Here is a 72089-nt window from a genome sequence, read left to right as displayed (position 1 = left end):
AGGGGGATGAGCGCATTATTTACTTGCTCTATTTGTGAAGCTCTTTCTTTTCAATAAATAGTTCGATTTTTCTGAAATCGCAGTAATTTGTTTGTTTGTACATGTACGTCACATCTCTGGTTTCCATCCCATTTGCGTATTATTCCTTAGTAATGTGTTTATTCGTTTTTTATTTTTTTTCCTTTGAGTGTATGTACAGCTCGTCTTTCCCTGATTATGTAGAGACAATCTACCAAGGACCACGTTCCAGGATGGGTTGACTATTTTGGTATTGAGGGATAGCAGGATACTGAATGATATTTGTAATGTTTTCCACCAAGACTGTGGTGTTGTTGTGACACTGAGAGAGAAAAAAGAGTCGGCTGCTCTGCTGAACATCCACTTTCTTACCATTGCAGTGTTGGTTCACTGAAATTCCACTCTTTTTAGTAATATCTATGTTGTGAAATACTTGGTTGGATGTGAAATTATACATGCACTGAAATTAAATGAGTGGATCGATGGAGATGAAATTGACGAAAGTGTGATGACGTGAAACGATACCAGTACGAACTGTGCAGATATGCTGGTCCTGTATTGCAATAAACCTATGCTGACAGTTGAAAATTTGAGCAAAACTGGCACTCGAGCCTCGATTTCCTGCATGTAAGGAGCACTTGCCATAACCATTAGGCTATATGAGCACGTGTCTGCGCTTGCCTCAAACTTTCATTGATGTTTCCACGTATGACTTTCGAAGATTACTGCGAGATGTTCTCCCATGGGGTATGAAGGGGACAGAGTCAGTGGAGGACAGTGGCACAACGGATATGTACAAAATAAGTTAAACACAGTGAAATGACTGGATAGATAGAGACGAAATTAATGAAGATGCAGTGACATGATACGATAGCAGTATGAACCGTCAGGTATGCTGTACACTCAATGATATGGATAAAAGAACCCGTGGGAGTAGTAGTTGGAAATCATATGTGGAAAACAACAGTGGCAGTGAAATATGAGTGAAATGAGCAGTTAAGCACAGATTCTCTAATGATTCTTACGACATACCTAAATTACAAAGAGAATTTCCTAATTTCCTAGTAATAACACTAAATCAAGAAATGGTTTAAGTTTCTGAAATTATTTGGAAGGAATTTTTATTATTATTATCAGTCATTTAGTCTGTCACCAAACCACAGTAATGTAGTTGATTTACAAATGTAGCACACATAGGAGATAAGACCTTATCAATGTTCAAACTATTTACGAGAGGAATTCAAGAATTAAGTTACATGTTATTATTGCAGGTCAAGTAACTTTTATTGAATGCTGCACTACATGTCAATGTTACTCACATACGTAATATCATTTTTCGAAATAGCTACTAACTCTGTAAACAAGGGTCGGAACTTTCTACCAATCATTCAGTTGCTCGACGATAAGAATCTGCTCCTTGGTATGGAGCTATTCGAGAACTGTTGAGTAAAGTTCTCACCACTGGAAAATGGTTTTCCTCCGAGGAGTTCTTTCAACTTGCCGAAAAGATAGAAATCACGTGGTGCAAGATCTGGACTTCTCGATCAACATCATCCACGTACATGCGGCAGCCAATAAAACAATGACAGTTGATTGCAGGCCGCGCAATAGCCAGCCAACAGAACACGGGCAGCCAGTGGCGAGCTGCGGAACCCACAAAGAGCGCGTGTGGCTGCCTCAGTCTGCACCTCGAGCCAAAAGTCGCGGTGGCTTTCGACACCGAGAAATTTATTCAAGAAATTGAAAGGCGAAGAGCAGTCTGGGACGTATCTTGTGAGGAGTACAGTGACCGTGACGTGAAGAGAAGAAGATGGGAGGAAATCACAAACATAATGTGTGAGGAGAATATGACGGAAAATGAAAAGAATGAATTCGGTAAGTCATTTATTGTTTATTACATAATAAAAATGGTTATAGGTACAATGATCAAGAAGAGTAAATGAAAAGAATGAATTCGGTAAGTCATTTATTATTTATTACATATTAAAAATGGTTATAAGTACAATACTCAAGAAGAGGGTATTATTGTACACCTAAAAATAATACACAATAATTCACATGAAAGCAGTAATAGTCACACCCACAGTTCAATTAACACATATAATTAGTATCCCAATGCAATTCTGTTTTGCCTTTCCAGCGGATTTCCATTTGTAAAATAATCCACAAATAAATCTCTGTATGCTGCTGCTGATGAACGACACCGTGCTCTTGTAGGACCTGGAGAAATTTCCAGTTCTGGATGTCTTTCTAGCACATAATTATGTAAAACACAGCACACTTTTATTATGGCAATTCCAAATTCTTCCAGATCATCAATAGGACGATAAAAAATTCTCCATTTATTTGCCAGAATGCCAAACGTGCATTCTATAAATCGCATAGCCCGAGACAGTCGGTAGTTGAAGATTCTTTTTTTGTCTGTTAAACTCCTTCCTCCATAAGGACGCGTTAAATTTTCAGACATACCAAACGCCTCATCTCCGAAAATGATCCATGGCATCGGTGTTCCTTTGTTTGATATTGAACTTTCCTCTGGTATTTGTAAATTTTTATTTAGAAGTTTTTCATACAGAATTGATTTCTTAAAAATAGATGTATGTATACATTTTCCATATGTTCCAACTTCAAGGTAAGTGAATTAATAATCAGCATCACATAAAGCAAGTAAAACGATCGAAAAGTAATTTTTGTAATTATAGTAAAGTGGACCTGAATGACGGGGTTTTATTGCTCTGATATGTTTCCCGTCGATGGCACCGATGCAGTTGGGAAAGTTTTCATATCTATTAAATCCATTTGCTATTTCAATCCACCTTTCCTCATTTCATTTTGTCCCAAATCGCCAAGCGAGTTTCATATATCACTTCTCGGACAGTAGTACATCCGACCCGAAAATGTGACTCAGTGCTACAATAGTACATCGTGTAGCCAGATATCTGAAGCGAAATATATGTTTATATGAAAAAATGAAACCCACGTACTTCTGCCAGGAATTTTATTACATTATTATAATATATTAGTCATATTAACATCCCTAATTTCATCCCATCGGCACCGCTAACAGAGACTTTGTTTGCAGGCAAATCTCTACAGCAGAAGTGGAAGAATAGGAGAAATTTCAGCAGGGAATTAAAACGCAGAGCAGGTGCCAAAAGTGGATCCAACAGCTTTGCGTAAAAGCCCTTACGTGTATTTCAAGCAATTACAGTTTCTTAAGGAAATTGTTGTAGACAATACAACTCAAGGTAGCCTGGATGCAACTGACGTTGCTGAAAGTAACTATGTGGGATGTAGCGTACAAAGTCCTTCACTTCTTCCCAGAAAGAAGCAGAAAAGCAATGGCGAGAGATTGACTGATGTACTGCAACAGAGTATGGCACTGAGGGAGGAGCGTGAAAGGAACCAAGAATCTGATTCAGATAGACTATTTCTGCTTTCGTTATTAGAAGACATGAAAAAGATTCCGGAACAACGCAAACTTACTACCAAAATGGAAATTACTGACGTTATAAAAGGAGCACAAATGCTTCCACTGTGGACTCACCACCCAGGCTATTCTGATTATGCGTCAGAAACAACAGTGGCTGGAGCATATAGCCGTAGGTTTGAACCAGAAGCCTCGAGTAGACAGCAGTTTCAGCATGGATGCGTACTACAGCCAAATGATTGTCGAGCAGACTCCAGCAGAGGGCAGAAGGAAAGTCACCGTGATTATTCTACGCCTATTACACACAGACAGGACACTGCCGCCGAATACGATGAGCTGTCATCGCTCACTGATTACTGTGTCAACTCAGAATTCTGAAATACTTTATCTGTTCCAGTCATCGGTACTACAACTACTTTAATATTCTTTCCAAATGTTGTTATAATTTAGCATATAAAATTAAAATAATAAATTCACATCATCATACTTGTTGTATTATTTTCAAACTATTACTTCTGTTTTCTGACTTCGGCCGTTTTCAGTTCCTTCAAATTGGTAACATTACAATCGAAGAGCCAGGGGAGAAACCGATGGTAATTCAATAATTTTTCACACAAATTTGGCGTTTTACGGCTTTGAAGTTTTTTAATTGTACATTTTATAATACAAGTGACCATTATTAGTCAGCGACATAAATCTTTGGTGTTGATAGTTGAAGCAGAACTTGGAAAGGGCAAGTACTATTTTTTTTCTCTAAAAAGAAATAAGTAAATTGTGACTTATCGTTTTAACCCCTGGCCAATTATTTTCAAATATTATTAAAAATTAACTATCATATTTGTTTTTGAACTCACCTCAAAGTAATCAACAATTCTGATGGTGTTAGGACAGAAACCAGCCACAAATTTACTTTCAGTTCCTTTATTCAAAGGGTACCGTTACCGATTTCGAATCATTGTGATTCATCCTCAGACGGTTTACACGCTTTCTATATGACATGTGGTGTGTTTTTTACAGATTAATTGTCGTGAAACGTCGGTTTGGAGTGTTTGTCTTCATAACATTCGTCCAACAGATGTGAATACATTCCCACTGCATTCTTATTGTTGCACAAGTAAATTGTTAGTAGTAGTAGTAGTAGTAGTAGTAGTAGTTTTATTCATCCGTAGATCTCTTTTTACAAGGATATAGGACATGTCAAAGTATTTACAAGCTTAGATCAATTTACAATAAGCTGATTCATATACACATATATTTACAGACTTCTAGTTAGAGACAATCATTAGATTTTACTCCTGGTATACAATAATTTATTTACAAATAACTCATTAAATAATGTAATGCCACACTATTCACTCATATTTCACTATCAGTCACTGCACACACTATACACACATTGTTTCATAACACTTCACTCACTACATACACACACACACACACACACACACACAAACACACACACAGGTGATCCTTGGGCCATTTTCTGTACTGCAAGTTCCCATTTGCTATCCTGAAAAACTGAGTCAGCATCCCTTCATAATGAGTGAGATGTTGAGCTCAGAAAGAGGAAGAGGTGTTAGTATTGTGCTATGCATAGCTTGAGGGGAGAGTGTCTCTAGAAAGGAAAAAAGAAGAAAAATAATAAAGTGAAGGTGTTATGTGGAATATTGGATGTTTTATAATCATCATTGTTATTATTATTTGTTTGTATAACATTTTTTTATCAAACCTCTACTCTGCTTTATCTAAGTAATCCTTCAATGTATAAAATGTATTGCATAACAGGTACTTTTTAGCTGCCTTCTTAAATAAGTGTATTTTTGAAATTTCTTTAATCTCTTTTGGTAATTTATTGTACAGTTTTATTCCTTGGTAGAAAATGCTGTTTTGAGTTTTATGTTTATTTTTTCTTGGTAAATGTAAGTTGAGTCTATCTCTTGTTGCATGGTCATGGACAGAGCTGTTTGTGCAGTAATTGCCAATGTTACTTTTGATGTGTACAACTGACTGGTAAATGTGTTCACATGGAGCAGTTAAAATTCCCAGTGTTTTGAACAGATCTTTACAATGAGCTCGACTACTATTTCTGGTTATTATTCTTATGGCTCTTTTCTGGAGTTTGAAAATTGTGTTCATATTTTGTGGATTTGTTCCCCAAAAAAGAATGCCATAGCTAAGAATTGAGTGTACATATGAATAATATGTAACTAAAAGACACTGCATGTTACACACAGATGATAGAATTCTAAGGGCATAACATGCTGATGACATTCTGTTTGCAAGTACCTTTGTGTGTTCACACCACTTCAGCTGAGAGTCAATATTCATTCCTAGAAATTTTGCATTTGTTACACAGTCTATAGAGGTGCCATCTACATTTAATTTAACATTGTCATTTTTCCTCTTCAAACTGAAGTTCATGGCATTAGTTTTCTTTATGTTTAATGTCAATTTGTTGCTTATTGACCAGTCGTAAACTTCCTTGAGAGTTTCATTTGCTTTCTCGGTAAGGAGTTCTCTTGTTCTCTCAGTGACTATAATATTGCTGTCATCAGCGAAGAGAATTTTCTCACCATGAGTAACACTACTGGGAAAGTCATTGATGTATATCAGGAATAGTATTGGTCCTAATATGCTACCTTGTGGAACCCCTACATTAATATGTTTTGGTTCTGATAAGTATTTTACTAAATGTTTAGATCTATTTGAAGTATGTGTTATCTCTACTCTTTGTACCCTATCTGTTAGGTATGATCGAAACCAGTCATTAGCTACCCCTCTTATTCCTAATGTTTCTAATTTATTTAATAGAATCTTGTGGTCGACTGTATCAAAAGCCTTAGAAAGATCCAAAAATATGCCTGTGACACACTCATCTTTATCAAGAGCATTAAGTACAACTTTTGTGAATTCTACTATGGCTGACTCCGTATTTTTGCCACTTCGAAAACCAAACTGTGATTTGCTTAAAAGATTGTATTTATTCAGATAATTCATTAATCTGTCTTTCATAATTGCTTCTATTATTTTTGAGAATGCTGACAGCAGGGAAATGGGCCAGTAATTTTCTATGTCTTCTGCATTACCTTTCTTAAGCAAAGGTACAACTCTTGCCTGTTTTGCTGCTCTGGAAATGTCCCTGATGTGAAGGATTCATTTATTATATTTGTTAATGGGCCTTGTATAATCCCTATGCATTGTTTCAGTACACACATTGGTACATCATCTAAGCCTTCTGACTTTTTATTTTTTAGCTTTTGAACAGTTTTATTGACTTCATTCTCTGTGGTTGGAAGTAACATCATTGTATCTAGTGCAACAATTTTTGCAGGTGTTATATTTGTTTTGGGGAATTTTTGCTGTAACTTCTCTGCAATACTTGAAAAATGCTCGTTTACATAGTTTGCTAAGTGTTGTGGATCATTTATTACCTTATCCCCCTCCCTTAGCAGTATGTTATTCTGCGTTTGTTTGCCTCTCCCCGTTTCCTTTTTTATAACATCCCAGACTGCTTTGCTTTTATTCTCTGCATTATATATTATTTTGTCATTAAATGACTTTTTTGCAGCAATCAGCACCTTCCTATAAATCTTTTTGTATCTATGATAGAAATTTAAGAATTCTGGATCATTGTGAATCTTTTTCATGGAACTGAGGTGTTTAAGTGTTTGGGAGGACTTCTTAATACCTGCTGTTATCCATCTGTTTTTGTGAGATGTTGATACAGTCATGCATACTTTTGGAAATGCTGTTTCAAAGTTCAATTTAAACAATGTGGAGAATTTGGAGAATTTCATATTCACATTGGTTTCCTTATACACTTCATCCCAGCTTTGTTTTTCTAGTTCTTTTGAAAAATCTTTGATTTTGATTTCTGATAGATGTCGTTTATAGGCTTGTAGTTTAGGGAATGATTCGATGCCTGATTTTACTGTTGTTATTTGACAGAGATGGTCTGATAGTCCGAGATCTTTTACAGCTACATCACATTTTTCCCTGTCTATATTTGTGGCCACATGGTCAATTACTGATGCAGTCATTGTAGTAACCCTTGTTGCACTATTGACCAATAGGGACATGCCAAAACTTTGAAGGATATTTATGAAGGTGCTGCTGGATTCATTTATGATATAAGTGTTGATGTTTATGTCCCCACACAGAATTATGTTGACCTTTGTACTTGAGACTTTATCTAGAACTTCTGTTAATTTATTGAAAAAAGTGTCCACACTACCACTGGGAGATCTATACACACACAAAATGATTAATTTCTTGGTGATATCGAGCCCTGATAATTCAATAGCTGATATTTCAATGTGTTTGTCTTCACTTACTGTACTGAGGTCATGTCTAGATTTGAGCTGTGTTCCTTTTCTGATACAAATGCACGATCCTCCACCCCTTGAAGTAGTTCTGCAGTAAGAGTTTGCCCTTTCATACAATGATAATACTACATGTTGGATTTCTGTGTCTACACCAGTGCTCAGTAATACAAACTACTGTGCAGTTCAAAGATTGGAGCTCAACTTCTAATGCTTGTATTTTATTTTTTATTGATTGCATGTTTTGATGGAGGATTGTTAAGTCTGTGAAATGCCCCATGTTACTCTTTCCGATGGTTTGTTTTTCTTTGTGACATCTGGTATGTGTGATTTTTGAAGTGTTATAATCTGTCTTGTGAGTGATTGTTTCAGTATTTTTTGAACTGCTAGAGATACTCTTTAGGCAGGGGAACCTGTTGTCTGGATTTATCGTAAAAAAGACCTACTTTTCCTACCTATGACAACAGGTATTTGAGCATGTGTGGCCCGAGATCCACCCCCTATACTTTCATGAATCAGCTGTACCAATCTTCCCTTCCCAGTCCTGTTTAGGTGTAGGCCATGCCTAGTGAAACCCCGTCTGTTGATAGTCCCGACGGGCACCAGAGAAACATGAGCAAAGTTGGCCGTCCTCAGAGCCATCCCCAGCCCCACATTGATTCGCCTCACAGCTCCATCAAGGCGTGGCTGATCATGACGCCGGAACAGCTCAACAAAGTGTACATTGGTGCCATGAGTCAGGGAAGCTATCTTGTCCAGGTCACCACCTATTTCATATGCCCCATCCCTGTCCAAACTGTTTCCCGCCCCACCCACTATCACTACATGGTCCTCTTTTGTAAAATCCTTACATAAAGACCCTAGGTCCTCTATCACATGACTTAGCCCTGCATTTGGTTTGAAGATACTGGTGGCCTGGTACGCTGCCCCTAAACTTTCCTGTAACTGAGGGCCTACACCTCGCCCATGGCTACTACCTAGCAGCAGCACTTTCTTCTTCCTAACACTTTGTACATTCCTAACTGAACACTTAAGATTTGTCACTGAGAAGATTTCTACCACGCACATGTGTGAATTTGTGTGCAATTCAGGCGTTTTGCTCACAATAACCGTATCGTCCCGCGTACTTCAACTTGAGAATGCGTTTTCAGTTGCCCCGCCATTTCGATCGCAAACTGTGATGCTTCTGTTATCCGGACCGCAGCAGAACTGTAGCTGCAGGAAATCGGTAACACATACTCTCTTGTAACCACGGGCCACTCTTGTTGCGAGGTTGTCTTAGCGTGGGATGCCATGTGTGAATTACCTTTTGAAGCCCCTACATTGTTTACTTAGGAATCATGCTTTTATTTTGACATTTACTTACAGATATTATGACAACAAGGAGAGAAGTTTCAGTTCATCACGATTCTTTAGTTTATCTACTGCTGCGTTTTATTTATTTATGCATTTATTTTACCTGGCAAGATTAGGGCCTTCGGGCCCTCTCTTACACCTAACTAGGAATACTCAGATTGAACGAGTTACAGTTCTACATAACATTAAGGACATATAACGTATTATGCAGTATTGATGTTAAAAAAATAGAGATTATAACAGTAGTACAATGATAATTATAACAATAAAAATAATTATAACAGTCAAGATTAATAATGATAATAATAATAATAATAATGATGATGATGATGATGACTATGAGCAAGCAAGATCTCAAGAGGAATTTTTCAGTTTATGTTCCTATTTTCAACATCCATGAGGACACATCAAATGGAGGGCAGCAGCACTGTTAACGCTAATAAAAGAAAAGTAATAAAGTCAAAGAGCTTACGGCGACGAAAGTGATCGATAGCGAGAGCAACGACTGGCTGTGAAAGAAGAGAGAGGAGGGGAGAAGTCGTTACTATAACTGGTCACGAAAAGCAGAAAATCTAGCTTTGTGTTCTGGTCTTGTTCAAATTAGTCACACTGAGTGTTCAAAATATCTGAACCATTTGCATCATTTCATATGAGTGCATATTCACTGACTGTATTCCCAGTAGCGCTGGACCTACATACGCCATGGCAAACATCTGGCACTAGTGTTTGGAAATCATAGGTGAAAATATGACTGACAATAAAAGTTCGAGTCACGCCTGGATGCATGCTGCCCTTCTGAGCGCAGCGGCGAGTGTCGGCGTAGCAGGAAGTTCTTCCTGGGCCAGCAGACAATAGATTATATCGTTATCTATTGTGAACAGAACTGTTTCGTAGCACGAATGGAGAAGAGAGTGAGAAAAACCTACGCTGATGTTTGCTTTTCCCTTTGTTTCAATGAGACCAAAAATTACAGATGTAGATCATTGGCTGTTTGAGAAAATAAAGCTGAGAGATAATGAAATGTTGTATATGCAGTACGATTTCGTGGCTTTCACGCTGTATGTGGAGCTTAAAGATTTATTTGTGTACAAAACATACTGAAGGAACCAGAGAGGAAGCAAAATTCATATTATTATGTGGTGGAGTTTTAAAGTGGTGGTTACATATGTAGAATTAGTACTGCGTTCCGTACGAGTTAACTTCCCAGTAGAAAGAGAATGGTACAAAACTTAATAATTCCTTCACAGAAAAATAATTCATGCACTAAATAATAGTAGATAAATAATAGATATTTTTACGTAGATAACGACATAGAATGTATTTTTTTTTTGTGTATGTGACACAGCCCATCGTACGTCATGGTATAAGGGTTCAGGGTCCTTATTACACTACTGGCCATTAAAATTGCTACACCAAGAAGAAATGCAGATGATAAACGGGTGTTCATTGGACAAATATATTATACTAGAACTGACATGTGATTACATTGTCACACAATTTGGATGCATAGATCCTGATAAATCAGTACCCAGAACAACCACCTCTGGCCGTAATAACGGCCTTGATACGCCTGGGTATTGAGTCAAACAGAGCTTGGATTGCATGTACAGGTACAGCTGCCCATGCAGCTTCAACACAATACCACAGTTAATCAAGAGTAGTGACTGGCGTATTGTGACGAGGCAGTTGCTCGGCCACCATTGACCAGACATTTCCAATTGCTGAGAGATCTAGTGAATGTGCTGTCCAGGGCAGCAGTCGAACTACTTCTGTATCCAGATAAGTGTATGCAGGACCTGCAACATGCGGCCGTACATTATCCTCTACATCTACATCCATACTCCGCAAGCCACCTGACGGTGTGTGGCGGAGGGTACCCTGAGTACCTCTATCGGTTCTCCCTTCTATTCCAGTCTCGTATTGTACGTGGAAAGGAGGATTGTCGGTATGCTTCTGTGTGGGCTCTAATCTCTCTGATTTTATCCTCATGGTCTCTTCGCGAGATATACGTAGGAGGGAGCAATATACTGCTCAACTCTTCGGTGAAGGTATGTTCTCGAAACTTTAACAAAAGCCCGTACCGAGCTACTGAGCGTCTCTCCTGCAGAGTCTTCCACTGGAGTTTATCTATCATCTCCGTAACGCTTTCGCGATTACTAAATGATCATGTAACAAAGCGCGCTGCTCTCCGTTGGATCTTCTCTATGTCTTCTATCAACCCTATCTGGTGCGGATCCCACACTGCTGAGCAGTATTCAAGCAGTGGGCGAACAAGCGTACTGTAACCTACTTCCTTTGTTGTCGGATTGCATTTCCTTAGGATTCTTCCAATGAATCTCAGTCTGGCATCTGCTTTACCGACGATCAACTTTATATGATAATTCCATTTTAAATCACTCCTAATGCGTACTCCCAGATAATTTATGGAATTAACTGCTTCCAGTTGCTGACCTGCTATTTTGTAGCTAAATGATAAGGGACCTATCTTTCTATGTATTCGCATCACGTTACACTTGCCTACATTGAGATTCAATTGCCATTCCGTGCACCATGCGTCAATTCGCTGCAGATCCTCCTGCATTTCAGTACAATTTTCCATTGTTGCAACCTCTCGATATACCACAGCATCATCTGAAAAAAGCCTCAGTGAACTTCCGATGTCATCCACCAGGTCGTTTATGTATATTGTGAATAGCAACGGTCCTATGACACTCCCGTGCGTCACACCTGAAATGTAGGGTTTCGCAGGGATCGAATGAAGGGTAGAGCCACGGGTCGTAACACATCTGAAATGTAACGTCCACCGTTCAAAGTGCCGTCAATGCGAACAAGAGGTGACCGAGACGTGTAACCAATGGCACCCCATACCATCACGCCGGGTGATACGCCAGTATGGCAGAGACGAATACACGCTTCCAATGTGCGTTCACCGCTATGTCGCCAAACACGGATGCGACCATCATGACACTGTAAACAGAACCTGGATTCATCCGAAAAAATGACGTTTTGCCATTCGTGCACCCAGGTTTGTCATTGAGTACACCATCGCAGGCGCTCCTCTCTGTGGTGCAGCGTCAAGGGTAACCGCAGCCATGTCTCCGACCTGATATTCCATGCTGCTGCAAACGTCGTGGAACTGTTCGTGCGGATGGCTGTTGTTTTGCAAACGTCCCCATCTGTTCACTCAGGGATCGATACGTGGCTGCACGATCCGTTACAGCCATGCGGATAAGATGCCTGTCATCTCGACTGCTAGTGATACGAGGCTTTTGGGATCCAGCACGGCGTTCCGTATTACCTTCCTGAACCCACCGATTCCATATTCTGCAAACAGTCATTGGATCTCGACCAACGCGAGCAGCAATGTCGCGATATGATAAATCGCAGTAGCGATAGGCTACAATTCGACGTTTATCAAAGTCGGAAACGTGATGGTACGCATTTCTCCTCCTTACACGAGGCATCACAACAACCTTTCACCAGGCAACGCCGGCCAACTGCTGTTTGTGTATGAGAAATAGGTTGGAAACTTTCCTCATGTCAGGACGTTGTAAGTGTCGCCACCGGCGCCAACCGTGTGTGAATGCTCTGTAAAAACTAATCATTTACATATTACAGAATCTTCTTCCTGTCGGTTAAATTTCGCGTCTGTAGCACGTCATCTTCGTGGTGTAGCAATTTTAATGGCCAGTAGTGTATTTAGAAAGGGCAGCAGTACCTGCGTTGTCTGTGGTTCCACTGGAACATTTGAAAGCGGCAACACAATAAATAAAGCATCCAGTAGATTGACCCAGGCCGTCGATAGGAAAGACTACAATTACACTAACACAGAGGAACCTACACTAATACTGTTATACAAGGGTAGAAGAAGATAAGCCGTCAAGTGCACTGGGCATAATAAGAATAGTGCTCAGATTAATCAGTTTATCGCGGAAGTATTAGTAAAGGAGGAAAGAATGCAGGGTATCGAAATTAAGCATAGAATGTAGGAGACAAGCTCCCAGTGTATAGAAAAGATGCAACAGGAAACACAGCCCCTGCTGGAAAAGTTCAAAAGGAAGCCTGTAGGGAAGTTAACGTTATACCTAAGGTAAAGGAGACTGAAGCTGAAAGAGCGTTACATTCACAAAGGGCAAGCTAGAAAGTGTTGGCACACAAGAGAAACTGGTACGCAAGCGCAAGGGGAAATGCACGACCGAAGTAGAAAAGAGCAGTCGATACAAGTACCTCAAATGCCAAAGACAGCACGAAGGAAACAAATAGACGAGGAGTTAAACGAGCTTAGGTCAAGGGATTAAAATAAAAACAACATCTAACGAGTCAGAGAGAAAAGACATGCAGAGTCCCGCACACGACACGCAAGATAATGAAGCTACGGCTCTTCAAACGTAACAGCAAATAAAAAGAACGAAAATTACGCTGATGCAACCACCCGAAATGAGCAGAAGATAACAGGGTTTTGGCGAGGGCCGGATAAGCCGCATAGTAAGAGTTAGCAAATGTTCTGGCCCCACGCGTTATGGGGCTCCGCGCCTGGATATTAAAAAAAAATCTGTCAAGTTAGAAAAAAGTGGCTCTGAGCACTATGGGACTTAACATCTTAGAACTACTTAAACCTTACTAACCTAAGGACATCACACACATCCATGCCCGAGGGAGGATTCGAACCTGCGACCGTAGCAGTCGCGTGGCTCGGGACTGAGCGCCTAGAACCGCGAGACCACCGCGGCCGGCTGTCAAGTTAGAGATGAATGCTATTCTACCCACCATCCAGTGAAATACATATGTATCGTAAGCTGAGAGTACTGCAAAACTTACAGGAGAATTCCCTAATGTTATCCAAGCTAGTCGTAATAATTCGTTCAATTAGAATAGCGTTCTATTGATTATCAATAAGAAACTGATTAATACATACCGGTAACGTATTTATTCTTGTGAGGCTACTGTTACAGAAGTTCATTTCTTCTATACACTATTTACTTTTCTTACAGTGCTTTTGATACGAGCCATCTAGAGCGTTGGTTTCCAAACTTTTTCGCTGACGGAATGCTTTGGGAATCGTGGTACTTTGGTGGAACACCTTGTTTTCTTTGAAGGTTCATAAAATTTTTAAGAAAGAGAATAACTTGTATTATCCGGTGATTACTTCAGTTTTAAACACAGGAGTCACAATAATTTTTTTTTTTTAAAGTTAGTGTAGTTAAAATGCAAAACAAAAACCATGCTATTCATAGTTTTTCACCTATGCCATATCACATCTATAATCTAGGTTTAAATTAAGTTTCACAAAAGAGAAAACTATCAAAATGGTCTACAGTGACCCTCAATTATCTTTAATTACTTATCTAACTTGTCGTAAATTACAGTGGCTGATGTGGCTTCTCAATAATTATATAACAGAGAAATCATCGCGTTTCAGATTTTTACTTCAAATCGCAAATGTGAACCCCATGAGCTTTAATTTACGATAGACACTAGTATTACGCAAAAAAGGGGGTGTAACTGATGAGACTTCTGCAGTTCTGAGTGAAGCTTTATGCGCTGTTATGCTGCATCGCGTGCGTTCATTACCTTGTCGTTGGTTAGGCAGCTTCAGGGGGCAGCGGCCGGCGCAGCAGCCATCCAGCTCGCCGTCTCGGAACTAACCAACTTCTCCTAACTTCTCCTTACTACCATTTACCGAAGTTGGTTTAAAAAAAACTATCTGGCTGTGTTTTTATCTGACCAATCAGGATCTCAATGTTAACCGTAAGCAAAGCCTACAAAAATTCTGTCTATCCAATGAGAAACGTTATACTTTTCGTGGTGGGGCAATGTTTTTAAAGTTTGCAATGTTACAGAGACGCGAAAAAGTCTCACGCTAAAACTTGCAGCTGGTGTGGTCCTTTTAGCGTTATCGTAAGATCTATACTGTTCTTCTGGAGGGCTCTATCTTTTAACATGGGCTGGGGGGTGGTCCTAACGTAACAGAGACGCGAAAAAGTCTCACGCTAAAACTTGCAGCTGGCGTTGTCCTAGTGGTTAACTGGCGACGTGGGTGTCCAGTCCATCCCTTATCGTAGGGCCTTCTAGCTTAACACGGTTCTGTTCTCGGCTTCTGTTCTCGTTTCTCCCCTCAGAACTGCGTCTGTCTCACGGTGGGAAGGTATGACATGCATTTAGGCATTCTTGTGTTAGTCTGTGGTATTCCATTTGCTCACTCGTTACTCGTATTACTTTGGTTAATTTAATGTCACGATTTATTCGGAGCTATGTGACATACTACTGGATTTGCTTATCATGTCAGGATTTTCATGGAAGGTGTTGGATTTGCCTGATACCTTACACTATGTCCAGCGAATATAAAAATGCAGGCATTAATTACCGGTGTTTGACTGACAGTAAAATGTTACTGTTACAATTCATTGACATCCGAATACCCGACGAGGCGAGAGCAAGGATGTGTAGTTATGTTTAGTTAAAGGGCCGTGTAACGTCGTGACAGGAGCAATGCGCAGTGTGTCATAGGAGGTAAAGACATGTGCTGCTGTTATGATGTGTCTAGCGTATGGAGGCTGCGCTTTGGAATTATTGCTACGTTGATATAAAGTCACGCTTGCGGAAGCCGAGCAGGGGCTGTGCGAGGTCTGAAATCAGACGGATGGGTGACTTCACGATCCTGTGGGCAGGGTGCGGAGTGGGGGTTCCTGCGCACGTCTGCTGAGTTATTTTGCGAGCGGATCTGCGGGCTCTGCTATGCATTATTAGGATAATTTACGAGTACTGAGCGTATCTACACATCTGTGTGAAGAATTATTTAGTAGCAGTTTTCTGTAGTGTGTACTGAAATTATGATTGGGTGCGTGTCTGTGGACTGTGCAACATGACCCAGGGCACATCTGGGTGTTTTGTGATAGCGTGATAGATACACTGTATGGTTAAATAAATTGTTCGAAAAAATAAATAGAGTGTTTTCAATGATTACACGCGCCTGCAGTGCAGATCAGAGTGATTGGTTTTCCGTCACCGAGGTTGCATGCGAGTAGTAAATGTTTTCGCAGCCGCGTTAATCGTGTGTGTCAACGAGCTATGGGCTATTCTGACAATAGACGTGAAGGCGGGTGCAGAGCTGGGACGCCGGCGGTATACATGAGAAGAACAATGCAGCTTTCACATGTGTCAGAGGAGAGTGCCCTTTCTGGTCGGCTGTCACTAGCGCTCGGAAGCTGAACTTGGCTGGAGGCTCTGGAACCCCCTTCCCCGCCGACCGCACGGGCGCGAGGCCTGCCTTGGAGCGTAATCTAAGGCGCATAGGCGATATCAATTTTTCCGGCGTTACGCGCGAATGCGACTGTGTTGAGGTCATGTTTGGGGGAGGCCGAGCAGAGACTTGTGGTTGGTTTGGCAGCTGTGGGTGTTTGGGCGCGTCTGTTGCAGTATTTTGCGAGCGTGTCTGTGCTTTATTTGGAAAGTTTAAGAGTACAGAGCTCATCTGCTGATATTATGTACTGCATTATTTAAGAGCTGTTTGCTATTTTGTGGCGAAATTAGGAGTTGTTTACGTGTTTGTGGCCTGTGTCAGATGACCACAGTCGGATCAGTGGGGGCGTTTTGTGACAAATATTCTCCACGACTAAATAAAAGGGCTCCAAATAAATAGAGTGCAGTCCTTCCTTACGTTCCTGATCAGCACAGCACAGTCTTTGTGGTTTTTGCGCAAAAACTGCAATCTGGTCAGACTGTGAGTGAGTCAACAAATAACTGAACAAATTTGTCTGTAGAGGAGTTACAGGTCTGGATTGGAATGAATATCTTGATGGGTGTGGTTGTGTTGCCACGTGTAGTGCACTACTGGAGTTCAGAACATGCCTTATGTCAGGCTTACATATCGAAACCTATGAGAAGCAAAAGTTTCGAAAAGATATGTCCCAAATAAATAAATTACACTCCTTCATCCTTCCATCAGCCTATGGACTGCAATTATTTCCGAAAACTAGAAGTTGTTAGGCTATTTGGACTTAAATGTTTTGCATTATTTACGAGCGGTTCGCATATCTGTAGGCTGTGCTATGAGTTATTTTTAACTGTTTACAATTAGCAAGCGTGTGTCTAGAGAATTATAAATGAGTTATGTAGGAGTGATTTGTAGGTCTGTATGGTGTGGAACATGTCGGTGTGATACATATACTCCATTCCTAAATAAAGTAAATTGGTTCCTCCATCCATGGGCCTAGTGCTGGGTGAGTCCTTTTACCCGAAACGTGTAGAAAGAGGTTGACTGCTGGTGGCTTAGTTTTTAGTGGTGATGAGCTTCGTTTGCAACAATTTTCTTAGGTTGGTGGCGGAAGCACAAGTGACCTTTCTTTACTGCCGGAATTCAAACTCAGCGCTGGTTCCTACGAAGAGGTGGTTGTCTGGTCCTCGAAAAGTAGTTGAAATTAGGTAGTTGAACACCTTTGCATACGTATATGAAATTGTAAATTGAATTATTTAACATGATTAAAACTGAAATGGAATTAAGTACTTACGTAATTGATAGGTTAGATGAGCGATGTGGGAGTTAGCATATTTACAAAAGACTATGTCCGCCGCTTGTATGGAGGGTGTGTGACGTAAGCGGGAAGGCACCGCAGCGATTATCCAGTTATAACGTGCGCACGAGAGAGTGTCAATTAGCGAGCGTTCTAGTGCCGACCAAATGTGCTGTTATACAGTCATGGCGGATTCCACTGTCGAGCAAACTTTGCCGCCAAAAGTGTAGCACTGCGTTCTCGCTCGCACAAGGACACGTGGTGGGCAGTGAGCCGTCGGTACGACAGGTTTGACCGTGCCCAGGAAAACAACTTTGGCGCCAAAACTGTGGCAGGGAACAGCCGACCACTGTGTTATTCAGCTCCGTGGCAAACAATTTTGGTGGGAAACGTGCGGAGGCGACGAATACACGTGGTGAGCGGACAAGGGACCGCTGTGACGTCAAACTCGGCAAGTTCCAGCGTGTCCAGCGAAAACATGTTTACGACGTGGGAGCGATCGCTGGGCTCGCCCCCAGCGTACCGGCAGACCAGCGCGAGAGGCCGCCTCACGTGACAGGCGTCGGCAATGGTTCCGCTCGCTGGCCGGCGGGGCCAGGGGGTGGAGAGGATTTGAACTAATTCAGCTGGAGCGCGGACGTCGTGGTGACTGCACTGCGATATCAAAAATGTGTGCTGATTGTTCAAATGGCTCTAAGCACTTTGCAGGATTCGAATCTGTGACTGTAGCGGTAGCACGGTTCCCGACTGAAGCGCCTAGAACCGCTCGGCGACAACGGCCGGCGTGCTGATTGTGTTGGAGAACAAGTGATGACCGTACTGCTTGAAACAAAGTCTTCAGTACCTTCACCCCCCCCCCCTGCAAAATCGGACATCTTGAATAAATAATAAATGATAATAATAAATATAAGTACAGTTTTCGAGGCATTATCGTGTTGGAATTTGAATTTGGCGTAATTTTCTAGTGGAGGTAGGCCTATAATAATAAATAATAATAATAATAAATGATAATAAATGATAATGAATGATAAATGACAATGAATGATAATGAATGTTAATAAATGATAATTTATAATAAACAAAAGTAAGGTTTTGCAGCCATTATCGTGTTGGAATTTGAATTTGGAGGCAATTTTCTAGTGGAGACAGGTCAATAATAATAAACAATAATCAATGATAATAAATTATTTCGGTAATTTAAACAGAGTTTGCAGGTCTGTATGATGTATACTGCTTTATTTCGATAGTTTACAATTATTGAACGTGTCTGCAGAGTGTTTTACATGCATTATTTCGTTGATCTTCGAATAGTTTGCAGCCCTGTAGGCGAGTGTTTCGTATCAGTGTAATAAATGACCTACATAAAATCCGTCTTTAAATGAATTGTTCCAAAATAAATAAAGTACACCCCTTCCCATCCAGTAGTCCAGAACAGACTGAGACCTTGTCCCAGCTTACCCCCCCCCCCCCCCCCCCAGACTGCCATGGAACGACGGCGCCCTCTGGTTTGTAGTACTGTTACTGTGTATCAGGTCAGTTGGACTCCAGACCTCATGGTGAACGCAGTGGATGGAGCTACTGTCTCAAATGGTTTAAACAAAGACTGCCTACATATAAAGACTTACATCAATCCTATCCTGCAGCCAAGCACAGGCTGAGGTCTTTCCCACCAATTCCAAGGAAGAGATAGCGGTCGGATGACAGGTTGGTGGAGGCAGCGCAATTGACCTATTTTCCCACCATTTTCTTATGTTAGTGGAGGTAGCCCAAGTGACCTTTCTCCACAAAATTAGAACTACCCACCATTTTCTGGGTTGGGGAGAGGGAGAGGGAAGGGGTGTTGGTGTTAGGATAGTGGAAGTGGCCCAATTGTCTGTCTTTCCACCAAAATTTGAACTTCCAGACATTACGTCGTTGCTACGTTGTCACATCTATCACCACCATCTTGGATCCGCCATCTTAAATAAATTTGGCTACAATGCAATGTGGGGCCATGATCTCATTGTTCTGCTACTAATATGAAATTGAGGAAATCTGTCGTAAAGAGTAGTCCCGACTTTGTACCGGAAATACCGCTCATCAAAAAGACTGCAGGAAATTGGGAAGCGGCGACGTAAGTCCCATTCACGTAGCTAACAATATATATTGTGTCTCTACGTACTGTTGTATGCATTTTAAACATCAAAAAAGATAGATACTAAAATGAGTTTCCATAGGAATGCCTCCTGTATAGCCACCTCAGGTACGGTGAGGTTATGAAGAGTAGAACGATATCTTCTATATCCACACTGCAAACGCCTGAGGAGATTTAGAGATCCAGAGGCCAGACTACATGGGAATTGATCATCCACTCTACTGTGTTTCGTACACAGCTGGCAACAGTGACACTCCAATAGCTGCCTCAGAGTGTAGGGTCTCTTCCTGGTTTAAGAATGGAGACCATTATGGATCCCCTCCAAGGGATAGTATATTCCCTACCTCTCTATATCTTATTAAAGAGGGAAAGTTAAATTTTTTAGATTCAGGGTTAAAGTGCAATAGCATACCATAATTTATAAAGTCTGGCGCAGAGGCGGTCTCACGATCTGCAGCTAATGCTGCGCCCAATTCTCGCATGGAGAATAGGAGGTTATAGGCCTCATCATTGCTGAAGGCAAAAACAAGACGTCTCCTTTCGCAAACTTCGTGATACGTGTGGAAACCTGGAACTGAACTCATGGACAATGTTACATCATGCAAGTACCATGACATGATGATAGTGATATCTACAGGCGTTACTTTCAGGACTCTATTGTCCTCCACAAAAGCTAATGGACATGACACCCTTTTCCCTGATATCTTCCTTACAGATTCCCATACTGACACACAGGCTCCTTGTAGTGGTTTGCAGCATGTTCAGTTCGTTCATTTACTTGGTTAGGCGAATCGCCATGAACTAGCTGCATCCACTACCCAGGCATACATTCGACTATTTTGTAATCACCGAAATAAAATCATGTAACTGCCACCTACACAGAACTGCCAACAGTGTAGGATGCAGAAATTTAAATAGGAAGTGTTCCTTTCCACTTGAGCTACTCTATTGCGCTATCTGTTTGTTGAAAACGTTGTGGAGTGCACAGAAAAGCTGTAACTGTCTGTCTCTCAGAAGTCTAGATCCGGCCATATGCATTATCTCACAGCACTGTGGAATGCGGAAGTTCTAGAGGACTTGTTATTGACATATGGAGCAGATGTATTAGTAGTAGTAGCTTTATTCATCCGTAGATCTCTTTTTACAAGGATATAGGACTGTCAAAGTATTTACAAGTTTACATCTACATCTACTTGGCTACGCTGCAATTCACATTTAAGTGATTGGCAGGGGGTTCATCGAACCACAATCATACTATCTCTCTACTATTCCACTCCCGAACAGCGCGCGGGAAAAACGAACACCTAAATTTAAAATAAGCTAATTCATATACACATATATTTATAGCCTTCTAGTTAGAGACAATCATTAGATTTACGCCTAGTATATAATACTTTTTTTACAAATAACTTATTAAATAATGTAATGCCACACTGTTCACTCATATCTCACTATCAGTCACTGCACACACTATACACACTTTGTCTCAGATTACTTCACTCACTACACACACACACACACACACACACACACACACACACACACACACACACACACACACACACTGGCGGTCTCTGAGCCATTTTCTGTACCCCAACTTCCCATTTGCTTTCCTGAAAAACTGAGTCAGCATCCTTCCATAATCAGTGAGATGTTGAGCTCAGAGAGAGGAAGAGGTGCTAGTATTGTGTTATGCATAGCTTGGGGGTAAGTATTTCTAGAAAGGAAAAAAGAAGGAAAAAACATAAAGTGAAGGTGTTCTGTGGAATGCTGGATGTTATATTATCATCATTTTTATTATTTATTTGCATAACATTTTTTTATCAAATCCATAATCATTTTTATCTAAGTAATCGTTCAATGTATAAAATGTATTTCATAACAGGTACTTTTAGCTACCTTTTTAAATAAGGGTATTTTTTCAATTTCATTACTATCTTTTGGTAATTTATTGTAAAGTTTTATTCCCTGGTAGAAAATACTCTTTTGCGTTTTATGTCTATTTGTCCTGGCAAATGTAAGATGAGTCTATCTCTTGTTGCATGGTCATGGACAGAGCTGTTTGTGCAGTAATTACCAAAGTTCTTTTTGATGTATACAATTGAGTGGTAAGTGTATTCACATGGAGCAATTAAAATCCCCAGTGTTTTGAACAGATCTTTACAAGGAGCTCAACTAGTATTTTTGGTTATTATTCTTATGGCTCTTTTCTGGAGTTTGAAAATTGTGTTCATATTTTGTGCGTTTGTTCCCCAAAAACGAATGCCATAGCGAAGAATTTGTACATATGAATAATATGTAACTAAAAGACACTGCATGTTCCGCACTGATGATAGGATTCTAAGGGCATAACATGCTGATGACATTCTGTTTGCAAGTACCTTTCTGTGTATACACCACTTCAACTGAGAATCAATATTCATTCCTAGAAATTTTGCATTTGTTACACAGTCTATAGAGGTACCATCTACATTTAATTTAACATTGTCATTTTTCCTCTTCAAACTGAAATTCATGGCATTAGCTTTCTTTATGTTCAATGTCACTTTATTGCTTATTGACCAATCATAAAATTCCTGGAGAGTTATATTTGCTTTCTCAGCCTTGGGTTTTTTTGTTTCCTCAGTGACTATAATATTGCTGTCATCAGCAAAGAGACATTTTTCACCATCAGTAACACTACTCAAAAAGACATTGATGTATATCAGAAACAGTATTGGCCCTAATATACTACCTTGCAGAACCACTATATTAATGTATTTCGATTCTGATAAGTGTTTTACTAAATGATTAGACCTATTTCAAGTATGTGTTATCTCTAGTCTTTGTACCCTATTTGTTAGGTATGATCAAAACCAGTCATTAGGTACCCATCTTATTCCTGATGCTTCTAATTTATTCAATAGAATCTTGAGGCCGACTGTACCAAACGCCTTAGAAACATCCAAAAATATGACTGTGATGCACTCATCTTTATCAGGAGCATCAAGTACAACTTTAGTGAATGCTACTATGGCTGACTCCATATTTTTGCCACTTTGGAAACCAAACTGTGATTTCCTTAAAACATTGTATTTATTCAGGTAATTCATTAATCTATCTTTCATAATTGCTTCTATTATTTTTGAGGATGCTGACAGCAGGGAAACAGGCTGGTAATTTTCTTTGTCTTCTGCATTACCTTTCTTAAGCAAAGGTACAACTATTGCCTGTTTAAACTGCTCTGGAAATGTCCCTGATGTGAATTCATTTATTATATTTGTTAAGCGGCCTTGTATAATTCCTATGCATTGTTACAGTACGCACATTGGTACTTCACCTAAGCCTACTGACTTTTTATATTTTAGTTTTTGAACAGTTTTATTGACTTCATTCTCTGTGGTTGGAAGTAACATCATTGTATCTAGTGCAACATTTTTTACAGGTGGTATATTTGTTTTTGGGAATTTTTGCTGTAACGTATCTGAAATATTTGAAAAATGCTTGTTTACATAGTTTGCTAAGTGTTGTGGATCATTTATTACCTTATCCACATGTAATTAGTTCCCAGTTGAATGATGCCTGATAGCTTATTACATGTCTCTTTCCTAACAACAAGCTCTGTTTCCTGCCAGAGATACAAGATTGGAACAACTTAGCTGCATTTTTTGTTACACCATTATATTCTAATTTACTTAAAACGATATTGTGATTGACACAGTCAAATTCCTTTGACAGATAACAAAATATATCAGCTGCCTGCAATGTTTCGTCTAATGAATTAAGTACATTTTCACTGTTAGTGTAGACAGACTTCTCAATATCAGAGCCCTTTAGAAATCTGAACTGCGACTCTAACAGTGATAAGATGGTCATAAAGCCGATTGTACATTACCTTTTCCCCCCATGAACCATAGACCTTGCCGTTGGTGAGGAGGCTTGCGTGCCTCAACAACACAGATAGCCATACCGTAGGTGCAACCAAAACGGAGGGGTATCTGTTGAGAGGCGAGGCAAACGTATGGTTCCTGAAGAGGGGCAGCAGCCTTTTCAGTAGTTGCAGGGGCAACAGTCTGGATGATTGACTGATCTGGCCTTGTAACACTAACCAAAACGGCCTTGCTGTGGTGGTACTGCGAATGGCTGAAAGCAAGGGGAAAATACGGCCGTAATTTTTCCCGGGGGCATGTAGCTTTACTGTATGGATAAATGATGATGGCGTCCTATTGGGTAAAATATTCCGGAGGTAAAATAGTCCCCCATTCAGATCTCAGGGCGGGGACTACTCAAGAGGATGTCGTTATTAGGAGAAAGAAAACTGGCGTTCTACGGATCGGAGCGTGGAATGTCAGATGCCTTAATCGGGCAGGTAGGTTAGAAAATTTAAAAAGGGAAATGGATAGGTTAAAGTTGGATATAGTGGGAATTAGTGAAGTTCGGTGGCAGGAGGAACAAGACTTTTGGTCAGGGGAATACAGGGTTATAAATACAAATTCAAATAGGGGTAATGCAGGAGTAGGTTTAATAATAAATCTACATCTACATGACTACTCTGCAATTCACATTTAAGTGCTTGGCAGAGGGTTCATCGAACCTCAATCATACTATCTCTCTACTATTCCACTCCCGAACAGCGAGCGGGAAAAACGAACACCTAAACCTTTCTGTTCGAGCTCTGATTTCTCTTATTTTATTTTGATGATCATTCCTACCTATGTAGGTTGGGCTCAACAAAATATTTTCGCATTCGGAAGAGAAAGTTGGTGACTGAAATTTCGTAAAAAGGTCTCGCCGCGACGAAAAACGTCTATGCTGTAATGACTTCCATCCCAACTCGTGTATCATATCTGCCACACTCTCTCCCCTATAACGCGATAATACAAAACGAGCTGCCCTTCTTTGCACCCTCTCGATGTCCTCCGTCAATCCCATCTGGTAAGGATCCCACACCGCGCAGCAATATTCTAACAGAGGACGAACGAGTGTAGTGTAAGCTGTCTCTTTAGTGGACTTGTTGCATCTTCTAAGTGTCCTGCCAATGAAACACAACCTTTGGCTCGCCTTCCCGACAATATTATCTATGTGGTCCTTCCAACTGAAGTTGTTCGTAATTTTAACACCCAGGTACTTAGTTGAATTGACAGCTTTGAGAATTGTACTATTTATCGAGTAATCGAATTCCAACGGATTTCTTTTGGAACTCATGTGGATCATCTCACACTTTTCGTTATTTAGCGTCAACTGCCACCTGACACACCATACAGCAATCTTTTCTAAATCGCTTTGCAACTGATACTGGTTTTCGGATGACCTTACTAGACGGTAAATTACAGCATCATCTGCGAACAGTCTAAGAGAACTGCTCAGATTGTCGCCCAGGTCATTTATATAGATCAGGAACAGTAGCGGTCCCAGAACGCTTCCCTGGGGAACACCTGATATCACTTCAGTTTTACTCGATGATTTGCCGTCTATTACTACGAACTGCGACCTTCCTGACAGGAAATCACGAATCCAGTCGCACAACTGAGACGATACCCCATAGCTCCGCAGCTTGATTAGAAGTCGCTTGTGAGGAACGGTGTCAAACGCTTTCCGGAAATCTAGAAATACGGAATCAACTTGAGATCCCCTGTCGATAGTGGCCATTACTTCGTGCGAATAAAGAGCTAGCTGCGTTGCACAAGAGCGATGTTTTCTGAAGCCATGCTGATTACGTGTCAATAGATCGTTCCCTTCGAGGTGATTCATAATGTTTGAATACAGTATATGCTCCAAAACCCTACTGCAAACCGACGTCAATGATATAGGTCTGTAGTTAAATGGATTACACCTACTACCCTTCTTGAACACTGGTGCGACCTGCGCAATTTTCCAATCTGTAGGTACAGATCTATCGGTGAGCGAGCGGTTGTATATGAGTGCAAAGTAGGGAGCTATAGTATCAGTGTAATCTGAAAGGAACCTAATCGGTATACAATCTGGACCTGAAGACTTGCCCGTATCAAGCGATTTGAGTTGCTTCGCAACCCCTAAGGTATCTACTTCTAAGAAACTCATGCTAGCAGATGTTCGTGTTTCAAATTCTGGAATATTCCATTCGTCTTCCCTGGTGAAGGAATTTCGGAAAACTGCGTTCAATAACTCCGCTTTAGCGGCACAGTCGTCGATAACAGTACCATCGGCACTGCGCAGCGAAGGTATTGACTGCGTCTTGCCGCTTGTGTACTTTACATACGACCAGAATTTCTTCGGATTTTCTACCAAATTTCGAGACAATGTTTCGTTGTGGAACCTATTAAAGGCATCTCGCATAGAAGTACGTGCCAAATTTCGCGCGTCTTTAAATTTTAGCCCATCTTCAGGATTTCGCGTTCTTCTGAACTTCGCATGCTTTTTCCGTTGCCTCTGCAACAGCGTTCGGACCTTTTTTGTGTACCACGGGGGATCCGTTCCATCTCTTACCAATTTATGAGGTATGAATATCTCAATTGCAATAGGAAGGCGGGTAAGCTACTACCAACAGCACAGTGAACGCATTGTTGTGGCCAGGATAGACACAAAACTCACGCCTACGACAGTAGTACAAGTCTATATGCCTACTAGCTCTGCAGATGACGAAGAAATTGAAGAAATGTATGATGAGATAAAAGAAATTATTCAGATAGTTAAGGGAGACGAAAATTTAATAGTCAGAGGTGTCTGGAATTCGACAGTAGGGAAAGGAAGAGAAGAAAACGTAGTACGTGAATATGGATAGCGGCTAAGAAATGAAAACAATTTTGCACAGAGCACAACTTAATCATAGATAACACTTGGTTCAAGAATCATGAAAGAAGGTTGTATACATGGAAGAACCCTGGAGATACTATAAGGTTTCAGATAGCTTATATAATGGTAAGACAGAGATTTAGGAACCAGGTTTTAAATTGTAAGACATTCCAGGGGCAGATGTGGACTCTGACCACAATCTATTGGTTATGAACTGTAGATTAAAACTGAAGAAACTGCAAAGAGGTGGGAATTTAAGGAAATGGGACCTGGATAAACTGAAAGAACCAGAGGTTTACAAAGTTTCAGGGAGAGCATAAGGGAACAATTGACAAAAATGGGGGAAAGAAATACAGTAGAATGGGTAGCTTTGAGGGATGAAGTAGTGAAGGCAGCAGAGGATCAGGTATGTAAAAAGACGAGGGCTAGTAGAAATCCTTGGGTGACAGAAGAAATATTGAATTTAATTGACGAAAGAAGAAAATATAAAAATGCAGTAAATGAAGCAGGCAAAAAGGAATACAGACGTCTCAAAAATGAGATCGACAGGAAGTGCAAAATGGCAAAGGACAAATGTAAGGCTTTAGAGGCGTATATCATTAGGGGTAAGATAAACACTGCCAAAAGGAAAATCAAAGGGACCTTTGGAGAAAGGAGAAAAACTTGTATGAATATCAAGAGCTCAGATAGAAACCCAGTTCTAAGCAATGAAGGGAAAGCAGAAAGGTGGAGGGAGTATATAGAGGGTCTATACAAGGGCAGTGTACTTGAGGGCAATGTTATAGAATTGGAAGAGGATGTAGATGAAGATGAAATGTGGAGATATCATACTGCGTGAAGAGTTTGACAGAGCACTGAAAGACGTAAGTAGACGGGAGTAGACAACATTCCATTAGAACTACTGACAGCCTTAGGAGAGCCAGTCCTGACAAAACTCCACCATCTCGTGAGCAAGATACATGAGACAGGTGAAATACCCTCAGACTTCAAGAAGAATATAATAATTCCAATTCCAAAGAGAGCAGGCGTTGACAGATGTGAAAATTACCGAACTATCAGTTTAATAAGTCACGGCTGCAAAATACTAACGCGAGTTCTTTACAGACGAATAGAAAATCTGGTAGAAGCCGACCTCGGGGAAGATCAGTTTGGATTCCGTAGAAATATGGGAACACGTGAGGCAATACTGACCTTACGACTTATTTTAGAAGCTAGATTAAGAAAAGGCAAACCTACGTTTCTAGCTTTTGTAGACTTGGAGAAAGCTTTTGCCAATGTTGACTGGAATACTCTCTTTCAAATTCTCAAATGTTATTTACAGTTTGTACAGAATCCAGATGGCAGTTATAAGAGTCGATGGACGTGAAAGGGAAGCAGTGGTTGGGGAGGGAGTGAGATAGGGTTCTAGCCTCTCCTCGATGTAGTTCAATCTGTATATTGAGCAAGCAGTAAAAGAAACAAAAGAAAAATTCGGAGTAGGTATTAAAATCCATGGAGAAGAATTAAAAACTTTGAGATTCGCCGATGACATTGTAATTCTGTCAGAGACAGCAAAGGACTTGCGAAAGCAGTTGAACGGAATGGATAGTGTCTTGAAAGGAGGATATAAGATGAACATCAACAAAAGCAAAACGAGGATAGTGGAATGTAGTCGAATGAAGTCGGGTGATGCTGAGGGAATTAGATTAGGAAATGAGACTTAAAGTAGTAAAGGAGTTTTGCTATTTGGGGAGCAAAATAACTGATGATGGTCGAAGTGGAGAGGATATAAAATGTAGACTGGCAATGGCAAGGAAAGCGTTTCTGAAGAAGAGAAATTTGTTAACATCGAATATTGATTTATGTGTGAGGAAGTCATTTCTGAAAGTATTTGTATGGAGTGTAGCCATGTATGGAAGTTAAACATGGACGATAAATAGTTTGGACAAGAAGAGAATAAGAGCTTTCGAAATGTGGTGCTACAGAAGAATGCTGAAGATTAGATGGGTAGATCACATAACTAATGAGGAGATATTGAATAGAATTGGGGAGAAGAGGAGTTTGTGGCACAGCTTGACTAGAAGAAGGGATCGGTTGGTAGGACATGTTCTGAGGCATCAAGGGATCACCAATTTAGTGTTGGAGGGCAGAGTGGAGAGTAAAAATCGTAGAGGGAGACCAAGAGATGAATACAGTAAGCAGATTCAGAAAGATGTAGGCTGCAGTACGTACTTGGAGATGAAGAAGCTTGCACAGGATAGAGTAGCGTGGAGAGCTGCATCAAACCAGTCTCAGGACTGAAGACCACAACAACAACAACATTACCTTTTCTAAAATTTTTGAGAATGCTGGCAAAACTGAAATTGGACAGAAATTTGATGTTATTTCTTTATCTCCCTTCTTAAACAGTGGCTTAACTTCAGCATATTTCAACAATTCAGGAAATATTCCACTGATAAACGACTGGTTACACAGATAGCTTAATATGTTACTTAACTCAGAATCACATTCTTTATTTAATTTTCTTGATATTTCATCATACCCACTAGATGCTTTTGATTTTAAAGATTTTATGATAGACATTACTTCTGCTGGGGTAGTGAGGGTCAAATTCATATTATGGAAGTTGCTTGAAATGTTTGGTCTGAGGTGTCCGACAGCAGCATCTACATAACCTGACAACCCCATATTTTCAGTAACAGTTACTAAATATTTGTTAGTAAGTACTGGAACTTTATACACATCTTTCACCAATGCATCATTTACTGTTAATGCTATTTTCCGCTCTTCACCTCTGGTTCCAGCAGTCTCCTCCTTCACTATATCCCATATTGTCTTTATTTTGTTATTTGATATGACTGTCATTTCCTTGTAATACATATGCTTTGATGTCCATATTATAATCTTTAAATTTTTTTAGTATTTCTTGTAATGTGCTATAGAATCAAAATAAGAACTGTTTCGGATTGATAGATACAGTTTTCAGGTTGTTTTACTATTCCTTGAGTAATCCATGGCTTCTGTGTACACTTTGCTGTAATTTTGCATAGCTTTGGGAGGAAAACAGTGTTCAGATAAAGTAAGGACTATATTATGCTGTGCTATGCTATGAGCACTGTAAACATCACTCTAGTGAATGCCTCTGAGGAGTGCCCTAAAATAATCAATTTTTGGTTTATTGATACCCTCTTGAGTTCAGATTTATAGGATTTTATATCCTGTTCAGTATTAACATTTAACAGAAGGAACTGCATGTCATGGGCTGAGAGGCCATCGACTGTTGGATTTGTAATATAATTTTGTTCATAGGACTTTTCTATAAAGATATTATCAATGGCTGTTTGTGAGCAATTGACTACCCTAGTGGGGAACTTTACGATGGGAATTGTGTTGAATGATAGTGTTACTAACTCAAATAAGTTCTTATTGGGAGAGTCTTCAAGGAAACCTACACTGAAGTCACCAGCAACCACCATTTCTTTGTTTTAGGTTGTTAAATGGGCCAGTAAAGCTTCAAGGTGGTTTATGAACAGCTTACAGTTATCTGCAGGTGCTCAATATGCACTTAATATTATGAAGGATTGTTTGTGAAATTCTACTTCTGTTGCATATGGTTCCATATGCTGTTATAGACAAAATTTATGAATGTCTATGTTCTTAAATTTATGACAGTTCCTGATGAATGTGGCAACACCTCCTTTCTCCACTTCTGCTCTACAAAAGTGAGATGCTGACCTAATTCCTGTAACATTTAAAAGTTCTATATCAGTGGTCACATGATGTTCAGAGGGGCAGATTATGTCAGCTGGTTTTGAGGACTCTAATTCATCTATGCAGATAATTAATTCGTTAATTTTATTTCTCAGTCCTCGAATATTTTGATGCTATAAAAATAGCTGACATTACACATTGACTGATTTAATACTGAATAGAGTTGTAATTTCTGCTGATTGTTGAAAATTCTTAACCAATGGCTGTTTATGCTGATGTAATAAGCTAGAATTATGTTTTCTGGTTCCTTTCTCAAACTGAAGGTTTGGCTCAATCCTAACTTCTCTTAAAACTTGGTTTCTTTCTCTTCTTCCAACCATAAAAAGGGTCTTTTCTTAGCCCTATAACCACTGGGCTTTTATGACTCATGACAATCCCTCCCCCCCCCCCCCCCTTAAACTTTCCTGCTATTCTCCCAGTCAGTTTACCGTTCCCTTTCCTATTGAGGTGAAAGCCATAGCTAGTATAATCCCACCATTGAGAGAATCAACAGGAATCACACCAACATATGACCTTGTACCCGACATAAGCAGCCGTTCCAACTCCAAATTAACTTTCCTGACATCTCCTGACAGAAGAGTTCAAATGAGGTCGGTCGTGGCGACCAAGAACAGATACAAACTCAACATTAGTATGCTTCGATGCCAATGCAATCTCTGCCAGGCTATACTGTACGCAGGATCTCTGTCAATACTATTACCTGGCTCACCCACTATAACCACGCTGTCTTCCTGAGCGACATCTTTGCAAACTGATCCTAAATCCTCTGTCACCTGCTCCAGACCAACACTAGATTTAAAAAAAATGGTGACCTGGTATTCTATCCTAGTTAATCCTGCAAAAGTCGGCCAACACCTCTTCTATGGGACTAACTAACAACAACACTCTATTTCTCTTTACTGATTTCCCTACATTCTTACTTTTCAACTTGCTGCTGAAAGTTTGTTGTGCCCTGTCTACACCGGCAACTGCTTGAGGTTCGCCAGCTTCTAACTGAAGCAACAGGTCAAATCTATTTTTCACATTCACCAAGAAGCTGTCAGAAAAAGTTCAAGGCCTGTTCCTCCTGTTGCCACTTCTCACCTCTCTTTACCCTTCTTCCACCTTAACCTGTCAAGATCTCCCCTGGCTTTGTCTAACTCATCCTGAAGGGCGGCAATTTTCCCCTCCTATTCTAGTATCTTCCTATCTCTACTACATATTCTACAAAACCACTGATGAGTCTCATTAACTTCCACTACTCCACGCCACTACAGTCACCCAAACACAAAAAACTATAGCACCAGTCACACCAAAGCCCCGATCTAACAATTCTATGGCAAATCAAGCACTTTTCACTTATGATTAACGTAATAGCTTATTAACAATAAGTCATAATTTTTTACCATAATATTCTGGGATTGAAGAATAAAGTAGATGAGATCCTGGTTTGTTTAAATGACATTTAATCTGATAATATAATAGATATACTATGTCTGTCTGAGCATCACATTGTGTCTGATATGGAAAAGGTAAATATCAGTGGTTATAAACTAGCTACACATATGAGTAGAGAGAATAAGGTGAGAGGAGGAGTTGCCATATATGTCAAACGTTATCACTGTGTAAAAAGTTTAGATACAAAAAAGTTTTGCCTAGAGCAACATATAGAAGCATGTGCCTGTTAACTTAAACTGAAGGAGGGCATTTCCGGCAGGATAATAAAAGCTTGTTCCCAAGAGATGAGTGAGATTCTTAGCCACATATACAGTAGCTCTCTGAAGCAGGGTATTTTCCCAGATAGACTGAAGTATGACATTGTTAAACCACTGCGTAAAAAAGGGAATACGTCTGATGTCAACAACTACCGCCCAATCTCTCTTCTTATTGCCTTATCCAAAATTCTTGAAAAAGTAATGTATTGTAGAGTAGCTTCACACCTTTGTAAAGTAAACTTTTAACAAAATGTCAGTTTGGCTTCCAGAAAGTATTTTCACGGAAAATGCTGTATATACTTTCATTAATGAAATACGAAATACTCTGTGAATCGGAAGTCACCCGTTGGGATTTTTTGTGGTCTCTCAAAGGCTTTTGATTGTGTAAATCACGGAATACTTCTATATAAGTTCAAGTATTGTGGTATGTATGGGACAGCGCTCAAATGGTTTAAATCATACATAACTGGAAGAGCGCAGAAAATTGAAATAAGCAGTTCACATAATATGTAAAAACTGATGATTTCTCAAACTGGGGAACAATCAAGAATGGGGTGCCACAAGGTTTGGTCTTGGGTCCTCTGCTGTTCTTAATATATATATTAATGACTTGCCATTCTATATTCACAAAAATGCAAAGGTGGTACTTTTTGCTGATGACACAGATATAGCTATCACACCCAACAGACAAGAATTAACTGGTGAAATTGTACACGATGCTTTCCAGAAAATCATTAAGTGGTTCTCTGCAAATGGGCTCTCATTAAACTTTGACAAAACACGGTACACACAGTTCCACACAGTAAATATAGACTTTGATCAGAAATCGGTAGCTAAGGTACAATATTCAATTTCTAGGTGTATGCATTGATGAGGGATTGAACTTGAAAAAACACACTGAAGATCTGCTGAAACGTTTGAGTTAAGCTACTTATGCTATTAGGGTCATTGCAAATTTTGGCAATATACATCTCAGTAAATTAGTTTACGAAGCCTATTTTCATTCTCTGCTTTCGAATGGCATCATATTCTGGGGTAACTCATCATTGAGTAAAAGAGTGTTCATTGCACAAAAGAGTGCAATCAGAATAATTGCTGGAGCTCATCCAAGATCGTCCTGCAGACACTTACTTAAAGAGCTACAGATTTTCACTGTAGCCTCACAATATACATATTCACGTATGAAATTTGTTATTAATAATCCAAACGAATTCAAAAGTAATGGCAGTGTACATGGCTACAGCACTAGAAGAAAGGATGATCTTCTCTACTCAAGGTTAAATCTAACTTTGGCTCAGATGGGGGTAAATTATGCTGCCACAAAAGTGTTTGGTCACTTACCTGATAGCACCAAAAGTCTGACACAGCCATATAGCATTTAAAAGCAAATTAAAAGAATTTATTAATGGCAACTCCTTCTACTCATTGGATGAATTTTTGGATATAGTAAGTGGGTAATTTCCCCAACCCCCACAAAAAGATTAAAAATATTAAATGTCATGTAATATATTGTGTAATGTAATACCTTGTATAGACACCTTTTATTAATCTAACACGTCCCACATCATTACAAAGTGTCGTATTCATGATCTATGTGTAGGGAAGCAGCCTACTCACGCCGTATAAAATTCACAGCAATCTTTCTATTGTGTGCCAGCCAGTTCGCTGTAACTAGCTCTGACACCATAAGTGTTGCGCAATACTTTAAGAATCAAGTAAATAACCTGAAACGTTTCTAGCATGTCAGGAGTAATACTAAAACAATGTGTGTTGAATATCAGTTCAATAACTTTAACCTTTTTCGAAATTTGGACATTTTTCTGTAAAAATCATTGGCGCAACAGCAAAGAGCTAGAAACTTAAAAATTTATATTTAGATTCCTTTTGCATAATAATTTAGTAGAAACAATGTTCTGGATCCCACAAATTAAAATTCTAGTTGAAATTCATAATTTTCTGGTTTTTGTCTTAAAAATTAAGGAAGCAAGATAGATTAAGTAGATGAATAAATAAAGCTAGGATGTTTAAATTTAAGTAGAAGGAAGATACGCTACAATCATAAAGATGTGAAAAGTTTCAACTGAATAACTATAAAACTATAGCGTTAGCGTATTTCCAAAGGGCAAGCTCAGAGCTCGTCTACTGCGTGTAGTGTAATTAAATTAATTCTCTCGCCCAAAATATTGGACTTAGGCACGTCAGACTTTTATTATGATTACTTACCTGTGTGCTAATTGCACATTTAAATTGAGAGCTTCATTGGCCATCAGCAAAGGAAGCAATGATTTATTTAATAACTTGAAGTGGTGCATTACTAGCCCAGTGGCTAGTCGGGACAGCGAATTTAATCAAGCGTTCCCTTAGCCGTCCGCACCGCGGCTTTATATATAAGAACACTGCGCGAGGAAAAGAAGGCCCCAGTTCTTTCCAGACGCTGATCAGCGCAGCATCTGTGTCAGGAGTCGCGTCGCGTCGGTATCATTGCTATAAACAGCCTCGGATGCCGTAATAAGTTACTCGGGATACACGTAACCATGAGATCATTTTCGAGTGAAGTGTTAATTCTGGGATGACTTTAATGATCTATCTTCAGTTCGCGTATGTCGTATTTTCACGTGCCGCCGCGGGACAGACATTCTACCATTATTTAGCGTGGCGTTTGATGGACATTATCATCAAATTATGGCGAGCATTCACTTAAGCATGTAATTTGAACAGTTATAGTGGCATTAGCGCATTAGACTCTGAACTGCTCTGGTAGTTGGATTGTGTGGATTCCTTTTGGTCTGTGACTTTCAGAATATAGCGAACATTTTTGAAAGAATCGTTTTTGATTATGAATCCCAGACAATCTCCTAATTCCTCAGAGCTGTAAGCTGTGGCTATAAGTGTATTTCTCAGTTGAAGTGGGCACTAGGAATTCTAATTACAGGCTTCACCTTTTGTTAATCACTTTCTGGTTGCCAATATTGTAGTTAGAGAGCCAGTGTTGAGAACGGCAAACAACATCATTAAATAAATCATAGGAACATTTAATAACAACAAAATTCCACCCGCCGCTCCGCATATGGTGCATCGTTGGGAAAGACATTTCCACATTACATTTCATTTAACAATTATTTCCACCCGCCGCTCCAGATATGGTGCATCGGCGGGGAAATAAACTGAGTAAAAGTGAAAGTGATTTTTAAATATTCGGATTCGGAAGTGAAATGCGACACGCAACAGAGCAATAGAACAGTGATAGTGTTACGTGTGTATGTGGTCAATGTATCTGGTATAACGACGCATCTGGATTGACGGAGCTGGCACTGAGTCTAGCGGCGCTGCCGGCATCGCGAGAAGCCAGTTTCGCCTCACCGCAGTCATCCGACGGAGCAACCGGAGCCGCGCCTGCAGTTGCGGGCCACACAAACACAGCAGCCGTCGAAGTGCCGTCTACAGTTCAACGCGCTGCGTAGCATCAGTAATAAGGCCGGTTCCCACTATAGCGCGGCAGCGCGTCTTGCGGCAGCAGCAGCGGCAAGCGTTTTCCGCTTTGACGCGGCGCCTCGCGGAACTGGTGTTCCCATCTGGAAGTGGCAGACGCTAGCGGTAGCGAATGACCGACAGCCGCTGAGGTACGGGGTGGGACGCACTGAAACGCCCGGTGCGTTTGATTAACTATATCTTACACCTACATGAAGGAAAGGCGAAGTTGGATAAAACGTGATATATTAAATTTGACAAGAGGGAGAAATATAAAAATGCAGCAAATAAAGTAGGCCATGGGAAATAGAAATGGTTCAAATGGCTTTGAGCACTATGGGACTTAACTTCTGAGGCCATCAGTCCCCTAGAACTCAGAACAACTAAAACCTAACTATCCTAAGGACATCACACACATCCATGCCCGAGGCAGGATTCGAACCTGCGACCGTAGCACTCGTGCAGCTCCAGACTATAGCACCTTGAACCTCTCGGCCACTCCGGCCAGCGAAATAGAAATGTCTAAACATGACGTTAAGAGAAAGTCCAAAATTGCAGTGTGATTTTGCACTTGGAAAACATAGGGGAATGAACATGAGAAGAACAAAGAAAACTTTGCTCAAATGAGAAGCAACTGTAAACAACTCATTTGGCAAGCCAGAACTAAGCAAATAAGAGAAGGCTAGAAAGTGGAAGGAATATTTAGAGATGAGAGGGGGAGGGGTTGTACAAACTAACATAAGCACAATTTTAGATTCCTGCGAGATGTATGAACATGCAAGGCAATACTGATCCTACCACTTAGCTAAGTAGACACATTGAAGAACTGTGAAACTGTGTTTATAGCATTTGCATGTTTAGAGAAAGGTTTTGACAATCTTAATTAAACATTCTTTGAAGCTCTGGAGATGTCATCGATAAAACACAGGGCCACAAGATTATCTACAACTTGTACAGAAACCAAACTGCATTTCTAAGACTTCAATGACTTGAAAGGGAAGCAGTAATTGAGAAGGCAGAGGTAGAGAGAATATAAAATGAAAACTGTGAATAGCAAAGAAAAGTGTCCTGAAAAAGAAAATTTGTTCACATCGAATATAAATTGTAATGATTGGGTACTATTTTACAATGGTATTTGTGTGGAGTGCGGTATTTATGTGGAGTGCAGCCTTGTGTGTAAGTGGAACGTGGGCGATGAACAGTTCTGTCAAAACGTGGTGATCAATAAGAATGCTGAAGATTAGATACGAGGAGGTACGGAATTAAATAGAGGTGGAAGAGGAAACTACAGCACAACTTTGACTACAAGAGGGGTAGGTTGACAGGACATATTATGAGGTGTCAAAGAGTGAGGACAAAGGGGTTGGATGATAGTATTCTGATAATAATCATCTGTTAAAGTGCTATTCTACTATTTTATCTATTAATGTAAGCAGTGAATTTACTCTTCCATGCACTCCTCCACAAAACATTTACACCAAAACTGAAATCAGATGAACAAAAAATCTTTCAACAACTGTCTGACAACTATTGCATTTACTTTCAACTTGAAACTTCCTGGCAGATTAAAACTGTGTGCCCGACCGAGACTCGAACTCGGAACCTTTGCCTTTCGCGGGCGAGTGCTCTACCAACTGAGCTACTGAAGCACGACTCACGTCCGGTACTCACAGCTTTACTTCTGCCAGTATCCGGGACACCCGAGTTCGAGTCTCGGTCGGGCACACAGTTTTAATCTGCCAGGAAGTTTCATATCAGCGCACACTCCGCTGCAGAGTGAAAATCTCATTCTGGAAACATCCCACAGGCTGTGGCTAAGCCATGTCTCCGCAATATCCTTTCTTTCAGGAGTGCTAGTTCTGCAAGTTTCGCAGAAGAGGTTCTGTAAAGTTTGGAAGGTAGGAGACGGATACTGGCAGAAGTAAAGCTGTGAGTACCGGATGTGAGTCGTGCTTCGGTAGCTCAGTTGGTAGAGCACTTGCCCGCGAAAGGCAAAGGTCCCGATTTCGAGTCTCGGTCGGGCACACAGTTTTAATCTGCCAGGAAGTTTCATATCAGCACACACTCCGCTGCAGAGTGAAAATCTCATTCTGTCTACTTTCAACTTTCTATAACTATCACTGGCTAGCCACACACACATACAGATATAGGGAGAACATCACTGGCAAGCCACACACACATACAGATATAAGGAGAACAGAAATAAACAAACATTAGTTTTCAGCATATAAGTCTCTACCTTGGCAACACGTACATAAACAAACCAAACAGGAAGGAATATGAGGTGAACACACTGTTGTTACGACTTTAAATCAATGTTTTCGGTAAAATGTCTACAGGTAGTGACAAAAGAAAAGAGAGCGAACATGAAAATGTGCTTATGTTCCATAATCTAAGTTTTAGTTCAACCTCCAGCATGTGACCAGGTGAGGGGAAACGCAGATGTCCACCAAAAACTCGATTCACTGTAAGTAATCAGTTATTCACGTAAAAAAAGATGTGAACTATTTTATAATCTGAAAGTATCACATATCAAAACAAAACTGAATCATTCTAGATTCCACCGAAGATGCCTTAAAGTAAAAGGCGAAATGCGTCTTGAATCAGTAAAGTACACTGGGTAAAGAAAAAAAAGTTTGTTACTTACCAGAGGAAATAATCAATAGCTGTAGATATTTAGTAAATTACATCTTATGACAAACCGAAACTAATTTGCTGGTATAACTTCTCGTTCCACATGTTATTAAATGCTGTTTAAAAAAATTAATCTATCCGTTCTGAAAAACTGTAATTACTTTCATATCTCGGTAGACAAAGAGATTTTGGATATTTATCATGCGACGAAATACATGACTTTTTACAAGTTATCCTTTTCAAAAAAACACGTTCGATTTCTTGAAACGTTTACGAATTTTGGAGTTGATACACCCACATGGTTACGACGAGAAAGACGAAGTATCGGGCGCGTCGCGAACCGCGCGGTCACCGCACAGCCCGTCCGCCGACATATCATTCAATATCTCGAGAACGGTCATAGCTATCGTTCTGCTCTCAACATTAAAAACAATTTCGATATGTTGACGAAATTTAATATGCAGTAATGTACTACCTAAAATGAATTGTACGCAAAGTCCACGGAATGCGATTTTAGCTCTGCACACTCATAAAAATTTCGTGTAGTGGTTTACGTAAATGCGATACAGCAAGTAACCAAGACGAATAACGAAAAGAAATTCGGTCCTTTATCGAGAATAGATATCTGGTTGTAACATGACAAAGAATCAAATTTTTCTACTGAATAGTTTCCTTGGAATCGGATGATAAGTATTTCATAGCTGCCGCCGCGTACGCGCCAGCGGTTCGGCGAAAGTTCGTGTGGCCCGGGATTCGGTACCTGACGTCATGCTCAGCGCGTTCTGTGATTGGCGGTGCGCACCTGGAGCGCGGCACGCGGCAGCAGAACCGGCTCGACATGGTCAAACCGCGACGCAGAGCCCGCCGCGCCGTGCCGCTCACGCCGTTTCCATGGCAACCACGCTGCTGACGCGCGGTTTTGTCGCGCGGCAGCCTTAAGGCCGGTTCCCACTATTGCGCGGCGTGCGGCAACGGCAGCGGCAAGCGTTTTCCGCTTTGACGCGGCGGCTCGCGGAATTGGCGTCCCTTTCTGGAAGCGGCAGGCGCTAGCGGTAGCCAATGACGGACAGCCACTGAGGTACGGCGTGGGACCCACTGGAACGACCGGTGTGTTTGAATAACTGTATCTTACACCTACATGAAGCTGAATACATACAAATTTTTCATTTTCTGTACAATGTACTCTTTCACATATGTCATTATTCATGTTTTCTCATTTCAACATAAACAGATTTCATGACTACCGTTCATGATTGTTCACTATCTCCTAACACATTGAAACTACACTCCTGGAAATGGAAAAAAGAACACATTGACACCGGTGTGTCAGACCCACCATATTTGCTGTACAAGCAATGATCACACGCACGGCACAGCGGACACACCAGGAACCGCGGTGTTGGCCGTCGAATGGCGCTAGCTGCGAAGCATTTGTGCACCGCCGCCGTCAGTGTCAGCCAGTTTGCCGTGGCATACGGAGCTCCATCGCAGTCTTTAACACTGGTAGCATGCCGCGACAGCGTGGACGTGAACCGTATGTGCAGTTGACGGACTTTGAGCGAGGGCGTATAGTGGGCATGCGGGAGGCCGGGTGGACGCATCGCCGAATTGCTCAACACGTGGGGCGTGAGATCTCCACAGTACATCGATGTTGTCGCCAGTGGTCGGCAGAAGGTGCACGTGCCCGTCGACCTGGGACCGGACCGCTGCGACGCACGGATGCACGCCAAGACCGTAGGATCCTACGCAGTGCCGTAGGGGACCGCACCGCCACTTCCCAGCAAATTAGGGACATTGTTGCTCCTGGGGTATCGGCGAGGACCATTCGCAACCGTCTCCATGAAGCTGGCTACGGTCCCGCACACCGTTAGGCCGTCTTCCGCTCACGCCCCAACATCGTGCAGCCCACCTCCAGTGGTGTCGCGACAGGCGTGAATGGAGGGACGAATGGAGACGTGTCGTCTTCAGCGATGAGGGTCGCTTCTGCCTTGGTGCCAATGATGGTCGTATGCGTGTTTGGCGCCGTGCAGGTGAGCGCCACAATCAGGACTGCATACGACCGAGGCACACAGGGCCAACACCAGGCATCATGGTGTGGGGAGCGATCTCCTACAATGGCCATACATCTCTGGTGATCGTCGAGGGGACACTGAATAGTGCACGGTACATCCAAACCGTCATCGAACCCATTGTTCTATCATTCCTAGACCGGCAAGGGAACTTGCTGTTCCAACAGGACAATGCACGTCCGCATGTATACCGTGCCACCCGACGTGCTCTAGAAGGTGTAAGTCAACTACCCTGGCCAGCAAGATCTCCGGATCTGTCCCCCATTGAGCATGTTTGGGACTGGATGAAGCGTCGTCTCACGCGGTCTGCACGTCCAGCACGAACGCTGGTCCAACTGAGGCGCCAGGTGGAAATGGCATGGCAAGCCGTTCCACAGGACTACATCCAGCATCTCTACGATCGTCTCCATGAGAGAATAGCAGCCTGCATTGCTGCGAAAGGTGGATATACACTGTACTAGTGCCGACATTGTGCATGCTCTGTTGCCTGTGTCTATGTGCCTGTGGTTCTGTCCGTGTGATCATGTGATGTATCTGACCCCAGGAATGTGTCAATAAAGTTTCCTCTTCCTGGGACAATGAATTCACGGTGTTCTTATTTCAATTTCCAGGAGTGTATGTACGATAAAAGAGATTATTCACATAGTTAAGCGAGACAAAAATTTAAAATGTGATATGGTAGCAGGTACACGAAAACAGTAGGAACACAAAGGCTAGGTGGAAGGGATGAAAGTGGAAGCCACCTGATAGAATTTCCCACAGAACATAATGTAATCATCGCCAGCACATTGCTTAAGAATCACGAAAGAATAATATATATTTGGAACAGAGTTTTCGAAACCAGATTTTAAATTGTAAGGCATTTCCTGGTGCAGACGCAAACCTGACTGAAGTCTGTCAAAAGCAAGAAAAGTGTTCTGAAAAAGAAAATTTGTTCACACCGAATATAAATTCTAATGGTTGGATACTATTTTACAAAGGTATTTGTGTAGAGAGCAGCCTTGTATGTAAGTGAAACGTGGACGATGAATAGTTCTGTCAATAAGACAGTGGACACTTTCAAAACGTGGTGATCACTAAGAATGCTGAAGATTAGATACGAGGATCGTGTGACTAAAGAAGAGGTATGGAATTAAATAGAGGAGGAAGAGTAAATTATGGCACAACTTTGACAACAATAGGGGTTAGTTGACAGGACGTATTATGGGGCGTCAAAGAGTGAGGACAAAGGGGTTGGGTGATAGTATTTTGGTAATAAGTATGTGTTGAAATACTAGTCTACTATTTTATCTATTAATGTAAGCAGTGAATTTGCTCTTCCATGCACTCCTCCACAAAACATTTAAACCAAAACTGAAATCAGCTGAACATAAAATCTTTCAACCACTGTCTGACAACTACTGCATTCACTTTCAACGTTCTATAACTATCACTGGCTAGCCACACACACATACAGATATAAGGAGAACAAAAATAAACAAACATTAGTTTTCAGCATATAATTCTGCAGGTTGGCAACACGTACATAAACAAACCAGGCAGGAAGGGACATGAGGTGAGCACACTATAGTTACGACTTCAAACCAGAGTTTGACGAAATACATGACTTTTTACAAGTTATCGTTTTCAAAAAGACACGTTCCGATTTCTTGAACCGTTTACCAAATTTGCAGTCGATACAACCACATGGGTCACGACGAGCAGGACGAAGTATCGGGTGTGTCGCGACCCGCGCGGTCACCGCACAGCCCGTCCGCTGGCATATCATTCAATATCTCGAGAACGGTCATAGCTATCGATCTGATCTCAGCTTATAAACAATTTCGATATGTTGACCAAATTTCATACGCAATAATGTATTACCTAAAATGAACTGCACGCAAAGTTTTTACCTCTGCACACTCATTAAAATTTCGTGTAGTGGTTTACGTAAAGGCGATACAGCAAGTGACCCACGACGAATAACGAAATGAAATTCGGTCCATTATCGAGAGAAGATATCAAGCTGTAACATACCCAAGAATCAAATTTTTCTGCCGAATAGTTTCCTCGGAATCGGATGATAAGTATTTCATAGCTGCCGCCGCGTCCGCGCCAGCGGTTTGGCGGAAGTTCGTGTGGCCCAGGGTTCCGTACCTGACGTCATGCTCAGCGACTTCTGTGATTGGCGGCGCGCACCTGGAGCGCGGCACGCGGCAGCGGAATCGGTTCGACATGGTCAAGCCGTGCCGCTGACGCCATTTCCATGGCAACCACGCCGCTAACGCGCGGCCCAGTGGGAACCGGCCTTTAATCCTGGTACGCCGCTCCGGCAACGCCATACGTCGTGCAGAAGGAATTAAGTGAAAAGCTGTTAAAACTTTTACTCATCACTAAAAGACTATCGGCGATGGAACTGCCAGAAGAAACCGAGGTTAAACTTAAATCAGAACCTATGTCTGTTGAGGGAACTGTAAATCCAGACAACATTTCAAGTGTAAATATGTATGAAAATATTAATGTTAAAGTGAAATATGAAGTATTGTCTCCTGACAGTAGTGTGAATCGGGACAATGATTCAATAATAGAGACCCCTGTAGTAAAGCAGAAATCAGAAATTGTTAATTTATTGGATGATAGTTTCTCTGATGAATTAAAAATGAAACAGTCATCAGAGATAGTAGGGTTTAAGAAGGAGAAGTTAGAAAATGACTGATCAACACCAGAATCACCAGAACTAAATGAAACTTCTGATTGGAGCTAGTTTTTCGTCGCCTGAGTGTGATAAAAAAACCAGCTAGTGAGCAACCCAAAGATACTGGGGTTATGGATTTAAATCTAATATTTCAAGCAATAGCTGCCAGTGATGCTAGAATGACAGCTGAGTTAATCTGATATAATTGAAGTAAATAACAAGATTGTGGCCAGCCAAACCAATTTTAATAAACGATTGGAGGTAATGGACAATACCTTCAAGGCTGGTTGCAATAAGTTGAAAGAGGATCTGGACAGTTTGAATTATAAAATTGATTACAACCATGAGGATATTAAGAAAAATGTTGCTCAATAGTTATCTGAGATGTATAAAACAGTAAAATCCGAAGTTGCTGAGGTTCGCAAAGACTTCCCAATGGAAGATGCGAAGCTGGAGCAAAAGTTAACAGAAAAGATCGAGGCGGAATCTTAACTGTGCTCAGATAGGTTTAAAAAAGTTAATATAAAGGTAAACATATGTCAAGCAGAAGTAGATGCAATCAAAACTGATACTACTCATATTGTGCAAAGAGTAGATAGTGTTGAAATGAGAGTAGAAAATATTAGTACTGACATTGCTAACATTGAGAGTAAAGTAGCTTCAGTAACTTCTGGTAATGGTAGTATGCAACAAATTGTAGCTGCAAACGCCGCTTTTATCGGGTGTCGGCGGTTCTTGCGGTTCGATCCAGATAAAAATATCCACCCATTAGATTTCTGGAATGATTTTGAAGATGCGATTCCACCAACTTGGTCTGAACGAGAGAAAATCTCATTTATTAGAAGCCATTTAGCAGGTGACGCCATGCGTTGGTCAGCTGGTGTGATGTTGAAGTGTAAAACATTAGCGGAATTTAAAACAACTTTCATTAATGAGTATTGGTCTAGTAATAAGCAAAATGAAGTGTTGAGAGAATTTTGGAGTGGGAAACGCTTCAATGTAGGCAAGGAATCTATTAAAGAGTTTGCTAGGTCATGGATCTCACGTTTGTGACATTTGGCGGAAAAGCTAAAACCTGAAATGATAATACTAGGTCTTGAAGCCAAACTGCCATGGTATTGGCAAACTAGAATTATATCTGCCCCTAGAGACAATCTGGATCGTTTCATTGAACATTTGGAATGTGTAGAACGTGTTGCTGCCAATAAGGAGCAAGCACGTAATAACAGAAATGGTAATAACACTAGTAGCAATTTTAAGAACGAGCAGAATGGCAATGTAAACATCAGAACAGTAGGTGTTCGCCATCCTAAGAGAGGTAGTAATTGGACTAATAATTACCAGAACTAACAATGGCATCCAAATGATAGTAATTTTGTTCCGAACAAAATTATGCAGGTAACCAACAGTGCAGAAAGCAATGCTGTGCCAGTTAACTACACTCCTGGAAATGGAAAAAAGAACACATTGACACCGGTGTGTCAGACCCACCATACTTGCTCCGGACACTGCGAGAGGGCTGTACAAGCAATGATCACACGCATGGCACAGCGGACACACCAGGAACCGCGGTGTTGGCCGTCGAATGGCGCTAGCTGCGCAGCATTTGTGCACCGCCGCCGTCAGTGTCAGCCAGTTTGCCGTGGCATACGGAGCTCCATCACAGTCTTTAACACTGGTAGCATGCCGCGACAGCGTGGACGTGAACCGTATGTGCAGTTGACGGACTTTGAGCGAGGGCGTATAGTGGGCATGCGGGAGGCCGGGTGGACGTACCGCCGAATTGCTCAATACGTGGGGCGTGAGGTCTCCATAGTACATCGATGTTGTCGCCAGTGGTCGGCGGAAGGTGCATGTGCCCGTCGACCTGGGACCGGACCGCAGCGATGCACGGATGCACGCCAAGACTGTAGGATCCTACGCAGTGCCGTAGGGGACCGCACCGCCACTTCCCAGCAAATTAGGGACACTGTTGCTCCTGGGGTATCGGCGAGGACCATTCGCAACCGTCTCCATGAAGCTGGGCTACGGTCCCGCACACCGTTAGGCCGTCTTCCGCTCACGCCCCAACATCGTACAGCCCGCCTCCAGTGGCGTCGCGACAGGCGTGAATGGAGGGACGAATGGAGACGTGTCGTCTTCAGCAATGAGAGTCGCTTCTGCCTTGGTGCCAATGATGGTTGTATGCGTGTTTGGCGCCGTGCAGGTGAGCGCCACAATCAGGACTGCATACGACCGAGGCACACAGGGCCAACACCTGGCATCATGGTGTGGGGAGCGATCTCCTACACTGGCCGTACACCTCTGGTGATCGTCGAGGGGACACTGAATAGTGCACGGTACATCCAAACCGTCATCGAACCCATCGACCAGAAGGTGTAAGTCAACTACCCTGGCCAGCAAGATCTCCGGATCTGTCCCCCATTAAACATGTTTTGGACTGGATGAAGCGTCGTCTCACGCGGTCTGCACGTCCAGCACGAACGCTGGTCCAACTGGAGCGCCAGGTGGAAATGGCATGGCAAGCCGTTCCACAGGACTACATCCAGCATCTCTACGATCGTCTTCATGGGAGAATAGCAGCCTGCATTGCTGCGAAAGGTGGATATACACTGTACTAGTGCCGACATTGTGCATGCTCTGTTGCCTGTGTCTATGTGCCTGTGGTTCTGTCAGTGTGATCATGTGATGTATCTGACCCCAGGAATGTGTCAATAAAGTTTCCCCTTCCTGGGACAATGAATTCACGGTGTTCTTATTTCCATTTCCAGGAGTGTAGCTCTGACGTTATAAATGCGGAATACTGCGGATCCTTGACTACTTTGACAAGCTCCATGTCAACGACAGGAAGGCATGCCCTTAGGAAACATACAGGGTCGCGCTACTCTCCTGCCAAGTTCTCGATCCTCATCAGCAAGATTCGCTCCTCAAAGGCGTCTGCAATCACCGAGTATTCTAATTGCGGTATGGTGTCACTGACCTGACGTTCTTCGCTAAAATGACTGGAAAGAGAACTGCCACTAGCCACAGGATCTTCTCTATTACTGTTAATGCTACTCTGTGTCCACCCCATTGATGATGGTGCCGGGTAGGGCTTAATTGGAATGCGCCGAGGTACATATACCTTGCGTTTTCGATGATTCTTATGAGGGTGACATGATTATGACGGATGAGGATGCTCTGGTGGTACCAGGTCAGATCAATGGGAACTGCAAGCCTGATGTGGTAAGCTGAGGGGGTAGATCGTTGCTCGGCCCACTGATGTCAGAGCAGTAGTGCCAGGGTGTCGGCGGCGACGGCTTTTCTATCTCGTGGCGACTAGCGCGGCCGTTACAGGCGATGCCTGTCTTAGCAGGTGCTGCTTTGGCGAGGAAGAATGTTTAGCTACCACCGGTATGCACGCCATGCTGTGTTTTGGCTGCGGACATACGACCGCTGTAGAAGAACAGATAAGAAAATAATAGTTAAGTACACTGAGTACCACTGCTGGAGCAGTGAAAGTAAGGATACTGACGATCACAAGGTTATAAACAGAGTAATTACTTTTTTCGCTCTGGCTCCAACGCATTAACACTTCACTGGGCGACTCCACCACATCCTCAAAGAAGTCGTCGTCGTCGTCATCATCTAACAGGACCAGATCAGGACGCCTTTCCGCCTCTATTACAGCGGCCCTTTGCCTGACCCATTTAGGCATACCATTATTCTCGTCAGATTCGGCATCTGGCAATTGGTCTGTCTCCCTTACAACATCAACAAACAGGATATATAAACCGACTTGCTAGAGAAAAAAGAAAAAACTTCCTATATTACTTCTACTACTACTACTACTACTACTTCTACTATTACTAGAGGCGCCTACGAACAGAATCTTTTTTTCAACTTACAAGTATGCTGCTGTGGCATCTCATTATTTGCTGGAGGGTGTTCTTGCATGAGAAGCCTCCAGCTGCCTGTACAACAAATCGAGCTCCTCTTCTAGAGCTATTCCTGTAACAGGATGAGACATAATTCTATATACACTCCTGGAAATGGAAAAAAGAACACATTGACACCGGTGTGTCAGACCCACCATACTTACTCCGGACACTGCGAGAGGGCTGTACAAGCAATGATCACACGCACGGCACAGCGGACACACCAGGAACCGCGGTGTTGGCCGTCGAATGGCGCTAGCTGCGCAGCATTTGTGCACCACCGCCGTCAGTGTCAGCCAGTTTGCCGTGGCATACGGAGCTCCATCGCAGTCTTTAACACTGGTAGCATGCCGCGACAGCGTGGACGTGAACCGTATCTGCAGTTGACGGACTTTCAGCGAGGGCGTATAGTGGGCATGCAGGAGGCTGGGTGGACGTACCACCGAATTGCTCAACATGTGGGGCGTGAGGTCTCCACAGTACATCGATGTTGTCGCCAGTGGTCGGCGGAAGGTGCACGTGCCCGTCGACCTGGGACCGGACCGCAGCGACGCACGGATGCACGCCAAGACCGTAGGATCCTACGCAGTGCCGTAAGGGACCGCACCGCCACTTCCCAGCAAATTAGGGACACTGTTGCTCCTGGGGTATCGGCGAGGACCATTCGCAACTGTCTCCATGAAGCTGGGTTACGGTCCTGCACACCGTTAGGCCGTCTTCCGCTCACGCCCCAACATCGTACAGCCCGCCTCCAGTGGTGTCGCGACAGGCGTGAATGCAGGGACGAATGGAGACGTGTCGTCTTCAGCGATGAGGGTCGCTTCTGCCTTGGTGCCAATGATGGTCGTATGCGTGTTTGGCGCCGTGCAGGTGAGCGCCACAATCAGGACTGCATACGACCGAGGCACACAGGGCCAACACCCGGCATCATGGTGTGGGGAGCGATCTCCTACACTGGCCGTACACCTCTGGTGATCGTCGAGGGGACACTGAATAGTGCACGGTACATCCAAACCGTCATCGAACCCATCGTTCTACCATTCCTAGACCGGCAAGGGAACTTCCTGTTCCAATAGGACAATGCACGTCCGCATGTATCCCGTGCCACCCAACGTGCTCTAGAAGGTGTAAGTCAACTACCCTGGCCAACAAGATCTCCGGATCTGTCCCCCATTGAGCATGTTTGGGACTGGATGAAGCGTCGTCTCAGGCGGTCTGCACGTCCAGCAGGAACGCTGGTCCAACTGAGGCGCCAGGTGGAAATGGCATGGCAAGTCGTTCCACAGGACTACATCTAGCATCTCTATGATCGTCTCCATGGGAGAATAGCAGCCTGCATTGCTGCGAAAGGTGGATATACACTGTACTAGTGCCGACATTGTGCATGCTCTGTTACCTGTGTCTATGTGCCTGTGGTTCTGTCAGTGTGATCATGTGATTTATCTGACCCCAGGAATGTGTCAATAAAGTTTCCCCTTCCTGGGACAATGAATTCACGGTGTTCTTATTTCAATTTCCAGGAGTGTATTTTGAATGTCGAGTTATACAGAAAGATCACACACGATTTTTTTCTATACTTTTGTGTGTTGCTGTTGGTTATCCACAGCTGGAAGCTGTTCCACATAGCGTTGCTGCTGCTGCAGTGGATAGTTCTTTTTATCCTCCAGCTCTGCATCCAACTCAGTTTGCATTTGCATCAAGTGATCTACAGAATAAAAACAAGTATGAAATAAGAAAATTTTTGAATCACTCCGATACAAGAACAAATTACAATGAAGATTATAACCACAAGGCAATCCTGGCTGTGGGCCACCACAGGAGGCTGTGCTTCGATAGTCTGCCATGGTCCAGTCCCCTCCTGTCTCTCCTCATACTTCAAGATAAAATCCTGGCCTTGTACTATAGCAAGGAGACGGAATTAATAAGGCGAATTTAACATACACACGAAAATTTACACTCAAAATACCAATTATTTACTCATTTGGTAATCCTGCCTCCAAAACTCTGTGCCTCTCGACGCTATACTCTGAATCGTTGCTGCTGCTACCTCTCTTCATCTTAGGGAGAAAAACACACGCACACACAGAGATGAAAGTATACGCAATAAGGCGGACAGCAGCATACTGAGGACAATGGAGGTTGGTTGTGTCGGTTGTGGGTTTATAATGAGAGAGCTTCATTTGAATGGACAGCCCAATGAGAAGCCTTTATGGGGTGTCACTGTTTCCTGGAAGGGCTCGATGGGACCATCGTCTCTCTTTCCAAATAACAAAAATGTTTGTATGATTAATGGTGTTTGTGCAATAATGCAGAGACATGATGAAGCCATTTAATGGTGAGAACAACAGCAGACGTTTACCATTACTGAGACGTTTGTTGAAAGCAGAATGTTACGATTTCCAGGAAAAGACATATGTAATGCTTGGGCTGTCCTATTTGGATCACTAGGAAGAATACATTTTGTGCTATTCTAGGATATTTTCGTAAACAGTTCCTGAAACCATTGCAAAATATTTCTATAGCATGTCTACAGGGAGACTTACATAGACATGAGATGTCAGTATTTCACTGATAACCTTTTAGCTGCGCCTGCGAGCGAGAGTCGCTAGGCAAACATTTCGCTTGACAATTAGGCTGGCGCTTGAACCCTTGGTACAAAGGCGAACTGTCAGCGTACCAGTCACGGTGGGCAGGTAAACATGTGACCAGGCATGTGCGCCTAGGACCTCTGTGGGGAACAGTTCACTGATAAATTACGGTGGAATTTTGTGACAATAGTTCGAAAGTGTTTTTACGTACAATGATTGTTTTAGCTGTGCATTATTTCGGCTTTTTAAGCGTTGTTAGCGTGTTTGGGTCCTGCTATGAAAAGAAAGTGCTCCTCAAACCATTTCTCCTGATCGTCGGACCATACAGTGGGCGACAGGTAGGTACCGCACCACTATCTGGGCCACCTCTATACATCATCTGCCTGGGATCTCACTGACTGGAGTAGAATTGTCTTCAGTGATGAGTGCCACTTCGAAGTGAGCCAAGATGGCCAGAAATACATGTCTGGAGATGCCCTGTAAAGTGGTGTGATATTCACCTACGGCCTGCCATATGGCCTGACATCCAGGAGTGATGGTCTGGTGGGCCATTTCATTTCATAGCAGGTCCCCTTAGGTTGTCACCCATGACACACTTAGAGCACAGCAGCACGTCGGTCATATTCTATGATCTCTTATGTTGCCCTTTATGGGAAGCCATCCCTGGCTTACATTTCAACAAGATAACACCCAATCGTACACAGCAAGAGTTTCTACTGTTTTTTTCGTGCATCTTTTTAGAAAAAAGATACCATTGGCCGGCATGAAGAACTGTGATGATGGATTGAAAAAAGGAAAAGTCTTGACTTCCGAATAATTTCGCATTATTATTGCTGATGAAAATTCAATTTATCTTCCCCTGAACATGCATTTGTTTTTAGTATAGCATTGGCTAATTAGCACATACCACACACAAAAGGCTGTAGATACGCAAGTGGCTTGCTAAAAGGAGATGCATTACAAAATTTCCTTAAAGAGTGATCTCCCATTTTGGTGACTGCTGTATCCAAAAGGCAGGATATTTTGGTTATTATCATTGAATAATGTGTAATGCCATAATATTCTGAGGCAACATGCCAGTATCAGGAACAACTTTCACTGTGTGGAAAAGAGTAATCTGAATCGCGTATGGGATACCACCTCAGAGAGTAACTTTTTTTTATGAAACCAGCATAATGACTATAACATTACAGGACATATACCTGTATTCCCTGATGTGTTTGGTCATAAATGGCTCTGCCCAGTTTGAAACAAATTGTCAACACCATGATCATAACTCCAGAATGAGGGACAGTCTATTCTCTCAGCTGAAACATCTTGTATGTACACAAAAACGGGTGAAGCATGCTTTTATTAAAATTTTCAGTTCATTGAAAAATAATATCAAAGGAGTAAGACATAATGTATCTTTATTTCAGAACATTTAAAGGTATCTGCTAGACGCCCATTTACACTATGGCAGAAATCTTTAGCAGCAGTAAATAAGACCATTTCTATGAGAGTTTTGTTATGTACAGAAATGGAAATCCCTATGAACTGTCTATGAAAACAGCCATTCTCAACTACGGGGGAAAAACTGTGGAACATACCACTGTCTATAAACTTCACTACTGTGTAGTAGTAGTAGTAGTAGTAGTAGTAGTAGAAGAAGAAGAAGAAGAAGCAGAAGCAGCAGCAGCTGCAGCCATTAATATTTATATTCAATGTATTTATATTTGTTGTTCACGTATTGTCTCATTCCACATCCGAGTGGCATGTACAAATTGAGATAACACATATACCAGAAATTATTTTATTTCCTTTGTTTTCGTATGTGAATGTGTTTCTAGAGAACAGAATTCTCAACTGATTTAAGTTCTCGTTTATGCTCATCTCTGTGTTAGACACAGAAGAGTGTCCAAATTCAGAACATCAGAAAGATGTCTACATTCCAAAGTGTCTTAAAAGGCACACAGACGGTTGTTTTTCCCTCTGTGAGGCATCGAGTAAGTTACTTCACTGGTTTAAAGTTTTGATGCAGTCTTTAATCACATGAGTTTGGCAACTAATTTGGTGGTCAGCCAGAAAGCGAAGGGAAACATACTGACGTTAGTTTCCAGTCTGCACAGCCACATTCCGGTCCAACCCACTGAAAGAAAAGTGTCTATTTCCCATTTCTTTGCAGGAACAGGACAGTTCAGAGGTGACCTCTACGGTAACTTCCTACCAGATTGTTTTTCGCCCTGACTAACATCACTCAAATGAAAGTTCGCAATAAATGTTCTAAAATTAATGCTCGCCATAAAAGTGGAAATAAATTCACCACTTGCCACGCGGAATTGAATGTCACACGGACGGCACATTAACAGTTATTTTACCGAATTCCAAACGATCCAGAACGGTGTCCAGTCCTTGCGAATTCACTATCCGTTTTCACTGTCAAATACGCCCTTGTCACACCTCGGCTATAACGTCATCCGAGGCAGAGCGCGACCAGACGTTCAACTGACGCGGACCTCACAGTGTCTGAGAGCGAAGTGAACCTCCTACTGCTTCAGGGACTGTATTTATAACGTGCCGGAGCGGACAGCCGAGAAAACATCTGTTGTCTCTGTCTATTTGCATACGGCGGCAGTCTACAAACGACCGCTATCTCGGGCACATAATCTTTAATAATATAGTTACCAATTACTTCAGAAACTTCTTAATTTTTGCTAGTATGCAGATAAGCAGTTTGAAAGCACGTAGAAAGTTTCAGCTTGCTAGAATGAAAACTTTGCTTAATAGAATTTATTTAGTGGAACTAACGGTAGATTGTTACCTCTGAACCATACCTTTGCTAAGACTTATATCAGTTGCTATTTATGTTACAAGTCTTAAACTTGGTGTAGGATCCTACAGTCTTGGCGTGCATCCGTGCATCGCTGCGGTCCGGTCCCAGGTCGACGGGCACGTGCACCTTCCGCCGACCACTGGCGACAACATCGATGTACTGTGGAGACCTCACGCCCCACGTGTTGAGCAATTCGGCGGTACGTCCACCCGGCCTCCCGCATGCCCACTATACGCCCTCGCTCAAAGTCCGTCAACTGCACATACGGTTCACGTCCACGCTGTCGCGGCATGCTACCAGTGTTAAAGACTGCGATGGAGCTCCGTATGTCACGGCAAACTGGCTGATACTGACGGCGGCGGTGCACAAATGCTGCGCAGCTAGCGCCATTCGACGGCCAACACCGCGGTTCCTGGTGTGTCCGCTGTGCCGTGCGTGTGATCATTGCTTGTACAGCCCTCTCGCAGTGTCCGGAGCAAGTATGGTGGGTCTGACACACCGGTGTCAATGTGTTCTTTTTTCCATTTCCAGGAGTGTAATTCCATTATTTAGTGCCTCTGATTTTTCCGAAAAATGTGGATTCTGATGTTAATTTTTGTTTTATGGTTTTGGAAACCAGCATCACTTATTTATAACTTCTAACTGCACCTTCTGACCAAATCCTGGCTTTCTAGCGTCATTATTTAGCACCTCTAAATTTTCTCTTAAAACGGCATTGTTCCGTAAACTATTAAGTTTAGAACATCAAGACTTGGTATTTGGAACATTATTACACTAAACTATTATTTAACAAAGTCTTAAACATAAATTTTGATTTTTAATTTCACACTAACTTGTGGTGCAATTCTTTTGCGCTACATGCAGTCGTATTAAGGTGATGTGGAGCTACTAGCAGTGAACTGGGGTATGTCCAGACACTCTCGCTCGCCTCTGTATCTCACACATGATAAAGCGATTGATTTGATTCACGTCGCTCTATCTGTGAGAGGACTAGGTGAGGAAAGGACTAGTAATGGTAGTAGATACCCTCTGCCACGACTGTACAGTGGCTTGCACAGTATCTGTGTAGATGTAGAAATGCACTGTGATGTTCTTGAGACAGGCCTCTGCAGATGACAGACATTTCAGTTTTGGATTCAGAGGTGACAGGATACATGGAGAAAGCTTACTATCAAGGACATTAGCAAAAGAGCTTCCATGCGCAGCTGCCTTTGTACAAACAGAGATATCCATCTCTATAATTGAGTGGATCAGAGGAAGAATCCCATGCTCATATCTTTTTCCATTAACAAGGGGACCTTAAGGTCTCTGAAATCCAATTCATGATGAGACATTACATGTTAGCAGTATACCTCAAGGATGCACTCCCATAAAAGGTTAAACACGCTTGCCAGAAGATTCTGAGAAAAGGGCCGTTATGTTTTAAGCACAGCTTGTATGCCAGACAGTTTATATGCTATAGTAGCATAGTGAAGTGGCTGGGCCTTTAGTGGAGTCACTCTCCATCCAGGTAAGCTCACACCTTTGGGGAAACAATTTTATTTTTTCAATTGCTTTAAAAATTGTTCTTTTGAATAAGTTAATGACCTAAAATATTATCAGTTATATCACAAACAAAATCATTTGATTTATGAAATTACTGTTACAGCTAATTAACATAAAATATGAATTTTAAGTAATATTTTGTTTTTTAAAAGTTGAATAATTTCAAGTGCAATTTAACGGAGACAAATTAAAGCTTTGATTTCTATTGTCATTAAAATGTTACTAAAAATTTGATGATTATATAAGCTGTGCAGAGATTAAAAACATTCATTGTAAATTTGAGGAACCAGTTTGTACGTGGGAGAGTTGCCCTGTTGTACATAAAAATATGCATATTGTCAGGTGTCAACACCCTCAGGGAATTAATCAACCAATGGTCACTACCTGAGACAGTACGAAGTATACAGTTGTACCCACCCTTATTCCTCTAGAAACTCTTACTGTGCCAGTTCATTCTTGACTTTCGTAGAGATTCAAGCATTCTATACTGTGATGTATTACAAGAATTTTTGAAATATAATGAATTAAAAAGTCTGCTAATGAAAACATCGAGAAAGTATGAGAAGCTGCAGATGAAGTCAGTCAAGATTCATTATATAGTGAAATGTTGAAGGCAAGGTTGATGAAAATAGTTTTGCTTCCTTTTTCAGTCGCAGTCCTGTTGTACACCAACAGAAAAACATGCTTGCTAAAAATAATTTGATTACATCAGAATCTTCGCTGTAAATTTCTCGTGAAGCAATGTGAAGGTGCGAAGAAATTTATGAATGTACTATGGACACGCTGGCTCTGACAAAGAACCCTTCTGAAAAGTCTAAGACTGTAGCTCATCAGATGAGGATGATCCCATTGGGGAAGAATGCAGCAAGCTAAAAAAGAAGGAATATTTATCCCTATGGGAAGAAGAAATAAAAATAAGGAGGCACTTTATTTGATAAGTACCAAGAATCAATTCCTGGACATATGATCACTTTGTTGAAGCAAGAGAGAATTATCAACAAGTGGCTACTCCGAATTTACAATGATGGACTTTATCAGCAGCACAAAAATTTACAGATTTTGAATTTAAAGTTTTTGACAACCTGAGTTCATAAATTAAAAAGTAAACATTGATTTTCTCAATGAAAAGTGATGAAGCTTCTTCCAAAAAAGAAACAGCAAATATTGAAGAAACTTTGCCGTCTGAAGACAGTTTTTGAACACAAAAGTTCAAATTGATACTTAATTTCAACAAAGATGTTGTTTTCAACATTGAGGCAGATCATTGCAGACTATTTACAAATTCATTTTGCTATTTATTTTTATGACTCTCTGGCAAAATACTTCAATTTAGGTTGTTTTCTTTTTCCAAGATACCGGTATCAGGTGGTGTACAACTGGACTCTGGCTGAAAAAGGAAGCACAACTATTTTCATCATAAGGAAGGACACAAATAAAATGACACATGTACCACTCAATATGATCTCACTCTGTGTAGGAAGGTCTACCTGAATTATTTGTTTGTTTACAAGAAGCAACCAGTAACTTTGACCCTGAGGTAAAAAATCAGAACTGAAATGCACAAAAATATAAAAATGTCGCAATAATGTCTTTGAAATCCACCAAGATATTGACGACTGCATATTAACTTTTTCAACAGTCGTTTAAAGTCTTATTTGGGAAAAGAACAGTTTCTATTAACTATTCACTCTTGGGGTGGGCAAGCAAAGCCTGAATTGTATGATGAAATCTTTCAGAACGACGAGAAATCACTGACAAGCACAAATAAAGTGATTTCCCCAAAATGTGCTTTTGTCCAATCCTGAGATGTCTCTTTTTTATAGATAGGTAACAACATTTAATAAAGTGTGTTCAAAATTGCGCTTATCTGATTGAAAAGAACTGAGAAATAGATCCCAATGAAGACTGTATAAAAATAAAAGCACCTACCATTTGCAATTTCAATGAAATGATCCACTATGCCTGGTATGCTTCCAGGCTATCTGATGAGAGAGAAATTTTCATGAATGTTAACAGAGTGTTTTCCAACAAAATAAAGGTAGAATCTTACCTGACGTGCCCATACGGCATGTGAGTCCGCTACAGGCGCAGCCATTTCGCTGTGCTGGCACAGTATATAAATTGGCTGGAACATGAAGTGCGTGTAAAACTTTAGAGCTTCTTTTTTTCTTCTGGCTAGTGTGCTTTAGAACATTTATGAGTTGACACTCGTGAGGTATACTACTAACGTGCAAAGTCTCATTCCAAACTGAATTTCTGAGACCATACAGACCCCTTGTAAAGTGCAGGGAATTTTTTTCCGAGTTTACAATTCCAATGTTTCTACATGTGATTCGAAGGATGACCCTGCTCAACCTATAACACACATAGAAATTATTGTAGCACCAAACGGCAATTTACAATGTTTTGATAATGGTTCCAGATAGCCGATTTAAAAAGGGTTCAACCTAACATTACCTATTATGTGGACAATGGAATATACATGAATAGAACAAACTGAAAAACAAAATTTTGCATAACAGCAGCAGAAAGGAATATATTCCGGTCTCTGGTGAAATGTATCTTGTTCCTGTGAAGTAACTTAGTGACATGTAACACAGGTATAAAGTCCACCAGCTGTTTTTATCGAACGTTATTAAGAGAAACAAAACTATTTTTATTACTTCAACAAATTACCTTCACGCAATAGTCAAAACACCTTCTTATACAATCTTCTCGATAATTACAGGTCCAAAAAGTCTACAAAAAGAAAAGCTACTGGTTAAAGCTAACAGAAAAAAAAATGTGTAAATGCGACTTCTAATTCCTTCTCTTCACTTTTTCTCAGTCCAGGATTTAGAACTACATATTCCCTAATAGTTACCTTTCCTGTTCTTTTGATATTTATAGAAGTTGTAAAACATTGACACTCACTTGCATACCCTATTTTGTATAAGTCAGTTCTGTTTCAGCTATTCCTATTTCTCTTCTACCTCTCATACTGATGACACAGATTCACAATGACTACATTTTACAAAGATTTTAGGAAAAAAATAAATAGGTGATTAAGATTATAATAAAAACACATACAAATCATTGATAATATGTATATTTTCTTGCACGTTAGTCTATTTACCAATCTATTTTTAAACACTTGATTCCAGTTTAAATAATTCTTACATTAAAATTAACTTTATTTACATGATTCTGTACTTATACCACATCTTTCCAAAACACTTAATCTAGAGGAGGCGTTATGCCATATCTCTTCTTTCATTCATTACTAATGTAATTGACAAAATTAAGTGACACGCACATACACACACACACACACACACACACACACACACACACACACACACACACACAGATACACACACTTATACACACCACCTATCTACCATTATACATTATTTACATGATTCTGTACCTTATACCATTCTTTCCAAAGTTCATGTACTTGATTCTTAGCCTTATATCATTTCTCTCCCACTACTCTCTCTGTCTGCTATTACTAATGTTGATATGAACTTGGTTATAACAGTTTATTTCAGTATTTACATATTATTGCACATTTTGGAGCCAACAGCTAGCACACTATTCCCCAAACAAGAGCAAGTGTACTACTTTTAAACATACACACAAAATTGTAACAAATGTACTTTTTCACAATAGTACAATGGTATTCACAAACGCTGAATATATTAGCGACGATTACTAATTGAATATATTAACAACAATTACTAACATACATTTCAGCAATTTGTGTCCTACAATTCTTTTGAAATGTGGTGCTATAGACGCATGCTCAAAATAAAATGTATCGACATGGTCACAAACGAAGTGGTTCTGGAAAGAGCAGGTGAGAAGAGAAGCTTCTGGAGTTTCGTTGTTAAAAGAAGAGTGCAATTTACAGGCCATCTATTAAGACATAAAGGACTCTTGAACACAATCATAGAGGGATATGTCGAGGGAAAAAGACCAAGAGGAAGACACGACTGAGGTACATGGATCAAATCGTGAAAGATGTGGGGTGTAACATCTATAAAGAAATGAAAAGAAAAGCTGAAAGACGCACAGAATGGAGACAAGCTGCCATTGTAGCTGTTGCAAACCAATTCTCGGATTGACCACTACAGAAGAAGAATAAGAATAATGACAAACTCTACTACTAATTCAACTGAGAATAAATAGTTCTCAGAACAGAACTCTTTGTCTACTACTAGTTGTTTGGAGAATATAGCTAACTTTTTCAACTTCAATACTTTCAGCATTTCGCGGCCCTGTCAGCAACTGTATAAATATTAAATTCAAAATTAACAGCCTCAGTTGCGGAGTTACCTAGATTTACCTAGGTTTCAATTGTGATAACCCAACCTTCTTCAGAATTACACTTACTAATGTTTGTCCATAATGGACATTGTCAAACTAAAAATACAAATACACCAAGTGTCGTCTCCCCACCACAATCTACTGGATACGTAAGTTTGGTTAGACTAGCTAGATCAGATGGAATTTATCTTACTCAATGACGTTTAAAGACGTCCTTTAGAGCGATGCTTGCCTAATCACATTACAATTTAACCATTTTCTCGTCATCCTCCCATATTTCAAACTAGTTCTTTAAGTACATATTGATCTTTGTCAGTCAATTATTTTAAGTGTGTTGACTGCAGCGATGTTCGCAAAGTCACACGTTAGCTTTAAATAATTCACGCTGTCATGCCCTAAATTCAATGGCAGTGGTCACCAGGCCTGAATTATGATGGCAGTAATCCACACACAGGCTTTTATAGTACGTGTGTGGATTACCTTCATGGAAATAGTGCCCCATTGCCGCCATATTTTCCCCTACTTTAGTCTCTTCTGTAACTTATAACCATAACTTCATGAAGCTCAATCTGGCACGTAGATAAGTTTGTTTTGGCTTGTTTCTGGCCCATCAGGGCAAGTAAACTAATCTTGAATATTGACTATTTTATATGGCCAGTATTTCCGGCTATTACAGATTAGATGTAGACTGTTCGTAAGTTCATTCATGACCATTTGTGTGCTAAGTCAATAGGATGTTCATGAGTTATAACTATAGCTAAGCAAATGCTTAACCTTTACATCTTAAAAATTATGCACCTAGGCATAATATTGACGATGTTGGCATTCTAATGTCCTTCCCACACCCATGTTCTTATTAGGTGGTTAAACTTAGTGCTTAAGCACAATATTGCCCTAGACAGGTCACACATTGTAAACACACGATGTCCTTTTCATATCAAGATCAAAGAATAATCAGTAAATGTTAAGACAGTAGTTCTAAATACGTTCTGCACAGGTTAATACACTCCTGGAAATGGAGAAAAGAACACATTGACACCGGTGTGTCAGACCCACCATACTTGCTCCGGACACTGCAAGAGGGCTGTACAAGCAATGATCACACGCACGGCACAGCAGACACACCAGGAACCGCGGTGTTGGCCGTCGAATGGCGCTAGCTGCGCAGCATTTGTGCACCGCCACCGTCAGTGTCAGCCAGTTTGCCGTGGCATACGGAGCTCCATCGCAGTCTTTAACACTGGTAGCATGCCGCGGCAGTGTGGACGTGAACCGTATGTGCAGTTGACGGACTTTGAGCGAGGGCGTATAGTGGGCATGCGGGAGGCCGGGTGGACGTACTGCCGAATTGCTCAACACGTGGGGCGTGAGGTCTCCACTGTACATCGATGTTGTCGCCAGTGGTCGGCGGAAGGTGCACGTGCCCGTCGACCTGGGACCGGACCGCAGCGACGCACGGATGCACGCCAAGACTGTAGGATCCTACGCAGTGCCGTAGGGGACCGCACCGCCACTTCCCAGCAAATTAGGGACACTGTTGCTTCTGGGGTATCGGCGAGGACCATTCGCAACTGTCTCCATGAACCTGGGCTACGGTCCCGCACACCGTTAGGCCGTCTTCCACTCACGCCCCAACATAGTGCAGCCCGCCTCCAGTGGTGTCGCGACAGGCGTGAATGGAGGGACGAATGGAGACGTGTTGTCTTCAGCGATGAGAGTCGCTTCTGCCTTGGTGCCAATGATGGTCGTATGCGTGTTTGGCGCCGTGCAGGTGAGCGCCACAATCAGGACTGCATACGAGCGAGGCACACAGGGCCAACACCCGGCATCATGGTGTGGGGAGCGATCTCCTACACTGGCCGTACACCTCTGGTGATCGTCGAGGGGACAGTGAATAGTGCACGGTACATCCAAACCGTCATCGAACCCATCGTTCTACCATTCCTAGACCTGTTCCAACAGGACAATTCACGTCCGCATGTATCCCGTGCCACCCAACGTGCTCTAGAAGGTGTAAGTCAACTACCCTGGCCAGCAAGATCTCCGGATCTGTCCCCCATTGAGCATGTTGGAAGAAGCGTCGTCTCACGCGGTCTGAACGTCCAGCACGAACGCATGTCCAACTGAGGCGCCAGGTGGAAATGGCATGGCAAGCCGTTCCACAGGACTACATCCAACATCTCTACGATCGTCTCCATGGGAGAATAGCAGCCTGCATTGCTGCGAAAGGTGGATATACACTGTACTAGGGCCGACATTGTGCATGCTCTGTTGCCTGGGTCTATGTGCCTGTGGTTCTGTCAGTGTGATCATGTGATGTATCTGACCCCAGGAATGTCTCAATAAAGTTTCCCCTTCCTGGGACAATGAATTCACGGTGTTCTTATTTCAATTGTATATACGCCCTTTTCCTCACTTGCACCTTTATTTTATTTCATTTTTTGGTAAATTCTAATTTAAGAGTTAGGTTGCGTCTTGCCCCAAAATGTACACATCACACAGTTTATGCGCAGGCGCGAAGTAATGCGTCCGCTTAGAAGGGCCTCATGATGTTACTGTCAGTTCCAGTACAACACTCGTGACTGCCACATCGCGGTCGGGAAGTGGGGCTGAGGCAGCTTCAGTTAAGTTTTAAAATATGACGACACTTGGTGTATTTGTATTTTTAGTTTGACAATGTCCATTATGGACAAACATTAGTAAGTGTAATTCTGAAGAAGGTTGGGTTATCCCAATTGAAACCTAGGTAAATCTAGGTAACTCCGCAACTGAGGCTGTTAATTTTGAATTTAACTTTTTCAACACATTCTGAGTGGGAAATATCTCCTCTTAAACTTAGAAATTGTACCAGCTTATCTTTCGTGACATCTGGATATTTATCTACAAGACCATGAAGATCAAGTGACAGTATCTCTGGATCCTGAATCTTTAGAAGCTCAGCCAAATTGGCAATTATGTCGAATGGCGAATCAAATTTTGACAGCTTTGGAGCAATACGAACAAATAAGTCTTTCAACTGATTAGTTTCTTTCATGATCTTGATAGCACATTCTGTCTGTTCTTTGTAAGACTTAAATGAAAGTTTCTTGTGAAGCATGACAGAAATATACCGCTTTGCAACTAAATTTTGCGCCTCTGATAGAATGTAATCAAAATTCTGCCGTGTTAAATAACTTTAATCAACAAAATAATCATCTAAAGTTACACATATCATATCTAAAGCTTCACTTCTCTTAACTACTCTAGGTGTTATCAGACTCTGAAAATGTCTGTCCAAGTCCAAAAAGGCTTCATCAAGAAGGTACTGTGCAGCATCGTCCCTCAGTTGCTGGTGGGAGCATGTGTTGTCACCAGCTGTTGCCACTTCCGTTTATGTTGTCACACTAATTTTAACTATGGGCTGTTTCACAGCCGATGCAAATGAGGTAGCGAATGATTGGGGCTGATTGAATTTAAACATCTTCTTTCTTCTGCATATGACATGCAACATGTACCTTTAAGTTCTTGAATTTTCCTTTACATCCCTATAGATGTGACACTCTCCGCTCCAGACTCGATGTGAGTTAGAGCAATTAACACACACTGATGAAGATGGACATTCCACGCCTGGTTCATGAGCTGCTTGAACACGGTTTCCACAACTAGCACAACTATTATACGCAATGGTAGTACGACCAAATTGTTGACATTTGAAATACCGCATGAGACTGGGGGAAAGAAGGGCTAACTGGTATCTGTAAGAAACTTGCCTTAATGTGGCTGGGCAGATCTTGCATATTGAAAGCTGGAATAAATGTAGGTGTCATTTCAAGCTGCCCGTTTACTCTCTTCTTCACCCTTTGAACTTCTGTGACACCTTAGTCTGCCCATTCCAATTGTAAGACACTGATGTTCTCATCCATGAGGTCTTCACATGTTATCACTTCACGGTCGGAATTACAGTTCAACAATAATATGGTACTCACCCAATGCATTTGCTTTTGGAAGTCTCTATACTTGCCATGAAATGGCCATTTCCGTGAACAATGTATCATTACAGAGCCTTTTTACTGTCTTCAGACCACTTGTAATACCATCTGAACCCTTCAGGATGTAGAATGGGGACACATTAGCAAAGGTGCCCTCGGCTCTTTTAACTATCACAAAAACATTTTGACGCACTGGTGCCCTGTTACTACAAAGGTTGTTTCTTAAGTAAGGGCCGTTTTTGTTTTTAAAAAAGATACAAATACTTTTGTAAAAAACTTTTAATTTCTGATTCTACACACTTACCTATTTTTCTACATAGTTGCCTTGTTTATTTAAGCACTTGTCATACTGTACAACTAAGTTTTTAATTCCCTCTTCAAAGAACTCGGCCGCCTGCTCCGACAGCCAAGAGTTCACAGACGCTTTCACTTCATCGTCGTCATTGAAGCGCTGCCCGCCAAGATGGTGTTTCAGGTACCGGAAAAGGTGAAAATCGCTAGGAGCAAGGTCGCGGCTGTATGGTGCCTGGTCCAAAACTTCCCAGCCAAAAGAATCAATCGAATCCGGAGTCTTTTGAGAGGTGTGAGGCCTAGCGTTATCGTGCAGGAGCAAAACACCTTTTGTCAGCATGTCGAGCCTTTTGTTTTGAATTGCTCTGCAAAGCTTCTTTAGAGTTGCACAGTAGGCATCTGAGTTGATTGCCGTTCCTCGTGGCATAAAGTCCACTAGCAAAACACCGGGCCGATCCCAGAACACAGTTGCCATAATCTTGCGCTTTGATAGCGTCTGTTTGGCTCTGACCTTGACGGGTGAGGTTGTGTGTGGCCATTCTATCGATTGTCGCTTGCTTTCAGGAGTGACATGGGATACCTATGTTTCATCTCCAGTGACAATTTGACTCAACATGTCATCCCCTTCTTCCTCAAAACGAATCAAAAAGTCCAATGAAGTGGCAAATCTCTTCCCTTTGTGGTCGTCTGTGAGGAGTCTGGGTACCCACTGAGAACACAGTTTCTTAAAGTTTAGGTTTTCAGACACAATTTTGTACAACACCGATCTTGAAACTTGTGGAAATTCCAAAGAGTCGAAATTGTGAATCTTCTGTCCTCACGAATCTTTGTTTCGACTGCACCAAATCATCAGTGATCACAGAGGGCCGGAATGAGCGTTCTTCGTCATGGACGTTTTGACGGCCATTTCTAAACTCTCTAACCCATTGACGCACTTTAACTTCACTCATTGCATTCAAGCCATAAACTTCTGTTAACTTACGATGAATTTCTGCAGCTGATAGGCTTCTCGCGGTCAAAAAAACGTATGACTGACCGTATCTCACACGCGGCGGGCGATTCAATAATCGTAAACAGTATAAAGTATCACAGAGCAATTTGCATCAGTGTGAACGGGAAGGATGCCGGCAAGTGGCGCGGTGGTTTGTTGCGGCGTCTGCGCGAACTACGGGACTATACGCGCGAACGGCCCTTACTTACAAAACAACCCTCGTGTAACTGATTCTGCATTTCTGAGGAGTATTCTCAGGAGAAGTATCTTCACCACTTCCCTCATTGGTATGGGTAGTAGTGGTCACCCACTGGTGACCACTACTACCCATACCATGGGCCACTGCCCATGTGATCCACAGGGAGCAGTTTTTGAAGAATTAAGAGGCTCAGTAGTGGTCCCACGAGCAGCTAGGGAATGGATGTCCACCAAGACAGAACCCCGATGGCCTGGATAAGCCTTGTACAACTGAAGTGTGGCACGTTGCCCAGAGGTCGGCAACTTACGACTGTTCTGCATCAACAGCCATGCATCCTATCAGCAGGGAGCACACCTTAGGACTGAGGTTTTTTTAAAACAGTTTGCTACCATACTCGCAACCCAGGTGGTTAAGCCAAGATCCCTGGCCCCAGTGACACTCAACATTCCACCGCCGCACCGCATGGTGGACGTTGAAGCATGGCCAGAGGCTCCAGTGACAGAGAACTGGCAGCACGCACCAGTCCCCAGATTGGGAACCTGGGTTCGCCAAGCCTATACTAAGAAAATGAATGCTGGGCCCCCTGAGCAATCAAACATCGTCATGGGTGATGAAACATGGGTTCATTACTTCGAACTGGAAACAGAACAGAATTGAATCCAGCGGCGCCACAGAAGAAAAAGTTCAAAACCGCACCCTCAGCCAGTAAAATCATGACGACTGTCTTCTGGGACTCAGAAGGGGTTATTTTGTTTGATGTCCTCCCTCATGGTGCAACAATCAACTCTGAAGTCTTCTGATACCCTCAGGAAATTAAAGAAACAATTTAAGCGTATTCATTGGCTCAAGGTGCGAACAAACTTCTTCTTCTCCATGACAACGCAAAGTCTCACGCAAGTCTGGGCACCCGAAAGGACCTCACAAAAATTTATTGTACTGTTCTTCCTTATCCACCCTACAGCTTGGATCTCGCACATTACGACTTCCATCTGTTTGGGCCAAGGAGAGATGCACTCCGCAGGAAGCAGCACATGGATGGTGGGGAGGTCACTGATGCAGCAAGACGTCGACTCTGACGTCGATCAGTAGAGTGGTACCAACACGGGTCCCCAGGTAGATGCAATGTTTCTTGACTTCCGGAAGGTATGATACAGTTCCCCACAGCCATTTAATGAACAAAGTAAGAGCATACGGACTATCAGACCAAATGTGTGATTGGATTGAAGAGTTCCTAGATAACAGAGCGCAGCATGTCATTCTCAATGGAGAGAAGTATTCCGATGTAAGAGTGATTTCAGGTATGCAGCAGGACAGTGTCGTAGGATCGTTGCCATTCACAATACATATATAAATGACCTTGTGGATAACATCGGAAGTTCACTGAAGCTTTTTGCGGATAATGCTGTAGTATATCGACAGGTTGTAACAATGGAAAATTGTACTGAAATGCAGGAGGATCTGCAACGAATTGACGCATGGTGCAGGGATTGGCAATTCAATCTCAATGTAGACGAGTGTAATGTGCTGCGAATACACAGAAAGAAAGATCCTTTATCGTTTAGCTACAATATAGCAGGTCAGCAAATGGAAGCAGTTAATTCCATAAATTATCTGGGACTAGGTATTAGGAGTGATTTAAAATTGAATAACCATCATCATCATCATCATCATCATCAACAACAACAAGGATTGAACGGTGCACAGATAACTTAATCTTGGTACTGACTTCCTTCTTGCAGAACAGAGTAGAGCGTAGCTGAGCGCTCACTGCACTAGCTTTGCTACACCTCCTTCCAGTTCTTTCACTATGCTGCCATCCTGTGAGAATATGCATCCTAAGTACTTGAAACCGTCCACCTGTTCTAACTTTGTTCCTCCTATTTGGCACTCAACCTGTTTATATTTATTTCCCACTGACATTACTTTCGTTTTGGAGATGCTAATCTTCATACCATAGTCCTTACATTTCTGATCTAGCTCTGAAATATTACTTTGTAAACTTTCAATCGAATCTGCCATCACAACTAAGTCATCTGCATATGCAAGACTGCTTATTTTGTGTTCACATATCTTAATCTCACCCAGCCAGTCTATTGTTTTCAACATATGATCCATAAATAATATGAACAATAGTGGGGACAGGTTGCAGCCTTGTCTTACCCCTGAAACTACTCTGAACCATGAACTCAGTTTACCGTCAACTCTAACTGCTGCCTGGCTATCCATGTAAAGACCTTTAATTGCTTGCAAAAGTTTGCATCCTATTCCATAATCTCGTAGAACAGACAATAACTTCCTCCTAGGAACCCGTTCATATGCCTTTTCTAGATCTATAAAGCATAGATACAATTTCCTGTTCCACTCATAACACTTCTCCATTATTTGCCGTAAGCTAAAGATCTGGTCCTGACAACCTCTAAGAGGCCTAAACCCACACTGATTTTCATCCAATTGGTCCTCAACTAATACTCGCAGTTTCCTTTCAACAATACCTGAGAAGATTTTACCCACAATGCTGATTAAAGAGATACCGCTGTAGTTGTTACAATCTTTTCTGTTCCAATGTTTAAAGATTGGTGTGATTACTGCATTCGTCCAGTCTGATGGAACCTGTCCCGACTCCCAGGCCATTTCATTTATCCTGTGTAGCTATTTAAGACATTCTACTGTATTTGATGAGTTCCCACTTGATTTCATCCACCCCAGCTGCTTTATTGGACTGCAATCTATTGACCATTTTCTCCACTTCCTCAAATGTGATCCTATTTCCATCGTCGTTCCTATCCCATTGTACCTCGAAATCTGAAACATTGCTGATCGTATTTTCACCTACATTGAGCAACTCTTCAAAATATTCTCTCCATCTGCCCAAAGCATTCACAGGATTCACCAGCAGTTTTCCTGACCTGTCCAAAATACTTGTCATTTCCTTCTTACCTCCCTTTCGAAGACTGGTAATTACGCTCCAGAATGGTTTTCCAGCAGCTTGACCCATAGCCTCCAACCTGTTTCCAAAGTCTTCCCAAGATTTTCTTGGATGCTGCAATTATCTGCTTGGCTTTGTTTCTTTCGGGAACATAACTTTCTCTGTCTACCTGAGTTCTAGTATGTAGCCATTTTTGATACGCCTTCTTTTTCCTTTTACAGGCTGCCTTGACTGTGTCATTCCACCAAGCTGTTTGCTTCAGCCTACTTTTACACATACCATGTTCCAAGACATTCTTTAGCCACTTCTAGTACTGTGTCCCTGTACCTTGTCCATTCCTTTTCCAATGACTGTAATTGACTACAATCAACTAACTGGTACCTTTCTGAGATCGCTGTCATGTACTTGTGCCTGATTTCCTTATCCTGAAGTTTCTCCACTCTTATCCTCGTACATATGGACCTGACCTCCTGCACCTTGGGCCTCACATTCCCAATTTCATTGCAGATTAAATAATGATCAGTGTCATCAAAGAATCCCCTGAATACATGTGTGTGCCTCACAGCCTTCCTGAATTCCTGATCTGTTATTATATAGTCAATGACAGATCTGGTTCCTCTGCCTTCTCAAGTATACTGGTCAATGTTCTTATGTTTAAAAAAGGAGTTTGTGATTACTAAGCCCATACTGGCACAGAAATCCAAGAGTTGTTTCCCGTTCCTGTTGGCTTCCATATCCTCTCCAAATTTACCCATAACCTTTTCATACCCTTCTGTTCGGTTTTCAATCCTGGCGTTAAAATCACCCATGAGCAGAACACTGTCCTTGTCCTTTACTCTAACAACTACTTCACTGAGTGCCTCATAAAAGCTATCTATCTTATCTTGATCTGTCCCTTCACAATGCGAATATACTGACACAGTCCTAGTTTTCTTGCTACACACTCTCAAATCTATCCACATCAGTCGTTCATTTACATACCTTATTTCAATTGCGCTGGGTTCCATTTCTTTCCTGATGTAAAGCCCTACACCCCATTGCGCTATTCCTGCTTTGACTCCTGACAGGTAGACATTGTATTCTCCCACTTCCTCTTCTTTCTCACCCCTTACCCGAATGTCACTAACAGCAAAACGTCCAGCCCCATCTTACTTGCAGCCTCTGCCAGCTCTACCTTCTTCCCAGAGTAGTCCCCATTGATATTAATAGCTCCACATCTCATTACCATTTGTTTGCCTAGTCGTATCTTAGGAGTCCCTAGTTTGTCAGTTAGAGGTGGGACTCCATCATCTCCAAAGGTCCGAGGCATTTTGCTCTGATTGTTGCCAGCATCATATTTAAAGTACCAGGGAAGCAGGTTGCTAGCCTTACTTGCCCCGAGTCTCATTGGGTTTTACCCCTAACGGCTGAGGGACTAACCGGTGGATTTGGTAGTCTTTGCCGTATGAGCACAAAGGTGACCACGACTCAGAATATGTCCTAGATGCCCAGCGTTATTCCAAAGTAACTGGTATCCCGACTGTCGGGACCACTTACTTGGCCACTCATACGTTGCCCGTGCATATAAAATTAATCGTCGGGAAAGCAGATGCCAGACTGAGATTCATTGGAAGAATCCTAATGAAGTGCAGTCCGAAAACAAAGAAAGTAGGTTACAGTACACTTGTTCCCCCACTGCTTGAATACTGTTCGCCGGCGTGGGATCCGTACCAGATAGGTTTGGTAGAAGACGTAGAGAAGATCCAACGAAGAGCAGCGCGCTTCGTTACAGGATCATTTAGTAATCGCGAAAGCGTTACGGAGATGATAGATAAACTCCAGTAGAAGACTCTGCAAGAGAGACGCTCAGTAGCTCGGTACGGGCTTTTGTCGAAGTTTCGAGAACATAACTTCACCGAGGAGTCAAGCAGTATATTGCTCCCTCCAACGTATATCTCGCGAAGAGACCATGAGGATAAAATCAGAGAGATTGGAGCACATACAGAGGCAAACCGACAATCCTTCTTTCTACGAACAATACGAAACTGGAATAGAAGGTAGAACCGATAGAAGTACTCAAGGTACCCTCCGCCATACACCGTCAGGTGGCTTACGGAGTATCGATGTAGATGTATATGTAGATGCAGATGGACAACTTAAATGTGGTCTAGTGCCCTCGTAAAACCGTAACATAAGAAAAAACGTAAAAATTCCTTACTGGGCGACCACTGCTCGATCAACCCCTTCCCTACTTGTCTCACGCCCTCGATACTCAATCCACTGGGACTTGGACTACCCTTGGTTCCCTTGGGGAGTTAGCTCTCCGCCTGATCAGAAAGAAAACAACACATAAATAAGTTAAGGCTGCGATGACTCTTGGCACAGAAGTGCTCAAAATGATCGTTATTTGCCGTTGTCTTTCCCTATACTGCGCGACACGTTGAACAAGCTGTTCGGCTGATATGCACCCCTCTTACTCTAAAATGAACTGTTTTACGGATCTCAACAGACTTGGTTCCAGAGTTTGATTTCACAAGGCCAGATTCTGCCTTGGCAAGAACTGTAAAGTGGCTTCCGGCTAGTAGAGCTGTGGCTGCTTTTAATTCAATTGCGTGACTCCTGAAATTGATGCTGACAGATGGAAGGTTGGTCCTATTATGTTACACTTAGTTCCATTGATTAAAATTCTGCTTCCTTCGAGATCTACGCGTTTCGCTTCCGTAAACACTCCTTGCTCAAAACAGCTTGCTACTACTACCAAATTCTCGTAGATGGAGAAGATCCAATGCATCCCGACCCGTTGCAAGCTCAATTGTGACTCCATGACGTCCCCTGGAAAGTCTATTCCTTTCCCCTTAGTTAAAATAACTGCATGTGTCCCATATTTGTAGATTCACTGATTTTCCTCCAACATTCATTATTTTTAATCCAGTCTCATCACCGATTGAGTGACTACTTTCATCCTTAAATCTTACGTTATATGAACAAGTACAATAAACACGACATTCCTGACCCAGCACTGTCGATAACTAAAAATTTAAACAGCAAATCATACGACTCTGACATCACTCAACACATACACTCCTGGAAATTGAAATAAGAACACCGTGAATTCATTGTCCCAGGAAGGGGAAACTTTATTGACACATTCCTGGGGTCAGATACATCACATGATCACACTGACAGAACCACAGGCACATAGACACAGGCAACAGAGCATGCACAATGTCGGCACTAGTACAGTGTATATCCACATTTCGCAGCTTTGCAGGCTGATATTCTCCCATGGAGACGATCGTAGAGATGCTGGATGTAGTCCTGTGGAACGGCTTGCCATGCCATTTCCACCTGGCGCCTCAGTTGGACATGCGTTCGTGCTGGACGTGCAGACCGCGTGACACGACGCTTCATCCAGTCCCAAACATGCTCAATTGGGGACAGATCCGGAGATCTTGCTGGCCAGGGTAGTTGACTTACACCTTCTAGAGCACGTTGGGTGGCACGGGATACATGCGGACGTGCATTGTCCTGTTGGAACAGCAAGTTCCCTTGCCGGTCTAGGAATGGTAGAACGATGGGTTCGATGACGGTTTGGATGTACCGTGCACTATTCAGTGTCCCCTCGACGATCACCAGAGGTGTACGGCCAGTGTAGGAGATCGCTCCCCACACCATGATGCCGGGTGTTGGCCCTGTGTGCCTCGCTCGTATGCAGTCCTGATTGTGGCGCTCACCTGCACGGCGCCAAACACGCATACGACCATCATTGGCACCAAGGCAGAAGCGACTCTCATCGCTGAAGACGACACGTCTCCATTCGTCCCTCCATTCACGTCTGTCGCGACACCACTGGAGGCGGGCTGCACGATGTTGGGGCGTGAGTGGAAGACGGCCTAACGGTGTGCGGGACCGTAGCCCAGCTTCATGGAGACGGTTGCGAATGGTCCTCGCCGATACCCCAGGAGCAACAGTGTCCCTAATTTGCTGGGAAGTGGCGGTGCGGTCCCCTAACGCACTGCGTAGGATCCTACGGTCTTGGCATGCATCCGTGCGTCGCTGCGGTTCGGTCCCAGGTCGACGGGCACGTGCACCTTCCGCCGACCACTGGCGACAACATCGATGTACTGTGGAGACCTCACGCCCCACGTGTTGAGCAATTCGGCGGTACGTCCACCCGGCCTCCCGGATGCTCACTATACGCCCTCGCTCAAAGTCCATCAACTGCACATACGGTTCACGTCCACGCTGTCGCGGCATGCTACCAGACTGCGATGGAGCTCCGTATGCCACGGCAAACTGGCTGACACTGACGGCGGCGGTGCACAAATGCTGCCAACACCGCGGTTCCTGGTGTGTCCGCTGTGCCGTGCGTGTGATCATTGCTTGTACAGCCCTCTCGCAGTGTCCGGAGCAAGTATGGTGGGTCTGACACACCGGTGTCAATGTGTTCTTTTTTCCATTTCCAGGAGTGTACTTTCATTAATGAAATACGAAATACTCTGTGAATCGGAAGTCACCCGTTGGGATTTTTTGTGGTCTCTCAAAGGCTTTTGATTGTGTAAATCACGGAATACTTCTATATAAGTTCAAGTATTGTGGTATGTATGGGACAGCGCTCAAATGGTTTAAATCATACATAACTGGAAGAGCGCAGAAAATTGAAATAAGCAGTTCACATAATATGTAAAAACTGATGATTTCTCAAACTGGGGAACAATCAAGAATGGGGTGCCACAAGGTTTGGTCTTGGGTCCTCTGCTGTTCTTAATATATATATTAATGACTTGCCATTCTATATTCACAAAAATGCAAAGCTGGTACTTTTTGCTGATGACACAGATATAGCTATCACACCCAACAGACAAGAATTAACTGGTGAAATTGTACACGATGCTTTCCAGAAAATCATTAAGTGGTTCTCTGCAAATGGGCTCTCATTAAACTTTGACAAAACACGGTACACACAGTTCCACACAGTAAATATAGACTTTGATCAGAAATCGGTAGCTAAGGTACAATATTCAAAATTTCTAGGTGTATGCATTGATGAGGGATTGAACTTGAAAAAACACACTGAAGATCTGCTGAAACGTTTGAGTTAAGCTACTTATGCTATTAGGGTCATTGCAAATTTTGGCAATATACATCTCAGTAAATTAGTTTACGAAGCCTATTTTCATTCTCTGCTTTCGAATGGCATCATATTCTGGGGTAACTCATCATTGAGTAAAAGAGTGTTCATTGCACAAAAGAGTGCAATCAGAATAATTGCTGGAGCTCATCCAAGATCGTCCTGCAGACACTTACTTAAAGAGCTACAGATTTTCACTGTAGCCTCACAATATACATATTCACGTATGAAATTTGTTATTAATAATCCAAACGAATTCAAAAGTAATGGCAGTGTACATGGCTACAGCACTAGAAGAAAGGATGATCTTCTCTACTCAAGGTTAAATCTAACTTTGGCTCAGATGGGGGTAAATTATGCTGCCACAAAAGTGTTTGGTCACTTACCTGATAGCACCAAAAGTCTGACACAGCCATATAGCATTTAAAAGCAAATTAAAAGAATTTATTAATGGCAACTCCTTCTACTCATTGGATGAATTTTTGGATATAGTAAGTGGGTAATTTCCCCAACCCCCACAAAAAGATTAAAAATATTAAGTGTCATGTAATATATTGTGTAATGTAATACCTTGTATAGACACCTTTTATTAATCTAACACGTCCCACATCATTACAAAGTG

The sequence above is a fragment of the Schistocerca gregaria genome, chromosome X (assembly GCF_023897955.1).
Source record: "Schistocerca gregaria isolate iqSchGreg1 chromosome X, iqSchGreg1.2, whole genome shotgun sequence".
In the NCBI taxonomy this organism is placed as follows: domain Eukaryota; kingdom Metazoa; phylum Arthropoda; class Insecta; order Orthoptera; family Acrididae; genus Schistocerca; species Schistocerca gregaria.
This window is presented reverse-complemented; position numbering follows the sequence as displayed.